General features: G+C 33.2%; 1 protein-coding gene across 1 annotated transcript; it reads right to left on the bottom strand.

Moving 5' to 3' along the window:
* Positions 1-25,557: 25,557 nt before the first annotated feature.
* GALR1 (galanin receptor 1) lies at positions 25,558-56,603 on the bottom strand. The gene is made up of 3 exons (XM_031946728.1): positions 54,942-56,603; positions 42,271-42,336; positions 25,558-28,669 (listed from the first exon to the last, which is right to left on the bottom strand). Exons 1-3 carry the CDS (start codon positions 55,626-55,628, stop codon positions 28,352-28,354), a joined length of 1,071 nt encoding a protein of 356 aa, XP_031802588.1. The 5' UTR covers positions 55,629-56,603; the 3' UTR covers positions 25,558-28,351.
* Between the last annotated feature and the right edge of the window lie 15,486 nt (positions 56,604-72,089).

Genomic DNA, 72,089 nt, shown 5'->3' with positions numbered 1-72,089 from the left:
CTGAAATTAAGCAAGGAAAAATATATCTCTATTTCCCACAACCTCCCTGAAGTAAATATTAAATGATAAGAGAATGGTTGTCAATTAATGACTGATATCAGCCACTAAATTCAAATAGTTATGATCCATATACTTCCTAATGCATTGCTAGTCATATTTTGTTTTATGATTATTAGGCTTGGTCTCAGTGAAACCCTAATAACCCACAAAGTTTGCATAACATATTACTAGATCCACCCTATACTCCTCTGAACAGACATAAACACAGAGAGACAGAGACAGAGACAGACAGAAATCCCAAGTAGGAGCAGAGAGACAAGCTTCTGCAAACTGATTACTGACTGGTACCTCTTCAAAATATCATAATCAATAGAAAGCCATTTGGACACCATTTTGTTGATTATATTTACTATAAAGTCACAGAGCTTCCTTCTTCCTTGACTAGTCCCTTTTAAACAAACAAAAAAAAAAAAGCAGATTCAAAGAATCATAGAATTGGAAAGATTTTTTAGATGTCATACAATACAATCCATACCTGAGTATTGTATGCCAATGTTGGCATATAGTGGATGATTAATAAAAGATGAATAAGTGAGTGAACAATAATCCCCTTTTATTGTTCAATATAGTCCATGAATCTTCTGCACAATTTGATTTGAAAGTGGAAGCTGGAAAGCATTAATTTAAACTTTTTATGCACTAAACAGGAATATCTCAAGCAAAAAAGTGTCAAATGAGGGAAATTTATCTTTTAAAATATTCCCACAACCACCTTTTCTCTACAAAATTTTCTGCCACCACCATGTTCCCTCTTTTTATATAGTGACCAATGTCCCACTTCTCATTAAAATTTGTTCTCAAGAAAGGGTAAAACTATTAATCATGTAAATCTTATTATGTATTTAAACCAATGTGCAAAGGTATTGATATTTTAACTTATTATTTCTAATAGTGGAGTGAAAGATTTTATCCATTGGGGCATAGAGAAATTTCAGATCTCAGTAATGTTTTTGGAGAGATATGTTGGACTAGAAATTTTGCTCACTACTCCTAAGTTCACACTACTAGCTTTATGTAGTCTCATAAAGATGACCTTGACTATAACAGAAATTTCTTTTATTTATGTATTCAGCATCTAGCACAATATCTTCTACATGGTAGCTGCTCACATTCCTTTAATGAATCAATGTATAAATCATATTGATCCACAGTCACATGACATTCAGAAAGTGCTTATATCTAAGACTGCACCATAACTATAGTCATGTTGTCATCCAACTTTAAGGGAAAGTTATTACTTTGAAAAAAGTTTAATCTATTCAATTATTGACACTCAAGGCCCTTTTTTGTCTCATTGACTTAAACACCAGAAGATAATATAAGGATATGCTAAGAGCTACACAGAATTGAAGAATCATTGAATCAAAGTTGAAAAAAAACTAAGATACCACTACACACCTGTCAGATTCGCTAAGATGACAGGAAAAAATAATGATGATTGTTGGAGGGGATGCGGGAAAACTGGGACATCGATGCATTGTTGGTGGAGTTGTGAACGAATCCAACCATTTTGGAGAGTAGTTTGGAACTATGCTCAAAAAGTTATCAAACTGTGCATACCCTTTGATCCAGCAGTGTTACTACTGGGATTATATCCCAAAGAGATTATAAAGAAGGGAAAGGGACCTGTATGTGCACGAATGTTTGTGGCAGCCCTTTTTGTAGTGGCTAGAAACTGGAAACTGAATGGATGTCCATCAGTTGGAGAATGGCTGAATAAATTGTGGTATATGAAAATTATGGAATATTACTGTTCTGTAAGAAATGACCAACAGGATGATTTCAGAAAGGCCTGGAGAGACTTACACGAACTGATGCTGAGTGAAATGAGCAGGACCAGGAGATCATTATATACTTCAACAACAATGCTAGATGATGACCAGTTCTGAGAGATCAGGCCATCCTCAGCAACGAGATCAACCAAATCATTTCTAATGGAGCAGTAATGAACTGAACTAGCTATGCCCAGAAAAAGAACTCTGGGAGAAGACTAAAAACCATTACATTAAATTCCCAATCCCTATATTTATGCACACATGCATTTTTGATTTCCTTCACAAGCTAATTGTACAATAATTCAGAGCCTGATTCTTTTTGTACAGCAAAATAATGTTTTGGTCATGTATACTTATTGTGTATCTAAGTTCTATTTTAATATATTTAACATCTACTGGTCATCCTGCCATCTAGGGGAGGGGGTGGGGGGGAGGTAAGAGGTGAAAAATTGGAACAAGAGGTTTGGCAATTGTTAATGCTGTAAAGTTACCCATGTATATATCCTGTAAATAAAAGGCTATTAAATAAAAAAAAAAAAGAAAAAGAAAAAAAAATTAGAGGTCACCCAGTAAAATCTTTTACATCATAGAAGTCCTTTAGTCTCTGCTTTAAAAATCTATCATAACAGGGGACTCATGATTATTTATATATCCCTCTTAAATACCTCATTTTGCTATTGCTACAGTTATTAGAACATTACATTTTATTCTGAGCTGAAATCTGACTCTGTAGATTTTGCCTATTATTCTAAGTTCTGTCCTCTAAAACTACACAGAATAAGTATAACCTTTCTTCTTAATTATTCTTCAGATACTTGTTGGCATACCCTCCCATTTTTATTCTTTTCCATGATAAACATACATATTTCCTTTTACTGCTCTTTACATGATATATTTTCCATACCACCTCAACATCTTGTCTCTCTCCTTTGATTTTTTTCTAATTTGTCATTGTTTCCCTCACAGTGGAAGGAACAGAACTAAACAAAATACTCAAAAAATGGGCTTCCAAGTCTCATTCCCTAACTTCAGATATTCTAATGGGGCCTATTAACATTTTTATTAGATGTTACATTATCAACTTCAATTACATTTACAATCTACTAAAACTCTAGTCTTGTTAACATGAACTGCTGTTCAGCTAGTCCCCCATTTCTTCATCCTAATATTTGGCAGTTGATTTTTGGACCTAATTGGAACATTTTTGCCCCACTAAGAAGTCATTTGAATTTTCCTTATTCATTTATTTGTCCTTAAGAATATATCCCAGGAAGTTGCCAAAAGGCAAAAAAAAAAAAAAATTAAAATGCTATTGTCACATTTTTATACAGTTCTATGAAATTATCTTTTTAAGGAGCACTCTACTCTCACTATTAAGGATGCCCTGACACCAAAACAAATTGGCACTTCCTGTACAACATACTGACATATACTGGTTGTATGGTTTAACTCAAATCACTTAAGTTCCTAGAAATTCTTAAGAAATTAAATGCCTATTCCAATAGATTTGTGATGGAAAGAGCCATGTGCATTCAGAGAGAGAACAATGGAGACTGAATGTGGATAAAAGCATTTTTCATTTTAAAAAAATTAAATTAAGTGCCTTAAGCAATGTCTCATGATCAGAGTAGCACTTAATTTGAAGTTAGCCCAACTCACCATTTTCCCTGAAATTTTATAATCTCTCCCTCTCTGTCTCTGTCTTTCTCTGTCTCTCTATGTATGTCTCTCTCTGGGTGTGTCTCTGTCTCTGTCTCTGTCTCTCTCTCTCTCTCGTCAATTTAGTAGGCATTATTTCACTGAAATTTGTAAACATGACTTTTGGCCTTGTGGTATTAAAAGAATAGGATACTATGTCTAAGGCTATTTGGATGTAGGCCTGCCTGAAGCAGTGGAAGACACTAAATGACTTAATTCTTTCATTTGAATGATTTGGCAGAAATATACTCAAGTGGTCCTACCATGATCTGCAAGTACAGGGCACCTTCCACTGAGAACCCATTTGAAATTTCCCCCTCCAGTTTGTTGTCCTTAGAAATATATCCCAGTTGGTTGCTTAAAAAGGTGCTTCTACTACTATTTTTACAATCATTAAATTATAAATAGAGGATAATTATTCTCTTATTTAAAAAATAACAGTCCTAGTCACAGAATGGAATCTTATAAGAAAATATAGAATAGGGTTTTTTAAGGTAAACAATTCAAATGAATAATAAAATCTCCTCATTAGAGTTCACCTTTTTTCCCACAAACATCAAAATATTTGATTCATTCAACAAGCATTAAATAAATACTTTGTATATAGTTGGGACAAAAATCAAAAATATGCAACAAGTATAAAGGATGAAGGGTCAACTTCATTAGGGTCCTAGGCAAAGCACATAAAGTTTCAGATATGTGCCATCAAGAATTTTGTTCTAATGTAGTAAGTGACTCTAGAGTTATTCTCCAACATCAAGGGTGGCTACATCTGCCCCTAAGAGCTCTAATGGTAGCCCTAAAATGTTGCAGGTGTCTTTAACTATTGGTTCACATCCACATTTTGCTGTGACCTCCCTATTGTTAACTGCTTGGACTAATTCACCATTTCAATGTAATCAGTTAGCATCAATCAGTTTTTCCAAAAGAATGTTTGTTTTGAAGTTAGGACAATCAGAGAAGAACAAACATTTTCTTCCAACTGGTAGATGGTATACTTGGTCTTTAAGGAGAAAACTGAGACTTAATATAGTTTCTATATAGCAGTGATCCCACCTTGTTTCCTTTCAAATGATTAATAACCAATGATTTAATCTACATCTCAGTTGGCAGTAGTCTGCATCCCAATCATTGCATCTCAAAATTTTGATCTCTAAACCCAGCATGAACGTTGTTCCCAGACTCTCTTGTGTCTCTCTCTCATAATCTTGACCTTTGAAAGCTAACAGGGTTGTAGCTATTCCCAATTTTCTTCATCTAGAATAAGAAATAATAAATGCAAAGAGTCAAAGAGCAGAGACTTTTTCTTGGACTACATGATGATTTCATATTAGAAATGTCATTTGGAGACTTGGAATTGATTGTAATCAGAATGCAGCCAGAAAGGGTAGAGGGGGGATCCAGACCAAAAGAAATTACTTTAGCTTTTTTTTTTAACCTTTGGAATGCATCCTATCCAGGCTACATAGCTAATCAAAAATAAATTCCTCTTAGTATGTGCCTAATAGACCAGAATCAGTCATAAAATTTCTACCTGTGCTCTAAATGTCTCCAAGGCACTTTTACTCCATGTTATCATTACTATCTGTAAACAGGCTTCCCAAATTCTTCATTAGATTTTTTTCCTATTATTTGAAGTAGATAACTTATAAGTTCCCTTCTAACTAATTATTCTTGGTTCTATTCTACTATCTTTGTAATTTTAAAGCATCATTTCACTTTCCCTGGACTCAGTTCCTTGTCTGTAATCCTGAGATGCTTATCTCAGAATGAGAATGAAATATACTCTTTTAAAGATATGTACCAGATGAAGATAAAATATTAATATATGTGTATATTGACTTCCACCTTACTCTATTGATAAAGACTAATTTCTCATTTTATCAGTTGCTCATCCATACAGGCCAAGATTTAAGAATGTTTATGAAGCATTCTATCTCAAATCTACTCAACAAAGAATTAAAAGTTCAAAGCTAGAAGAGATCTCAGAAATCACCAAAATGCTTTACTGATAAGGAAACTGAGACCCAGAAGGGTTAATTGATTCTTGTCCTATAGTAAAGAACAGAGCTGAGATTTGAATCCAGATTGCTCCAAATGTCAATTTATTTTGCATTGCATTATAGCTTCTCAGTGATGTAACAAGTTGTCAGGCAAGTTGTTGCCTGTCAAACATAAATTCTACAACCATACATGAAAATTGAGATTTACTAGAGCTATTAATCTATCTTCTAAAGCAAGGTAATGACAAGTGAAGAATAAAATCAAATTCCGAGTACAAAATGGCCAATGAGCTGTGTGCAGCAGCAAATTAAAAATATCACAATTGATTTTTTCAACTCCTAGAGTTTAAATAGACAATCAGTGGTTGCTGCTGTTGATAAGCCTGAACAGTTTTACAGTCAGAAAACAGAAGGAATGAAAAAAAAATGTCATCAAAGCAGAGAATTTAAAAGCCTATTAAATACTCATGGGATTATTTACATTTATAAGTCCAAGCAGAGAATTACTTAGAAAACTGTAAATAAATCATGGTTCAGCATGAAATTTAAGGCTTCTAGCTACCCAGACAGTAAGAAAGCAGAATATTTAGCAATTGTAGTACTTAAGAATTATGCAAAACAAACACATACACACACACACACACACACACACACACACACATCACAAGGAATATTCTCATTGTCACATATATTACACTTTTAGTTTAGGTTAGCCCCATGCCTTGATCACTCTGCTTTTGTCCCTTCAATTCTCAGACATTTTTCGATTTCTTGCTTTATATTTCTTTTACAACATTCTTAGAAATCAAACCAAAATCAATACTATTTGATGACTATAAGAATTTATTAAGTTCATTTGAGAGTTTATTAGGTTCATTTCTGGGATAAGCCATTAAAGCCAATCCAGAGTTGGATGTTCTTGCAAGAAGTTACCTGACAATCCTTCCCTGATCTATAGTCACAGTAGAAGGAAAGCTGAATTTGAACTGACCAATTTGTAGTGAGGAGATTTGCCAATAGGCTGGCCATGTTGTTCAAATGTCAAACACACATTTTCATAAAAAGTTGTTTTACAGAAAATTCACACAAAACAAGGGCTCATATAGAGATCAGAAGAAGTGATACAAGGATACTCTCAAGTTCCCTCTAAAGAACCTTGGAATAAATTGTGTAACATTGGAGACACTGGCAAAGGACCACCCAACATGACATGCCCATATCAAAGAAGGTGCTCTCTGAGCAGTAGCTCTAGAGAAACATGAGAGATGCACAAATTTAAAGATATCTACACTCCAAATGTTCATGTGGACTATTTGTGACTTTCAAAGTTGTTGTATTGGTCTGATCAGCCACAGTCAGACATATGTACCTTGACTCCAAGATAGTGATGTCATTTTGGCCCTTTTTGAAAGTGAAGTACAATAATCAATCCAACAGATTTCTCTAAAAAAAAAATTCTGAATCAGTCATAGGAACTTTCAGGCTGTCTAAATTTGGCATGATCCATCCTGAACTCTCATTTGCAATATAACACCTATGGGTCCTTGTGCTGTTCAGAATTTCATCTGATTTCTACATCCATAGCAATAGGAATAGGACTGAGGAAAAAACCTGGAAAGTCCTTCATGAACTCAAGCAAAATAAAATGTATTATGTACAAAGTAATAGCAATATTGTGGAATGATCAAGTGTGAATGACTGTTATTCTCAGGAGCACAATGATCCTTAACTCTGAAGGACTCATGAAGAAGAATTCTATCCATATACAGAAAATGAACTGATTGTGTCTGAATATAGATTGAAGGATATTCTCTCTCTCTCTCTTTCTCTCTCTCTCTCTGTCTGCTTTTTTCTTAAGGATTTTTTTATTATGGTAAGTGATTTATGTTTTCTTTCACAATATGAATTTCATGGAAATGTTTTCTATAACTTCACATGTGGGTTTCTTAATAAGAGCTGGTGATGGGGATAAGAGAGATGAGCTGAAACTCAAAAGTTTAAAAAAACAAATTGTTTTAAATATAATTAGGGATACATGAAAGAAATATTTAAAAAAAAAAAAGGGAAAAGGACTGAGGATCTAATCTTTTATTTCATTATTATTTGAAGATCCCATTGAGGAAAATTCATCTACCACTGCAGATAGGTGGCCCAAAAAGATTAAAATAAAATTGGGAAATATTTAACAAAATGAATTAAAATTCAAGGAAACGTACATTTTAAAACAAAATTAATATGCATCCCACAAGGATCAAGATGTCCTGGTCTCCATTTCTATTTGAGATTGACAGCACTGCACTTCACCACATTACATCTCAGATGTCTATAAAATAGTAAGTAACCTTGAGAGTTGCTAACACCAAAAAATAAAATAAAATCCTTTTTACTTAGGTGTTTACTAGATCTTTTTGCTTAAGCCACTGTCATTCAGACTACATAGAAAATAGAGTCAAGAATTTTGATTCATGAAATGTATGGTTTCACTTTGATAAAGCTTCATGCCTATTACATATTCATGGCACTTAATCACAAAAGATCTGGTGCCTGTGCAGAAAACTAGTCCCATGCAGAATGTCTGTGGTGGTAGAATAGCTTCTCTGTCTTCACTGTTAGCACTTAATTTTGGCATTCAAAGCTGCCTACAATCTGAATCAAACCTAATCTTATAGTCTGACTGAGACTATGATCCCTCATATATTCTGCATTTTAATTTAACTATTATTCAAAACTTTTTTTCTTCTTGCTCAACTTCAGCCTTGTGCTTCAAGCTATTCCCCAAATTTATTCCTTCTTTGTTTTGTCTGTTTAAAAAAAAACAGTTGAAAAGCTCCCTTTAAGGCCCAACGTTGTTATCATCTCACCTACAAGAACTTCCCTAAAATAAACCCTCAGACAAACGTGACCTCTCAGTCCTCAGTCTTTTCATGCCTGGACCTCTCCTTAGAGTTTACCTCACTTACCAATATATTACTACTATCTGTACATTTCTACTTTTCATTCCTAAACTTTTTCTCCATTCTCAATAGATGCTAAGATGCTTGCAAGTATGTGTCTTATAATATATATTTTTATCTTTTACCCCTAAAATAATTATATATAGAAGGTGATTAATAAATAGTTATTGAATGAATTATATTTAATTAATTATTATTTTATAGTATTTTTCTTTTTATTGTTTATATTCCACAACAAATATAAACATTTCAAGATAAGGAAATAGTGAATCTATGAAGTTTTTAACATAGATTTTATAAAGAAATACACATACACATACATACACACACACACCTTACACACCTTGTTTAACAAAATAGTAACAAAATTGTTCTATTTGATTGCATACCCTTTTGCATCTTTTTTTTGTTTTCTTCTGTGTATATCATACATATATATGTATAGTATATGTATAATACATAAACACATGTATTATTTAACTTGATTATATTTATATGTGTAGATAAATATGTCACTTTTTACTATTAAGTATAAGTAAGCTTGTGTAAATTATGGTGTCCACTAGATTAATGCTCATAAATCATTTTTTTAGGAATCACATTTCCACTGGTAGATTTTAATGATTAATAGTCAAAGAACAAGGAATTCTGTGAATAATTTCTAGAACCACCCTCAAGAAACCTTTATATTATTCATATTATCATCATCAAATATATATTGGACTTGTTTTATATGTACAATTGCTTTCCCTAAAGGAAGCTTGACTCAGAATTACCTTTGCCCTTTACTCTTTCAGCCCTTCATTTACTGCCAGAAACTTAAACAAATATGTTTCTTCTCTACCAGATAATATTAGATATGAGCACATTTTAATGCTGCCAATAAACCATAGAAAGAACAGGAAATGGACATTAGATGTGTGCTGAGCAGATTGAAAATACATAATAGGAAGGTGTTACATAAGCTTATTAACTGACTTTCAAACTAACATATTTTCAGAAACAGGTAAAATTGACTTGTGATGTGATATTTAAGTTTTTTTTTTAATCTGGTTATCCCTCTAATTTTTTTTTTACTATGAGAAAATTAATTCAGTAATGTTGAAAATCTTTTACAAATGGAAAGATACTATCAAAAAATGGTGGGGTGGACATCACGGACATGTTAAAATGGAGAACATGCTGTATAAATTGATCTGAGGACAAAAGTCAAATCTTTGATGCACTCTACTTTGGAAATATTTGTTCACTTTAAAACAGAGGCAAAAGTAAGCTACAAGATGTCTGATGCTTGTCAGGGCTTTAATCATTTTCACTTCTTTAAATAGAATTCGGATATCTTTTATGAACATGTGTCCAAGGCTAAAATGAAGTGGAAAAGTGTAATGAGTTCTTATTTATATGGAATTTTCCTTCTAATAACCCTAGCATGGTGTGGTTTAGTGGAAAGAATGCTCATTCTGAAGGACAGAATTCCATTGTGGTTTTTTTTAGATTGTGATTTTGAACAAGTCATTTAATCTCAAATTTCAGTTTTCTAATATACATGAAGGAGTTATAATTACTTGCATTGCCTGCCTCACAAAATTATTCTGAGAAGGGCTTTGTAAACTTTCTGTGCTATGTAACTGAATTTTTTTATTCCCCACATGATACAAATGACAAAGAGATTACATGACTTGCTCAAAACTACACAGCTAACAAGAGAGAAAAATGTAAATGGCATCAAGGGCCTTACTCTAGGACTAAAAGTCCTTTCTGCCATAAAAAGTTCTTTTTTTGTGGCAGATACATAGACAATTTGGTCACTTGTCTGGAAAAATGAGGGCAAGATAAGCCATCAGTAGAATATCTCAAGTCAAAACCCTGGCACTTTCCTAAACTACCATTCCTTTTAATGCCACTTTATGCTTTTCAGAACCATTAAAGTGCTTTTGAAGTATCTTGGCAATTCAGGACTTTATTAACTCTGTCTAGAATATTGTGAAAGCCTCTAAATGGGTGTCCAGATTTCAATCTTTCCCAACTTTTCATCCAACCCACACATTGCCACCAAAATTAGCTTACCCTGCTAAACTTGTGATTTTTTTTCAGTCATTCCTTTGCAAAGAAAAAAAGTCTACTAATATCTTTTAGTTAATCATTAACCAACTATACAGTATATGTCTACTAGGTGCTAAGACACTATACTAGGTATAATTGAAAGTAAAAAAAAATATATATATATATACCATATCCTATTTCTCCCTTTAAAGAAAGATTAGAAAATTGCAAATCTAGACCTAGGAAATATATCAGAGATGAATTAGTCCCATCTTCCCTCATTTTACAGAAGAAATTGAGTCTAAAGAAAGATAAATAATTTGCCTAAGGTTACATAGCTATCATTAGAAGAAGGATTTGAAAGCAAGTTTGTGGTGCCAGAGCAAATAATTTTTCCACTATATTATGATAGATTCCAAGGTTATTCTTTTTGAGATGACACAAATGAAAAGTTGAATACACACAATTTTCAATGCAAAATATTACTAACAATATTTATATAATGCCTTAGTTTTGCAGCACACTTTCATTAAACATTAAGTCACTTGATCTCCCAATAACCATATGATTTCCATGCCACTGGTATTCCATTTCCCTTTCACAGATAAGGAAATTGAGGTTGAGAGGTTAAATGACTTGCCTGTGATTACCCAGCTATTAAGTGTGATTGAATTGAAAGCTAATCTTTTTAATTCAGATCTCAGAATCCATGATGTCATGCTGCCTATAATACATGGTTATGTATGCAGTGAATGGTATTATCAATAAGTGCTATAGAGATTGAGGGGGAAAAGGCCACTAGAGATAGGAAGATGATGAAAAGTTTTTTGTGAAAAGAGAAGGGGAAAGGAGGGGAAAAGGCAGGAGTTAATTTGGGTCTTGAGAATTTCTATAAAGTTTAAATAAGCGTGAGGATCAAGTATCATCCTGCAATAAAATCACAGGAGAAGATACACAGAAACTGGAATATATCAGGCATGCTAAAGAGACATACTGGGATCATTTTGATCATTTTGACAATGCTTTATGCCGAAGTCAGTATATAAATACAAATTTAGATATATATAAATAAAATGTATATGTCTAAATATATAGATATAGCCTATAGTTGATATAGAAAGAAATTATCTGAAACTGATCCAATCTAACCCATCTTAAAGAACTGCTTCTCCTCCTTTGTGGGGTGGCCATTTAAGTAATTTTAGCTATGAAGCTGGGAAAGGGGCAGGCAAAGTCAAGAGCTATCAGAGGTTTGACTGTGCTTCCTATCTCCAAAAAGGCACGAGGCCAGAATTATTTCTAATATCCTTCAAATCCTCTATCTATATTGAGAGAGAAAGCCACATTTCTTTTTACTCTTCTGAGGAGGGTAGCCTTAGTTTTTATTTTCCAGCTTTGCCTCATCCAACAACACATAAAAATATTCCCACAAATAATGAACATCAAGTAAACCTATCCATCCAAGAAAAAAGTAAACAGAAATAAGTTTTACAAATTAGAATATACAAAATAATGCACAGTAATAAAGGCTTGGAGGCAAATAAGTTCTAAGCTTAAACATGATAGAGGGAATGAATTTCTGGAGGTGAAATCCCTGGAAATTAAGGAATACAAGGGTCTAGCTCTAACATATGTGTGTGTGTGTGGCACAAAGGGCTTCATTTGAACATTCACCATTCAAAAGCCTATCTCTCTTGACTGCCTGCATAGAAATCTTTTTTATCTCCTGTGCAGTGTCTCATGCAGTCATGCAGTATCAGACTGAGTAGTCACATCTCACTGATGATACAGCACAAAACTGTTCGTTTGTAAAAATTTCCCCAGGATCTGGTGGAAATGGGGTTGTATAAGCTTGAGATGACCAGTTTGTAAAAACCTTAGTTATACCACATTAAGCAATTTTGGTATTCAATACCTTTCATATTCTGGGGCAAGTATAGCATAGTTTAATAAAAAGTACCACTTTATCCAGTTGTACTTGAAATCATGAGAACTAAGTTTGAATTCTGGCTCAAAACTATCCATATGACCATGGACAAATCATATGGACTATTTGTGTCCAATCTATGGCAGAGGATTCTGAGTTCATATTGGTTGGGACACTCTGTAACTGGACTCTAACATAGTGATGTCATTTTGGTCCTCTTTGAGAACAAAGGACAACCAACCAACCAACTTAGTAATAAAAGAGCATTCGTATCCCAAGCTATAAAATGAAAAGATTGGAATGAATGACCTGCAAGTCCCCTTTCTACTCTAGTTCCATTATTCTAAAAGTTCCTCCTTTTCCAGTGCCATCTAAGAATTATACTGTTCAAAGTTATAACACACAATTGTGATGGAATACTATTATGGTTTAAGAAATGATGAGGGAAGTAGTTTCAGAAAAACATGGCAAGATTCCTATGAACTGATGCAAAGTGAGATAAGAACTAGGAGAGCATTGTGCACAATAATAGCAATGTTGTAATGATGATTAACCATGGAAAATATGGCAACTGATCCACACAATGATCCAAGAAATTTCAAAGGACTTATAATGAAGACATGCTATACACCTCAGGAGATATGATAAACTATGAATGCCAAAATATAATGTATAGTATATTTTTTCATTTTATTTGCCTTGCTTTTTAAAAATATGGCTATGGCAATGTTTTGCATAATTTCACATGTATAATTGATATTATATTGCCTTCTCATTGGGTAGCTGAAGGGATGAAAAGATGGGATTCAATTTGTTATTTATTTTTAGCATCCTTTTAAAAATTTTTAAAGAATGTTAAAAATATATAATATATTGAATTGCTTAAAAAGAGAATTATGCTATTCAAACTATAAACCATTCTTCCTATTAGAGAAAATGAAGGCACTTGTGTAAAGCACTTGATAACTCTAGATTATCAGGATGAATGGGATTGTTTCAGAGAGAACAGAAGGAAGAAAAGCACTGAAAGAAAAATAACAAGGAAAAAGGAGATGAAGAGGTAGAATGAATTACCTAAATCAATCTTATAAGCAGATTTTAAGAAAAGCTTCAGTTCTGAACTTTAGCACACTGAAATAGCCAAACAATTATATTTTGGGTAAATTCCATCCCTAGAGAGACTTGGAGCCATGAAATTGGTCCCTGGTGCTCACCAAAAGTATCTAGTAACTCCATACCAATTTTCTCACCCAGTGAATGTAATTTATCTCAGCTGGTACATGCATGGAATATTTATTTCAAAAGGACTCATTCAAATTATGGCGCTAAATTCCTTTTTTGCTTAAGTTATTCATAGAAAGCTTTCTAACCCTGTCCAACTATGCTCAGCTCAGAATTCTTGCCCTATTCATTTAAATGACCCTCTGAGGAAAAACTGGAGAAATAAACAGGACAATGGCAACAACATGTAAGAAAAATGTTTTTGATTTGTATTTTGGACACCTTTCACTTCTGAAATTAAAGTGAAAGACAGAGAATAGTGAGGTTACTATATATTGTGTCTTGTTACAACATTTTTTTCTCAAAAAGTATTGTAGATTTATGTGCTTGGAGAGGGAGAGAATCAGAGAGACAGAAAAAGAGAGACAAAGAGACATAGACAGAGAGAGAGACAGAGACAGAGACAGAGAGAGACAGAGACAGAGAGACAGAGAGACAGAAAGACAGAGAGAGAGAAGAAATATAATTTGTGGAGTCATTTACCATTCCTCTGCTTTTGAATTCTCATTAAATAAAATATTTGGAATCTGAACATTTTGGGAAAAAATTGATAAAAATAATGTGAAAGCATAAATAGATTTTTTTTTTCTTTAAGGAGTTTCAAAAGTAAAAATTGTTCAGACAAAGGAGATAGAAAAGAAGGCCCACTAAAGCTTTGGGACTATATAAGGGATATGCAGCTGTTGCCATAGTGGGTAAAGAAGGATAAGCTATGAAGGAAATAACTGTCTCATTCCAGGAAAATATTTTAAGGACCCCAGATGCTATATTGGACAGAAGAAGAGATAAACTATTGTCTGGCAAATTTCTGATGAGAGGTATTAAAGTAGCCATGTGCCAAATGGGCAAGAATAATTGAGGAGACATTATTATTTTAAATTTTTAGTGTCAGGCAGAATTTCTTAAGATTTGTCAACCATTAGGATCACTCCTTATTTATGATGATTTACAAGAGGCTCCTGCCAGAAAGAATCTAAAAATAATTTCAATAATTTCAAAGGATTATTAACTCCTGGGCAAATGGAGCGCAAGTGGTATTCTCTACATTACTGTTATTTAAAGGTAGGTACTTCAACTATCCAGACATCTATTACAACTGTTTTTTCTGCTAAAAGAAGATTTACTAACAAATTACTATATTTATTCATAAATTCATTCTTCAAAATCTAAAGGCAGTGAGCAGGGGAATCACTAGTCTGGAATACATTCTAATCAGTAAAGAGGATCATAAACTTAGCAATGGAAAGTATTTTAGAGAACATCAAGTCAAACTCATTTTGCAGATGGGGAAACATAAAGGAAGAAGTTTAGTCATTGGGTTACACAGCTAGTAAGTACATAAAGTGAAATTTGAACCAAGGTCTTCCTATCTGTATAAGCAACAGGTATTTCTTATTCTGCACTGCCACTGACTCAGGTGTTAAAGTAGGACTAGCATGAGCCTTGGCAAGGAGTGACTGCATCATCCTAAAATGAGTAAAACAGAGACAAAGACAGAAAGAGCCAGAGAAATAAAGTGGCTAAAAAGTAAATAGAGCACCGGGCCTTGAATTATGAAGATTCATCTATTTGAGTTCAAATCTGGTCTCAGACACTTATTAGCTATGTGACTGTAGAAAAGTCATTTAACCTTTTTTTGCCTCAGTTTTCTCACTTGAAAAATGAGTCGGAGAAGGAAATAGCAAACTACACCAGTATCTTTGTCAAGAAAACCCAAAAGTGGTCATGAAAAGTTAGACACACCTGAAAATAACTAACTAGCAACTAGATAGATAGGTAGGTAGGTAGGCAGACAGACAGATAGGTAGAGAACACCACTGTCGTCTGATATTCTTCCTAGATTTTGGTAAAACAGAATTCAAAGAAATAAAAATATTTACAGTCAAAGGTTCTGATAAAGGCCTCATTTCCAAAATATATAGAGAATTGACTCTAATTTATAAGAAATCAAGCCATTCTCCAATTGATAAATGCTTAAAGGATATGAGCAGACAATTCTCAGACGAAGAAATTGAAACTATTTCTAGCCATATGAAAAGATCCTCCAAGTCATTATTAATCAGAGAAATGCAAATTAAGACAACTCTGAGATACCACTACACACCTGTCAGACTGGCTAGAATGACAGGGAAAGATAATGCGGAATGTTGGAGGCGATATGGAAAAACAGGGACACTAATACATTGTTGGGGGAATTGTGAATGCATCCAACCATTCTGGAGAGCAATTTGGAACTATGCTCAAAAAGTTATCAAACTATGCATACCCCTTTGATCAAGCAGTGTTACTACTGGGCTTATATCCCAAAGAGATTTTAAAGAAAGGAAAGGAACCTGTATGTGCCAAAATGTTTGTGGCAGCCCTCTTTGTAGTGGCCAGAAACTGGAAACTGAGTAGATGCCCATCAATTGGAGAATGTCTGAATAAATTGTGGTACATGAATATTATGGAATATTATTGTTCTGTAAGAAATGACCAACAGGGTGGAGTTGTGAACGAATACAACCATTCTGGAGAGTAGTTTGGAACTATGCTCAAAAAGTTATCAAACTGTGCATACCCTTTGATCCAGCAGTGTTACTACTGGGCTTATATCCCAAAGAGATTATAAAGAAGGGAAAGGGACCTGTATGTGCACGAATGTTTGTATCAGCCCTCTTTGTAGTGGCTAGAAACTGGAAACTGAATGGATGCCCATCAGTTGGAGAATGGCTGAATAAATTGTGGTATATGAATATTATGGAATATTATTGTTCTGTCAGAAATGACCAACAGGATGATTTCAGAAAGGCCTGGAGAGACTTACACGAACTGATGCTGGGTGAAATGAGCAGGACCAGGAGATCATTATATACTTCAACAACAATACTATATGATGACCAGTTCTGATGGTCCTGGCCATTCTCAGCAAAAAGATCAACCAAATCATTTCCAATGGAGCAGTAATGAACTGAACCAGCTACGCCCAGAGAAAGAACTCTGGGTGATGACTAAAAACCATTACATTGAATTCCCAATCCCTATATTTATGCACACCTGCATTTTTGATTTCCTTCACAAGCTAATTGTACAATATTTCAGAGTCTGATTCTTTTTGTACAGCAAAATAACGTTTTGGTCATGTATACTTATTGTGTATCTAATTTATATTTTAATATATTTAACATCTACTGGTCATCCTGCCATCTAGGGGAGGGGGTGGGGGGGTAAGAGGTGAAAAATTGGAACAAGAGGTTTGGCAATTGTTAATGCTGTATAGTTACCCATGCATATAACCTGTAAATAAAAGGCTATTAAATTAAAAAAAAAAAAGAAATGACCAACAGGATGATTTCAGAAGAGATTTAGAGAGACTTACATGAATTGATGCTGAGTGAAATGAGCAGGACCAGAAGATCATTATATACTTCAACAACAATACTATATGATGATCAATTCTGATGGACCTGGCCATCTTCAGCAATGAGTTGAACCAAATAAGTTCCAATGGAGTAGTAATGAAAGGAACCAGCTACACCCAGCAAAAGAACTATGGGAGATGATTAAGAACTATTATATAGAATTCCCAATCCTTATTCTTGTCCTACTGCATTTTTGATTTCCTTCACAGGGTGATTCAGAATCTGATTCTTTTTGTACAGCAAAATAACAGTTTCAACATGTATACTTATTTTGTATTTAATTTATACTTTAATATATTTAACATGTATTGGTCATCTTGCCATCTAGGGGAGGGTGTGGGGGGAAGGAGGGGAAAAATTGGAACAAAAGGTTTGGCAGTTGTCAATGCTATAAAATTACCCTTGCATATAACTTGTAAATAAAAAGCTATTTAAAAAAAAGAAATAAGAAAAAGAGTAAATAAGACACTATGACACAAAATAATATTTTTAATAGAAAAAGAAAACTCTCTAGTGCAAGGGTGCTGTTGCTGGGACTCACAGGGGCAAGATCCTTGCCCTGCCCTTTTCTACCATCAGCCATCAGTCCGGTTCAGTACTAGGTAATCTATGCCAGCAGACTCTTTAGAGCAGGGATGGGGAACCTTTTTTCCTTCCATTTGAATATTTATAATATCTTTCATGGGCCATACAAAATTGTCAATTTAAAAACTCAAACAATGGAAAGTTGTTGTACCTTGCCATCAACTCATCATCACCTGCAGTTGTCTTGGCAGAGTCAGACTAAATGATTCACTGGTCCTATGTAGCATGTGGGTAAACATTCCCCTTCCGGGCTTTAGAGAAACAGTATAATTCCAAAGAAAGAACATTAGATTTGGTATAAAAAATAATAATTAGTACTGGGAGGGCTTCTTTTGTTTCCAGTGTGAAAATTCTGTCAATTGTGTATATAGATTAGTAAGAAGGAAGAAAAAACAGTGACCCATTAATTTGTGATAAAAATGACTTTTCTGTTAGACACTTAGCAAATAACAAGTTCGTTCTTTGAGTTCAAAATTATTTCCAACTCACACAAGCTTTTAAAGAAGTCATTATTATCAGTTCCAAAATAAATCAATGTTCTACTGTGAGCTATCTTATAGGTTATTAAGAGGGCCTCTCAAGAAAAAAACTCTTAGGAAAAAGTGAAAGATAACCTCTCAAAACAAAAGAAATTCACCAGGATCAATCTATGATATAAATGCTATAGTTAAATTAGGCTCATAATAGAATACAATTTTTTTCATCAACAGTTTGATTTAAATTATCTCCAAGAATTTTATTTGGTTTCTGTGAGCAACCACATTGTAAGACATCCCCAGACTTCAAGATCCTCAAATCACTTTTCATACATTTGCATAAAAGAATACATAAAGCAATCAGGATGCAAATTTTGGACTTCTAAAAATGATTTCTCCCAAATAAAAGATAGATGAAGAATAGGCATTGTAATTTTAGGGAAGAGCATGCTCAACTTTCATGCCACCCACTCCACTTGGCATTCTTTTTCTTTTCATTTCTGTTTAATTCTCACCATTTTAGTCACTAATGGGTTTGACTACAGAAGAGAGACCATTATTTCCAGGGAATGCTGTTAAAATATAGAGAGATTTTTTTTCTTAGCACATCAGTGTGGCTCACAGCAAATTGTTCCCTTTAAAGTTTCTGAAGCCTTAAGCAGAATGACACTTAGGACATGAAAATGTTGTTTTTTTGTTTTTTGTTTTTTTCCCCCACCTAACCCCATAACTAGAAGCGAGAGTTTGGGAATTGGGAAAAAATTGAATGGTAGCAAAGAATCTTAAATGCCCAGGGTTAACATGAGACACTGCCAGAGAAGGCAGATCTAATTAGGTTATCCATTAAGGATATCCTAGAAAAGCAAACAAAGTGAATCAAGACTAGAAGGGCTTATTTTGTTTCCAGTGTGAAAATCTTGTCAATGCTGTATATAGTTAAGAGAGAACGAAGAAAAAAAGCAGCCCATGAATTTATAATGAAATTACTTTCCTGCTAGATGCTTAGCAAATAACAAGTTTGATTTGAGGTTTCAAAATTGTTTCCAACTCATACACAGTATAAAGAAGTCACTAGTATCAGTTCCAAAATAAATCACTGATTTACTGTGAATTACATTGTAGGTTATTAGGGGTTCCAAAAAAAATTCTTAGAAAATGAGAAAGATAATTCAAGACAGTTCTATTCACGTTATGAAGATATATGGAGTTGAAAGAAAAGGTAGAGATATCTTGTCTAATTCCTTATTCTACACATGGATTATCAAAATAATCTCTCTAATCTTTTTTTATTATACCTAGCAAAAATACCTTCAAATATAAAGTATCCCAAAAGTCTTAATAAATGTATTTTGAGATACTCTGCATTTATAGAGAGATTGTAGGCTTGTCTATATCTTCTCTGGAGTAAAGTTTCTAAGTTTCTTCAATTTTTCATGGTTTTACATCTCCTTAGCACGCAGATCACTCTCCTTTGGTTGGGCTCCAGTTAGCAAATGGCCCTCATAAAATGTGATAAGCATAACTCATGTGAAACTATAATTTTATTTGTACTAGGCATTATATTTCTGTGAATCCACCTGAAGATTAATGTGGCTTTAAAATGTAACATTGGACAAAATTCATTCTTTTCAAGTCTTTTTTGCTATGCAACCACATTTTTCTATAATATATTTATATAATTTGTGTGAGTAAAATCAGTGTAAGATATAGACAATTTGAAGTAGTGAGTACTGAGCTGACCTAACAGACAGGAAAAGCTGAGCTCACATTCTACCTCTCTATACAATCCTACTAACTATATGACAGTGAAGAATAAATTTTTTCTCTCAGTGGCCCATCAGCTTCCTAATATAAATTGCAAATAAATGTTGACCAAGGGAATCTCAATATAGAGAATGACTAAATCAATCAAATTTTATTGATCTGTCCCCCTCAAAAAAAAGGGTATAGAGTTGATGGAGGGAATACTTAGCAAGGTCTACTGGATCTAGGACTATAGTTGCATTCAAGATATGGATTCAGATTTCATCACTGCTTGCTAGCAAAGTGGTTCCAGGCAAGTAATGTCATCTCTATGTGCCTCAAGTAACTCTGTAGGACTTTTCAAATAAGTCAAAAATGGGTTATAGTCATCATGGATGGAAGGAGCTCCTCAAGGCTAAAAAAGTCATAGATCCTTCTCATATTCATATAAGTATATTACTCTGATGAACTCTTATCAAATTTATTTTTCAAGTTCAACCCATTTTTCTAGTCTGAAATCTTTTTAGATACTGATTGTAGGAACTATTCACCAACTTCTTAGGATTTTTGAAGTATATAGTTTCTAAGCTTTGAAGAAACAAAAAATCTACTTGTCCCTAATACCTCTCACTAATTATTCTATCATTTTAATGATTCTTATATGACAGCATTGTGTCAATAAAATACTTTCTTCCTCCCTTGGCTACTGACAATTTGGACTTGAATATGAAAACATCTCTCTTTAATGACGATAGTGCTTAAATTGATTCAAAGACTTTCTAAGGTCAATCCATGTCAACTTTGGAGTTCTATTTATATAAGATGAAAAGAACTGAATGAAAAATGAGGAAGAGGGGAAATCAGTTTGCCAAAGACAGTTTTCTGTATGTTAACACATACTGTTTTGAATAGTTTCACTGAATTAATTTAATTTGAGACTGAGCTGATATATATTGGCACTAGATAAAGATTGTCTTTTTCTGAAAAATAAATATTTCAGGCAATTTCTTTTGACACCTTATTTTCAAGACACTAAACCACCAAAATGACACTTTTAATTTGTATATTTTGATAACTTCTTGACACAATTTATAATGGAAGAGATCAAAATTTGTGGGCATAGTGTACCATGTACTATTAACTTATAACTTATAGGTTATCAACTAATAAAGGTAATAGTAGGACACAATGCAATTCATCAAGTAAAAACTGAGCATCTACTTATGCCAAGCCAATATATCTGGTAGAATATTTATTCTTGCTGATTTGGGGGGAAATTAGTATATTAGGACACATTAAGAAACAATATTTTTTTTTATTTTTCAGTGCATTACAATTATGTGCATCATCACATGATAAAGATCCACTGGGAACCATGCAAAGCATAATAGTACAATAATTTAAAATGATTGAATGCTCTTCTAGATTCATCAAATATAAGCTAATAATTTTAGCTTCTTTCCAGAAATTTGTGTGCATGATACAGTCATATCCATACAGAAAAGTTCCATTACTGGATCTTTAGATAATTAATGTAAATTTTATCATATATAAATATAACCATGCTCAGCAATCATACACAGAGTATACACTAAACATATTTTCAGTTTAAAAACACAATAGTATAGATGTTTTCATAATTCACAAAACTTATGTCTACAGGAAATATTTCTTTCTTGTAAAACATTTAGGACAAGGCAAATAGTATTCATCTCTCAGAGATAATAAAGTTCTTTCACTTTAAAACTGAAATGTACAATACAAAAAAGTTTCAAATATCACAAAGGACGTGCACACATTCAAATTAAACAATATTTAAAATTAGCTGTAACAGATTTAAAATACATTTTCCTTAATACTCCTTTTAACAATAGAAACAAATGTGTCTATATAGATAAGCTTTGTTTTTTCAATCTACATTTTAAAGTTTGTCATAGATTTACCTATTTTTGAGGTGATGACTATGATTGCTGGCTACAGTGGCCCAAAGTAAAAATCAAGTACTACCATGAAAGCTGTTCCCAACCAGGATGACAATCTCAATGGCATTCACTGGGTGGAGATCAAACCTCTGTTTTTTGATACAATTAGTAGTCATTCAAAGTTTCCAAGATATAAAGTTTAGGAAGAGAAATGGAATAAGATAATCAATCACAAAGTAAATAGTCACTTTTTACTTTATAAACTTAACTTGTATTACTACCATAATTCATAGGCCCAGAACACCAAAGATTTTGCTTACTAATATAAGGATTAAATGTTTCTCTGATGATGATCAAAGTCCCCCTTTAATCTTTAGTAAGAATCTTTTTTTCAGATACCTATTTCTTATTCTTCCTCTGAGGCAATCATTTCAAAAGCTGTTGTCAGGGAAATCATTTTGCAAAGAAAGTCTAAATAAGCTCTCAGGAATTTCATTTGTCCAGAACACCAAAGTAAGCCCATTATAAAGCACTTGCTACTGTGTCCAAGCTTGCTCCTACTATCATCATTATCTCTTTGGTTAAGTCTCTTTCTTCAGATCTTCCTAGAATCATCAAGATAAATCATGAAAAACTGAAGGGGTAGGTGAAATGGGAAAATAATTTTGTTTCCTGCTTCCTTAAAGAAACTCATAAAACATTGCTGATCTAAAAAGAGACAAAATAATCAATTCTTTAAAATAGATAAATAAAATTTAATTGTAAAAAAAAAAAACTATCACCAATTGACCCTAAATATATAACACAGTACATAAACAAATACCTAGCAAATGCATTCTGATAATAATGATCATAAGATTGACTAGTAGTTAGCCTTACGACCAATATTTAACTGCAAAGCAGCATCCTTGGAAAACTGGAATCAAAAGTTGGCACCATTAGGAAGTGGCCTAGTTATAAAGTAGAAATACCTGGATAAGTACAAAATCCTTTGAATTCTTCCCTAATATTTCTTCTAATTTCAGAAAACCTAGAAAAGGACATTATGACCATTTTAAGTCTAAATTTTTAAGGATAATAAATCAGAAAACAATTAGTATTGTGGAACCAAACCTGTGAATCTATCATAGTAGACTCAAATAAATTTTTATTAAACTATATCAATATTTACAATAGTTCAGAAGTCAACAGGATGAAATAGAAGAAAAACAATGGAAAGAGGGGGAGAAAGGGAGTTAGTGGAACAGAAATAATCTGAAATTAACTGTTTTCCTTCCATTTCTCTTCTTCCCACTTTTTCAAATTTTATTTGCTTATATTTTACCTTGACAAATAGCCTACTCTAGGCTTTCCTGTGATAGTGCAGCAAAGATGTAAACTGACAAAGAAATTAAGAATCTTGTCCACTAGATAGATTCTTCTGTTTCATCTGTTTGGGGTACAATTGATCCAAAATGCAGTGAAAGTAGATGTGGTGGTCTTAGGACTAGAATTGGGAAATGTCCATAATCGTCATCCATTACTTCCCTGTTATTCATAATCCACTTGTCTCCTCCATGGAGAAGATAAATCTCATGGTCCAAAATGTTCCTCTTTCCTTTTCATCTTTAACCATCTTCTATCAGCCTCATCTCCTTATTATTATAGCCTTTCTTCTTCAATCCTTTGTCACCCATTGATTATAAATGCTATATATAGAAGTTAATCTGTCCACTAAAATTATATATGCAAGATGTTACAATTAAATGAAAAATACAAATGTTATAAGTAGAAAATAAGCTTATATTATTATATGGCCAGTCTATTTCAGTACATGGCACAAGTAAGTGATTAATAAATACTTTTTGGTTAATTGATAGGCCCTGGAATAAATGAGATTTTATAACAGTTTCAAATTTATAATGGTTTTTTCCTTAGAACAACCTTTTGAGGTAAGGAGCTTATGTATTTTTGTTTCCATCAATTTTTATAAATGAAGAACTTAAGACTCCAAGAAGAGATATGATGGTCCCCTACCTAGTAATTTTCCAAGTCATAATTTGAATATAGAACTTCTAACTCCACTGGATCTAATAGTCTTTCTGCTATGACATAGTGCCTCTAAAGTAGATATTCTTAATCTGGAATCTAATGACCTCCTTTTAATTTCAAGAGGTTTGGAACCTTGGATAGGAAAAAAAGTTACATGTTTACTTTACCAGCCTCTAACTTAGTTTTAACATTTCCTTCAACTATCTAAAAACTTTATTATGAGAAGGATGTAAGTTTTACCAGGTGCCAAGGAGTCTACAACCCTAGTCTAAATGCAGTATTTTTTTTATTTTACTATGTTATATGTATATTACATGCACGTTCATACATACGTTGCTTTGCTTTTATTTTGTTTTGTTTATTTTTATACTGGAATGAAAGAAGAGCTAGAAGATTCAGCCAACTGGAATATACAAGAAAGAATCAGTTTCTAGGCATCTGAAAACCCCTTCAAACATGGTAGTATTGCCCATGATGAGTGTGATTAATCTTTACAAAGATAGCCAAGAAGGTGGAGTATGTGTTCATATGTGTGTGTTTGTGCATATGTATGCATATATGCATACAAATATATATTTAATCTTATAAAATTTATATTGTAAATTCTTAAGATAGAAGAAATCAACTCATTTTATCTAATTCTTTCACAGTGTCAAATAAAATAAAATTCTCATCTGCACTAATAAATATTTCCTATGATAGATAATATTGTTGAAGAAGTAGAGCATCACTTTCTAAGATATCCCTAAAATTGATGTTTAAAAAAGTTATGAGCAAAAGATGTGCTCCATGTTTTCTAGGGTGTTGTGGACCAGAACTCTTAATGTGAAACAAGGATTCTTATAAGGAGCTACCTCAGTGGAGTTGATAAAGACAATGGTTGTTTAGCATGGTGCTTAATTGTTCTCTAGTTCCATACATGTACTTAGTAATTAATATAGTTCCACAAGATTCACACCTATGATAAGTGAGCACATAAGCTCAGACAAACTCAGCCAGATTCACAGAGCCAGTGAAGACAAGCAGATAGAAGTCTGGAGGCTGGAGCACAAGCCCTTGGACTTAGATTCATTCACTTCATCTCACACTGCCTTAGGGGCAGGCTCTCCTCCTTCACTTCTCCACTGAAACCCAGGCTCCCGGAAGGCCTCCAGAAAACTAGCCAGCTCCAAGTAAAGGAGATAGGACTTTTAAGGATACAATAAAGGATTTGGACTTTAACCCCTGGCTACTCTCGTGGTGATTATTGAACTTAAAAGAAAGCTGCCCCAGAGACCTCCAGGAAACTGAAACAGAGAACATTACATAAGGGGGTTAAAAATTACATAACTGGCCATTTTTTGCACAAAAAATAATCTGACACAAAAAGGAAGTGAACTTGATATAATTGACACTGTTCCCTTCTTGTTTGTTGCTTTTGAAGGAATTCTACAAATATGATTTTCTACAATATTATAGTATAAGGCTGCCAAGTTTTTTTTTTCAGTTGAATGTTACATGACCCCCTGACTCATATAATTTGAAAATGCATTTTCCTCATATATATATATATATATATATATATATATATATATAAACAGGTACATGTGAGAAAGCAAGACTTGCCTCTGACTTAAAGATGAAAATTTAAGGTTAGTGTATATTTGTAATAAAAAACAATTAGTGCAAAAAGAAATGAATTTGAACACTAAAACAAAATAAGAGAATAAATGTAAGGAAGCTACAACACAACTTGCAATGTGTAGAACGCAGCTAATCCAGGAAAGCAGTATATATGTTAAATAAATTATCTGGAAAAAACCTCAAGTTCTCTACTCTGCTTTGATTCTAGAACCTAGCCAGAAAGAGAAAAAAAAATGACAATTCTAAGATGTCTCTTGCATATCTGATCATGGGGAAGTCCTTCCTATGAGACCATTATATTCCTTAGTGGACAGCTGTAAAAGTTTGTTTTCACACATGAAACTGCATCTTGTGGTCATTTTAAATGCTTCGGATTCTATATTGCTCAGTGAAAGTAAAAACAAACACTGAAAAGCAGCTGTCTTGGAACACAGAGGAGGCCCACTTGAAGAGGAAAGCATCCCTGTCTTTGAAGTAAGATTGTGAACATGCTTCTCAGGCAACCAGACATTAAAGGCAAACACTACATTTCTTTTTCAGATCTGCTGAAAGATAAAGAATGTATTTGGGATTTGGAGTTGATTTAATGCCTGAAGAACAAGAGCTTCAACATTTATCAGACTAATTCTAGTTTGGAAATTAATCAGAAAATATGTTAGGGAAAGGTTAAGGAAGCATTCCTAGTATAAAGAAAAGGATGTTCCTTTAATCTACAATCCTCATCTTTCTATTATTCATTAATATCTATATCTAAAAGTACAAATTACAATTATCTCTAAAGAGGAATAATTATATTATATACATGAGATACAATAAAACATTCACAAGAGAAACTATCACAACATAGTAGATACGTGAATATTCTCTCTATAACATGAGATTAATTGAATTTGAATTAATTATAAAGCAGATAATCAAAGGCTCAGAGCTTTATAATTGTCATTTATGATTTTTTGCATTGAAATATTACACTTACACTACAGTTCTTCCCACAGCAAAAGTAGCTAAGCAGAAATACAAAAGTAGAAAGGGAAGAGAGAAATAAAACTAATGCTCAATATATTCTTGGCAATCAACATCTCCAAGATTAACAATGATACGCACTCATTCTCTCTCTCTCTCCATTTGGCAGTAGGGTAAGAGTGCTCTACTGCAGCTTGACAAAAGAAGAGAATGGTTAAGGGTCCCACCTGACTAGCAAAGTTTGTATATCTACCCAGAAGCCACTCTATATAGCTGTCAAAATTTACTCACAAATAAATGCATAAAATGAAACTGCTTTGACATTTTGAAAGATTTTTAAACTCTGGAAAGTATTCTCAAGTATTATTTTCAGAATAACAATTTTTGTTGTTTTTGTATGGGATGTCTAATAAAATACACAAAATTATTGTGCAAAAGACTCATTATGGAATCTCACAGTCTGGGAATTATTTTAGATCTTTTCACACTATTTCTATTTTAAATATCAAAATTTAAATTGCCATGGAAATTATATTCCAAACACTAATATCTATGCTTTTATGCCAGTGAAACTTATTAAAAAGAGAACATTTGGAGGAATGATCATGATGAAATGTTAATACATTTCTGTTTGGATTTGAACAGGACAAGACAAAGATTCATTCACTCCAAAGATTAATCAATCTCCTAACTAATGCAACCTGAGCCAGATTTTTAGTGAGCCTTAAAAAGCAGTTAATTCCTCCAAGAACAAACATTATTACACAGGACGATACTTTACCCTGTTGTTGGTCACATAGCTATGTCTTCACACAAATCTCGTCAGACATAAGAGGGGTCACAGAACTGTCAAAAATTTACATTCATAAGCAAAATATTTTTACAAACCCATGAATCTCCAATTTAGCAGTCCAGATTCACATGTACTTTCTATTAACAGCAAAGAAAACATGATTTGCGATCTTACATTGAGATTTGGTCTATTCTGCTTCACTGTTTTTCTTGACCAAAATCACAAATTATGAGGCACTGATTAATTTAAAGTGCCTTCTGCTGCCATGTCCTTTAGATATTCAAAAACTAAAACTTAACATTTTATTTGACATGTTGAAATCATATTAATTTTCTGTATCACTACAGAAAATAAGGGGAAGAAGTCTTAGTGAATAGTGCAGATGCTTCGGCACTCATGTAAAATAAATTGTATATTGTCTAAATCTGACCACTGGAGATCAAGTTAAAATTTCTTAGTCTCTCTTGTGAAAGTGCCAAGTTTGCTTTTAAAAGTCATGACAATTATTAATTCAAATCAAAGCTTGATCGCCTATCTGAGATCAAAAATTTTCATAGAATGTAGGATTTAAACATACTCTTGTTTACTACCACCTCTATTTTATAGTTGAAGAGACTTGAGGCCATTAGAGATGAAATGGCTTGTGTGGATCATAAAGATAGTAAATGGCTGTAATGTGATCTTAAATCCTCTTTCTCCAAATCCTGTGTTCTTTTCACCTCTATGAAATGTCTTGATTGCATAATCTCTAAAAGGTAAAAAGTACTTCTCTTGATGTCAAAGAAACTAAACATTATTTCTGTGACATAGTTTGTTCTCAAATATACATCACAAACAGCTCTTGATATAACAGTGCAATTGTTCAATTGGTTCACAAAAAACTGAAACAATCCATGGGAGTATTATTTAACTTGGTATATATAATTAGTAGACAAAGAATTTCAGTAACTAAGCCCATTTTTACATGAAAATTCAGTTGCAGACTTCTCTGGGAGATGATTGTGCTTTGTTTTATGTACTTCTGGTCCATTTGCATGAAACTCAACACTATCTCAATATATCATTTATCTGACTCACACATGGGTACAGTTGGTTGATGGTGGGGTGTCTATCCGACTTTTGTTTTCTTTAGCATCTTTCTGAGGTGATTCACTGCCAATCCGACACTTAAAAACTTGCTTGTAAGCCTTCCTGAAATTTTCAGAGAGAAATGCATATATTATAGGATTAACCGAAGAATTGCTGTAAGCCAGGCAGTGTGCTGTTATTCTGAATAAGAAGGAGGCTGTAGTCAATGGAAAGACTCCGAATTCAACCCAGAGGTGAATCACATGATGTGGCAACCAGGATATACCAAATACGACTACTACCACGAGGACTGTCTGTGCTGTCTAGGACAAGAAAGGAAAAAATAAATCAATGGCATCAATGAGAAAATAATTTACTCATTTAAACTATTAACTTTTAGGTTTTTAAGATACCAATAAAATAGAGAAGACATGAAATACCGTGGACTTAATTATCACGTTTCCTATTGTTTTTATTCACTGTTTTCTTGAGATTTACTATGCTTTCCAAATAATATATATTTAATTTGCTATGCTTCCCAATGATCATGTATATGGGATATTAACAAGTAGTATACCTAGATTATAACAACTCAGAATCGTAGAATGTCAGAGTTGAATGAAATCTCAGAAAGCTTCTAGTACATCCTGTATGAAAACCACAACTCCCATCTCAATATTCCTAACAAGTGGTCATCTAGACTTTGAAGACCTCCAGTAATGATGAGTCCAGTGTCTCCAAAGATAGAGCATTCCACTTTGGGATGACTTTAAATGTCAAATTTTCTTTTTTTTCCTTGGATGTATTTTTTGCTTCTGTATCCCTGGCATCTAATATCATGCCTGAGATACAATGGATACTTAATAAATGTTTATTGATTAGAAAGTGTAACTTTCTTTCTATATAATTCTATCTATTGCTCCAAGTTCCCCCCCCTCAGATCCATGTGAGAATAAAATACATAATCCTTCTTATAGACTTCCATATACCTGAAGACAGATATCATGTCCTCACTAAATACTCCTTTCTGCAGGTTAATTATTCGTAGATACTTCAATGAACTCTCATATGATCTTATCTCAGGATCCTTCCGTCATGGTTGCTCTCCTCTAGATGAGCAAAGCAAAATCACAGTAGCTCAAAAGAATTATGAGATCTATAAATGTAGACTTCTCCACTCCAAATGTTCATATGGACTTTTGTGCCTGATCTGTGCTAAAGTTTTCTGAGTTCATATTGTTCTGATCATCCACAATCAGACACACTATACTCTGACAATTTATATTGTGATATATAGTGATATTGTTTTGATGAAGTGGACAACAACCAACAATCAATTTTATCGATGCCCTTCATAAAATGTGTCATTAAAGACTGAACACAATTCTTCAGATGTGGTCTGACTGAACCATTAATACCATGAAACTATCATCAACGTGATTTAGAATATTGTGCCTCAATACAGTCTAAGACAACATGACTTTCTAGATGTAATAGCATAATGATAATTCATATTGAGCCTGCAGTCCACTAAGATCCCTAGATATTTTCTAAATAAACTACTTTCTAGCAATGTATCCATACTGCATTCACAAAATCTATTTTATTTTTTCAACTAAAGTATCTTTGCAAGTATGGTAAAGATTTGATGTTAAATTTTGCCTACCTGAATAAGGAACTGTATTTACCTTGTCTGTTCCTCATACTTTGTTCATTTTTATTTAGATATCTGATAACATGGATCCTATTGCTCATTCTTTTCTTGGATTTTATCTCCTATGAATTTTGGATGTCTCTGTTGCCAATCTTCTTACACTGTGCCTTTAGATATTTGACATTTTGCAAACATATCCTGCAAATTTTCACCTCAACTAATAAATTATACTAAGCACATACAACTTGAAAGATAGTGAGGGTGCAAAGATTTAAAAGATAATCCAGTTCTTGTCCTCCAAATCCTTATATTTTCATAGGACCAGAGAGATCCCAAAAACCAGGGGATCTTTGCCACTTTAATTTGTTTCCTTTAGCATAGCTAGCTCAAAATCTATGGAAACTGCTTTTCTGCTTACATATTTTGGATTAGATAGGAATCACCAATAATATTCCTTTTTATAACACAAAGTACAACTAGATCTTACCTGATGATGATGATGATGATGATGATGATGATGATGACAACTAGTATTTTATATGGTGCTTTAATGTTTGAAATAAATCATAAATATATCATTTTGTCATTATAACTATTGTGGAAAGGAGATATTATTATTATCCCCATTTGACAACTAAAGAAACTGAAGCAAAAGTTAATGACCAGCTCCAGCCCATAAGGTATAAATATCTGAGTCAGAATTTGAACTCAAATCTTTTAACCTCAGGTCCAGTACTTTCTCCATGACAACACATACTTCCCACAATGTCACTTATTTCTAATGTCCCTCCAGCCTTACCATCACTCTGCTTCTGGGCCCATAGACCCTCTGGTATTGTCTTCTGACCTACTTACTGGTATAACCTAAGAGCTTGTAGTCCTTACCATCAGTCCCTGCTACTTTGCCTTTAGTATTTCTACCCCTTTCGATCTTCCCTGTAGCCAGTGCAAGGACTATCTCACTTTTTCTACTTGCACATTCAGTGATTATCATATTAATTAGCAAATGGCAAGCACTTATTATAGGTAACTACTACCATAGTAAAACACTGGACTTAAGAGTCAGGAAGACCTGAGTTCAAAACCTAACTCAGATTCTTATTAGTTGTGTGATTCTGGGCAAGTGTGTTGCCTAATGTACAAAATGAGAATAATAAGAGCAAAGAGTTGTTGTGAGGATCAAGTGAAATAATATGGATTAAAGTTCTTTGCAAACTTTAAAGCACTCTAAAAAGCTATTATTTAAAAATTATTGATAAATGTTTTTATTCATTTATCCATAAATATAGTAAGTCAAGTGATAGTGGGGAAAAAGCAGGGATCCAGGGGAAAATGCTTTTTTCCCCTTTCTTCCCATGACTCTGATGGAAATTTTAATTTTGTCTATCTTTGGGGACATATTTCTTTCCAAATTTCTAGCTGTGATTTTATTTTATCTCAGTTACTAAATAATAAGTTTTTTGTAAGCATAATATCTTATTTTTTGCATTCTCAATAGCATTACAGTCCCTTGAAGAGAGTATTCATTAAATCTTTGTCTAATTAAACCAAGAAAAAATAAAATAACCTAAATTTCAAAGTCATTGATACAGGTTTTCCTGTCTTTGCCATTATTATCAGAGTGACTATTATGCAGAGTGACTATATAATGTTTAAGGAAGTAGAATTAGAATCCAGAATTAGGAGATTTAGGACTAGGATAAGAATGAAGTATAAATTAATATTTGGAACCAAGGATTTTGTTTTGCCAAATTTACAGAATGAAGATCAGAGACATAAACAGTGAAAAAAGCAAAAACAAATGTGACTCACTAAAGACAAAAGGACCTTAAACTAATAGCAAGCTTACTTTCTTATATTCTTCCAATTATGAAAGGAGCCAATGATTTCTGTCACTTTGCTCATGTTATTATTATGTATAATACAAGAATCTACACCAAATGCAGCTTCTAACTGTTACTTCAAATCCTATTTGGTGAGTAAAATTGTAAGACATTTAAACTTGATGATTTATAAATACTCAATATTCAATGCACAATTCCTGCATTGTCTTCTGCCTTCCATATGGATAATAGTTGGTGAACTAGTAGGTTGAAATAAGATTCAGCAGGATGTAGACACAAGGCACTATAGAACATATTTAATATGTCCTACATAATAGCTAATATTTGTATAGTACTTATCATGTGCCAGGCACTGTGCTCAGCAATTAACAAATATTTCATTTGATCCTCACAACAACCCTGCCCAGAGTCACAGAACTAGTAAGTGTCTAAGGCTTGATTTGAACTTAGATCTTCTGATTTCAGAAAATCAGAACTCTATTCTCTGTACCACTAGATGCTATGGCAGGTGATCATTCACTTTCCTATCTTTCAGTTTATCTATAATGAACAGAAAAAAATCTAAGCCTAAAGCTACAAAAGTTGTTGACATAACAGATTATTACAACTGGTAAATTCTGACCCACTGGCATCTAAGGAATAGCCAACCAACCCAGAGATTGAATTCTATGAAATTTCTGCAATGTGACTACCCACAATAGCTAGCAAATGTAGTGATTAGTTTCATAAGAACATAGAATTAAAGTCTATAGAAAAGAGAACCCTGATCATTTAGCTAAGGAAATTGAGGCCCAAAGTGGTAAAGTAATTTCATTAAAATCAGACAGGTAATAAGTAGCAGAATTACTATGTAAATTCAGGTTCTCAAATTAAGAAATTTTTACACTTTGCCACTGTGATAGTTGAAAAAATGGCTCTTTTACCTACATATATAGAAAATAGAGCATTATTCAGATAGCTATAGAGATGTACAATATACATGTAAAATAATTGCATTGATAAAAGATTTCTTTCTACATATATAGAAAGAATTATTTTACATGCTTACAATGGATTTAGCCAAATTAATAGATATAGATATAGATGCATATACTTATCAGATATGCATTTGATACATATATATAGACATATGTGTGTATCAAATCTTTCCAAATCAATAAATCAATAAGAAATTATATCTTTCCAATATGTCAATGAACATTTCTTTAAAAAAATAAAAGTTTCCCTCTATATATTCAATCCTGTTTTAAGGGATCTTTCAAAATATATTTCTAGATAGATCTTTCAAAGAATTAAACTCAGTTTACTGGCAATCAGCAAGATCCAATTATACCAACAAATATTTCCAAAGAGAAAAGAATATAATCTTAGAGAGAACAGAGATTTCTGGGTTGATTTGGCATGGCAAGCCCCATTAATAGGTAGACCCTCCCAATTTGCCATACCTTTATCCCTTGCCCTTTGCCTAAGCTGCCAGGTCTAATCAGTGTTGCCAGTTAGGAAGAATAACATACCTGCTCATCCTACTTGGATGAAATGACAGTTAACACTCTAATCTTTCCAGTAAAATGGAGGACCACCATGCTCTACTATCTCTGTTGCTGCAACCTAAGGGGAATTCTGGTTAATGCCATTTTTCCTTTGTTTATACCCTACAGATCTCCAGACCCTATTGTCTAGCATAGTCACATACACACACACACACACACACACACACACACATTATACTTTAAGAACTCCTGGGGCAGCTATGAGGCACAGTGGATAGAGCACCAGCTCTGAAGTCAGGAAGACCTGAGTTCAAATCTCATTTCAGACACTTAACACTTACTTGCTATGTCACCCTGGGCAAGTCACTTAACCCTAATTGCCTCAGCAAAAATAAATAAATAAATGAAATTATTAAAAAAGAACAAGAAGAAGAAGAAGAAGAAGAAGAAGAAGAAGAAGAAGAAGAAGAAGAAGAAGAAGAACTCCTGAGACCTTGCATCTGGATACTGCACCATTATGATTTCTGGTCCTTTCTATCCTTCTTATGTTTGATTTGTTTTATAAATTGTCTCCCCCAACTATTTATTGCTCTCCTTGAGAGCAGGGACTATCTTTTTCTATTTGTATCCCCAGTGATTACTATATAGTAAGTACTTAATAAATATTTTCCATTCATTCATTTATTCAACAAAAATAATCTTTTAACTTTTAATCTTTATTAATTTTACATTTTTTAAAATTCCACCAGAGACTTCAGAACCATGGACCTATGCCTGTCAATTATTGTCAGTTACTCTGGAGTATGACTAGTCTCTGATTTATTACTAATGATTTATCTAATCCAAAAAAAAAAAAAGCCAGCCCAAGAGTCATTTTTGAGATCACCATTATTTTGTTTGTGACACCTTATCAAAGTCACATAAAACCTGAATATTCTACTAAATACTAATAGCTAGAGATATCCTAGAGATTGAAAAATGACTCATTTGTTTATTGCCTGTTCTGCTCATCTGAAGTTTCCAGACATGAATTTTTCTGACTGAAATGTGAGTCAGATTCATCTATCCAGGTCCTTTGTCTTCTTAGTAGTTTCTTCCTACAGACTATGTGAAATGACCTTGGGATAAACTTGATCTATATTAAATTCAGCTTTAACAAAACTAATATATGTTAACATACTGACATAGCTCCTTGGAAAATACTAAGTGCTAAAATTTTCTGTTATTATCTGCCAAATTTTGCTTCTAGGGTTCAAGAATCTGATGATACAAAGGAAGAATGTTAGGAAAATGGCAAATATGGGAAAGTCAACAGTCAAAGGTATTTTTATGGTCTCTGGCTCAGTTGACTGTCAGAAAAAAAATCAATCAGAAAAAAAAAGGTCACCTAATACCACTGAATGCTTGTCACTGACAAACAGATCCATCTTGCTTCCAAAGATATATTATAAAAAGTACAAAATTTCTAATAAAGTTCAAAAATAGAAATGATTATTTTCTTCCAAGGTCCAGGCAATAGAAAACCTAAATACATATTTCTTTTAGTTTTTCAAAGTTTCTTGGCTGTCAGATTCATAGAGAAAAAAAGGCATTTACAATCCCACTAAGGTTCAAGAGACTTCTTCAAGCACTGAATTGATAACCTAATCATTGTAATGTGTTTTTTTTTTTCAATTCAACAAGCAAGTGCGTACTTGGTACAATATTTATTCAGCATCTACTACATTTTACTCCTAGAAAATATTAATTATTATTATAAATCTAAGAAATAAGTGGAGGTTCACACAAACACCACAACACATAAACTACTCAAAAGATACTTCATTCAATCCTAATGATACCCTTTAATTCTGAACTGCTTCCCAAAGAAATTGATGGGAAAATTTACTTTCTGTCTTCCTATGCTCTTTTCTCCTTTGAAATATCAGAATGTGACTTAGAAAGCTCATCTCTGCTAGAAAAGGAGTTTGTTTTCTTTGATGCTTTTTTCTTACAGATTTTTCCTAATATCAGAGCCATGGCTATATCTGTTATGTTTGCTCCTCACTTACACTATTTTTTTCCATAAAGGGTATTAGAGAAAATCATTTGATGGAGGAAAATACTGATATGGGACCTGCATTAAATCTCTACATGGATTCTTATTAAACTTGATAATTGAATTCTTCCTAACTTTGCCTCTTTCCTCCCTTTCATTTCTGTGCCAGAAATGTCTGATGCATTAAATTCTATTACTTTTCTTCTTTGGAGATGAGCTTTATTCAAGCATCTGAAAAATATAATTCTTCAAAGAATGTTGCCAGCAACATATCTGATGGAACTTTGCTCAAAGATAAGAAGATCTTCAAAGATCTTTCTTATGGATGGAAATAATGAATAGGGAGGGGGGGTTGGAATTTTGTAACTAAACCAAATGATTTACCAAGTACTTTAGACCCAAAGAATCAGTGATTGTGTAAATATCCAAAACTTGGAAAGACCTTAAGAAGTCATCTTGCCTATCTCTAGCTCAACTTTCTTGCTTCAACAGAAACTCATCCCTTACCTTTTTTTCATTGTAATACCTTGAAATTGGCACGTAGCTTTGCATAAACATAATATGCTTGCTCTTTCCTCTGTTCCCACCTCATGATGTATACATCTATGAAAAAGTTTTTAAGTTTTTATTCATATATCCTGCTGTGTTCCCCAGAAGATGGAAAATTGGGTTTATTCTGAGAATTAGGATAATTGATATTTTGATAACCTCCTTCACAGCCAAATAGAAGGAAATAAATTCAGTTCATGATTCAATCTGTTTAAACTGTGCTCTTTCAAGGCAGGTGGAAGAGAAAGAATATAAAGGAAAGATTAAGTTCAAAATAGCTAGAAGGATTAACATACCTGAAGTTCCTGAATTCAAAGGTAAAGAGTATTTGCTTACTTTATAGTCATGAATTTGCAAAAGTCTTGAGCTCCTTTTTCAGAATAAAAAACACACAGATCCTACAGATATTTTGCCTATTCCAGTACAATTCAAGATCACAATATCATAAAATCAGAGCTAGAAAGGAACTCCAAGCCACCTAGTCCAACAGAATTATTTTAATGTGAAAAAAACTTAGGACTTATTAGAGATAGCATTTGAATTCATATTTTTTGACCACAGCCTAAACTGGGATAGTTTCTTTCCCCAGGGCAAGCCCTAATAGTAGTGAAGTGGAAGTATATATTTTCTGACATGATTTTTACATGATTTGAGTGTGTTTCAATAATATTTTCTATGTTGATAATAAATAGTGTCCTCTTGTGATATATGTGACTATGTCTTTTTCTTTAAATCTTGGGCCTGACTGTTAGGATAGTTAAATATAAGTACAGGCAGTCAGCCAATAAGCATTTATTAAGTGCCTAATGTGATCAGCTATAGGTATATTTTCAAGCACACTGCAACATCATGTATCATACATATTACACTTGAAAGTGTCTTTATTGGAAGTCAATAGAAGTATAAATATGATATTAGCTGAAAAATTCAAAGAAAGTTAGGCATATCTGAATAGTAACTAAAATGTTTTTTTAATTATTGGTGAGCTTAAAAGAGTACTATCAGTGGACTTACAGGAAAAGAATTGCAATAGATTGAAGAATGAATAGCTGGTGAGAGATGAGACAAATAGAATAGACTGCTTTTTCTAGAAACAACAATAAACAGCTAATATATATATACATATATATTATATATATATAATATATGTATATATATATATATATATATATATATATATAACAACTGAACAACATTTGCAGAGTATCAAGTTTTGCAAAAAGTTTTCCAAATATGTTTCATTTGATCCTCATGACCATTCTGGGAGACAAGTATTATTATAATCCCCATTTGACAAAAAATGGCAGACAGAGATTAAGTGATTTGCCCACAATCATACAGCTAGTTAAGTATACAGGTCTAGTTTGGAATTTAAATCTTCTTGACTCCAAATCCAGCACTCTCTTCACTGTACCACCTAGCTGACATTATGAAATACAAGATAATAATAAGGGAATGTCAAGGTCAAGGGTAAGGTCATTTCTTGATTCCATGCTGATAGATGCCTCCCATTTCTCTTCATTTCCACTTTACAAAACATCTAGATTCTTTCAAATCAAAGCTTGGTTATTACCTCCTGCTTAAGACTTCTCACAATCCCTTCAGCTTTTAGAATTGTCTCTTTTGAAATAAGTTAGTATATACTTTACATTTACTTTCTTTACCCATTCATATATTGCATGCCACAGAAAGAATACAAATTCTTCAAAGGCAGTACCAGTTTTTTTGCTTTGTTTTTCTTTTCATTCCTGTTACCTACACACAGTAAATGTTCAATCATATCTCTTTAATTTAATTTGAAATGTGTCAAATAAGAATATGTGAAATTTCCACCTCTGTCTGGTAGCCACTAAAATTCTTCTTACATTCCTTCTCTCTACTCTTTCACTCATTGTATCTATAGATCTTGCTACTACCAAGGACTGTCCACCTCATTAATTCTATCTCTATTTTTTTATGTCATACAAATGCTAGGCTAGGGACTAGTTGTAGGTAAAAGGGGAAGTAAAAAGAATAAACATTTATGTAGCACCCACTACATACCAAGCACTGCACTAATTGCTTTTCACATATCATCTCATTTAATCATCACAACAAACCTCCAATCCAATTTCTTAAATTGAATAGCCAGAACACTCATTGGCATTAGCACTTTCGTTAAAATATAAACTGGACTTGTGTAACTAAGTCTCACCATTCTGATTTATATGCTAATAGGGTCACATATAAATTCATATTGTCGAAGTGCTATCTAGCCCTTGCCATTGAAAAACAATTCAGTTATTTAAACAAGTATTTTCAAAATCCCTGAACTCTTTATTTTCTTCAAAAATACAATATTATAATACAATAACAATCCATTTCATATACTACATTTTGACTAAGCCTTCCCCATTAAATGGGCATCTATATTTTTCCAGTTCTTTGCTAACACAAAAAGTTCTACTAGAAATATGTGTGTGCATGATGCTTTTATCTAGATTTTTATTCTTAGAAATATATATATATATATGTAACATACATATATATATATATGAAGTATTGCTGAATTAAATACAATACTATTCAGTGGCATTTAGGGTACCATTCCAAATTGTTTTCCACACTAGTTGGACTAATAATTTCTCTTTCTTTTAAAAAATTGTACTGATGTGTTTTATATTCATATTCATATTCACATTCAAATTTTTATTGATTTTTTCATAATTATTTTTACATTCAGGTTCATATTTATTATACATCATGCCTACCTCAACTCTATATGGAGAAATATTGGAACAAAATAAAACTATTACATATAAACATATAGTGACTCCATCTGGAAGACCATGCGACATCTCACATCTATAATACCCCTAATCTCCCTGCTTTAGTTGTTTTTTTTTTAATAAAAGAAATCCTATCTCTAATCTCATTGACAAAGGAGAAAATAAAAAAATTTTTTGCAAGACAACTGAGGTAAGTGACTTACACAGAGTCATACATCTAGAAAGTGGTAAGTGTCTGAAGCTGTATTTGAACTCAGGTCCTTCTGACTCCAGAGCAGGTGTCCCATCCATTACTGCAACTAGTTGTCCCAAAACAAATCTTTTGCAACAAATATAGTCAAGTAAATCTCTCACATCTCTATCAGGAGATGGATTGTATGTGCTATCATCAGTCCTTTGGAATCATAAATGGTCATTGTATTGATCACAGTTCTTACAGCTGTCACAGCTGTTTTACTTTATAGTGCTATTGCACTCTCCATTTCATTCCATTATCCACTCAGCTGTCAGTACTGTTATGCCTACTCCTCTTTAATAAACTCCAATGGCTCCCTCTCACTTCCAGTATGAAATATAAAATTCTCTGCTGCTCAAAGTCCTTATTAACAGGACCTTCTCCTATATTTCCAGAATTCTTATAATTCCTTTATTCTCTGTACTCTTTGATCCAGAACACTAGAATCCTTGTTGTTCCATAAACAAGACACTAGTTCTCAGTTCCAAGTATTTCCATAGGCTGTTCTCTATATTTGGAAATCTGTCCTTCCTCTCTTCTTCCTCTCATTCCATCAAATACCAGCTAAAATCTTACCTCATACAAGAAATCTTTTCAGATTCTTCTTATATTTTTTCCTTCCCTGTGTCAATTATTTCCTCTGTCTTATATTTGGTTCATTTGTAAATAATTTTTGGGTGCTTTCTAACCCATTAAACTATGAGTTGTCTTTCTTGTATCTCTATCATAAATGTCTGGTAAATAGGAGACATTAAGTACTTGTTGACTGACCTACTGTATGTTGTAAGTTGTTACTCTAAATGCAATTTCTGACAAACCATTTTTTTAGCTCTCTCAGATTTTAACAAACATGTATGCCTTGCCATAGAAGTTGGTTTATTTAGGTTTATCAATACGTACAATATCATATTTGATTCTCTTTCTTTGAGAAAGAGAGCTCATTGAGAGCTCTGGATGCTATTACATCATTTTACTCCCATCATTTTAATCTCTAATTTCCAGTTCAAAGATCTTTTTTGACTGAGGAAACAGAAATAAAATTAGAGGTAAATAGTTCTATTTTCTCTTAAGTGAGAATTCTTAACTATCGTCTTCTTTATCTTCCCAAAACTAAAAAGGAATGAAAGGCAATGACATTTATTTTTTCAAAGTGACTTTATAATAGTTTGTGTTTTTTAAAAAGGATTATATATTAATTTTAAACTCATTATGAGTAAGTCATAGGAGGGAGTGATCAAAAAAAAGTTAGGCTGCATTAAGAGAAAATACAAAGTTCAAAATAAAAAATTTAATAGGCCCACTACATTGTGAACTAACCAAACTACACATGGACTATTACATTCAATGCTATTAACTACATTTTAAGATGTTTGTCCTCTCTCACAAAAAAGTGACAAGTCCAGGTCAAGAGACCTTGCCATTATGTCTCAGAAAGAATCCTTGTAGGGCCAAAGAATAGTTAATACCCATCTGGAAATAAATTTCTACTTAATTTAAAGGAAGAAATTTCTAAAGATTGAAGTTGTTTAAAAATATAATGTGGTGACAAGTATGCAAAAGATAGAAATAATCAATACTGAAGGGACAATAGAGAGGCAAAAAAATTAAGAACTTGTTGTTTGACTTATGAATAATTGATCCAACCATTTTGATAAGTCATTTAGCATTATCTTAAGTGAGTAAAACCCAGAATCTCTAGTATTGAACATATACTCCTAGAAGGGCAAAGATACAAAGGAGGAAAAAAAGATCCATTATGCACCTTTCCTTCATAGTTAAAAATGTAAGCAAAATATGTGATCATATATTTGGGGAATAGTTAAACAAAGTATAGTACTTGTGTACTATTGGCGTGTCATAGAAAATGTTAAATTTAAAGGAAAAAAAGGAAGGAATATGAAGATATGTGTTGATACAAATGGAATAAGAATAATAAGGAAAATGACATTGAATAGACTAAAATGAATAGAAAGAAAAACAGAAACTGAAACATATATATGTGGCTCTAATGACTAATCTTGATCTTGAAGAAGAAATACCAGAATGTACTTTTATTCGTATGTGTGTGTGTGTGTGTGTGTGTGTGTGTATTATCTACCCTGATTATTTTGTTAATTTTGCTGGGATGCATTTTTTTAATTCTTTGTTATAAGGGGCAGTCTTCAAGATGGAGGAAAGGTCAGTTATTTATTGAGAACTAACTAGGAGGAAAATACAAAAGACATCAACAATATTTTAATAGAATGGGACATAATTGCTGTAATGAGTTCATCATCATTTATCATATTGAAGCAGAGGTTTAATCCATCTGAGATACTGTGTGATATCAAAATTTTTTACATTCATTGCCAAGTTGAGGTATTTATAATTTCTAGGATTTCTGCCAACCCTGAGATGCTCTGGTTTTATGAATTGTTCTTTCAAATAAGTAGTTTGTTTGGAAATATCATTTAGTATAGCATAATTCTTTCCCTTCAAATAATGAAATCTTTTATGTAAAATATTCAGTTTGAAAAAAATAGAATAGAAAAAATTTAAGAAAGCATAACTATCCTGACAGATAAAATAATTAGACATGTGTCTCTCCATCACCATGGTTATACTGCCTGAAATCTTGAGTATTCTGTGCCAAAGAGAAATCAGATAAATACTCTCAAAATAACAGTCAAGATGATTTAGTTTCAGAGAATTCAGTGTTTCTTGAAAATATAAAAACTTGCAAAATAAATAAAAATTGGACAGCTGCATATTATGCCATTAATCAAAGGAGACTTGTTTAGACTAGAATTCATTTCATAGAAAAGACAATAGCAAAGAGATAATTTCCCCTTGGAACTCTTTGTAACCCCTTCAATACTCTCATTTCTGACCATGCACAAACATGAGACAACAAAGATCAAGGAACATCCTGAAATCTTTTTTTTTCTAGAAGGGTAAGGGCATCACAGTTCTGACATCCAAAGAAACAAAGCAATGGTTTTCTGGAACAGTTTGGAAAAGTACCATGGGGATAGTATAGAAGGTAAGGAATTTATCACAAGTTTGTTTTTCTAATATTCTGACTCTAATCATCCTCCCCACTTCTCCTTTTAAAGATTAACATCCCTTAAAAATACATTTATGTCACCCAGAATTAATTCTATAATATACATTTATTTATATTTTTCTTCCCTGTTTATTAACTCACTGCCCCAATGATTAATGGAGATATTTGAAAGTTTATGTTAGAATACTTTGACTTGGAATTCTAACAAAGAATAATTGTTAATAATCAACTCCTAAGAGTTGAGATGAAAATAAAAAAGGATGGTTAGGGATAAAACCTTGTAAATATGTGAAACTTCACCTTTTTCTTCGATGCTTCTGACTTCTTTGACATATTTTTCAGCTTTTTATGTAAATGGTTAAGCACCTGAAAAGAAACAAAAAAATTGTTATTGCTTCAGTGAAGCTTTTAACATCTTATTGTTTGTAATTCAAAGATAATCACTAAAAATTTGAAGCTAAAATATTAAGAATATCAAAGTAATCAATGAAAATAAAATGTGAATTAAGGTGACCTAGTAATACCAAATCTCAAACTGCATTACAACTTAGTAATCATAAAAACAACTTGATTATGGCTAAGAAATAAAAGTAGTAGATCAAAGGAATAGATTAGGTAAAATATGTCATATAGCAAATGACCACATTAATTTAGGTTTAATAAAAACCCAAAACCCTAAGAAGAAGAACTCACTATCTGACAAAAAAAAAAAAAAAAAAAAAACTCCTGGGAAAACTGGAAGACCCAATAGCAGAAACTAGATGTAGCCCAACATCTCAGACCACATACCACATACATAAAGAGTGATACCATGAGCAAATTAAGGAAGCACAGAATAATTTACCTGTCAGATCTATGGATAAGATAGAATTTCATTCAAAGAAGAGATAAATAAAACACTGCATATTGAAAATGGTAGATATATATATATATATATATAAATTTTTTAAACTTTTGCATAAATAAAATCAACACAAGATTAGAAGAAAAGCAGAAAACTGGAAGAAAAAATCATAGTAAGTATCTCTGATAAAGGTCTCATTTCTCAAGTAGATTAAAAAAAACTGAGTCAGATTTATAAATCATTCCCCAATTGACAAATAGTTAAAGGATGTGAATAGGCAGTTTTAAGATGAAGAAATCAAAGCTATAGTCACATGAAAAAATGTTATAATTACTAATTATTAAAGAAATTCAAATTAGGCAGAAAAATAAAATTATATATGCTGGTAAGAATGTCAGATAATTGAGATTCGGAACTATATCCAAAGAGCTGTAAAACTGTGCATACCCTTTGAGCCAGTAATACCCTTGCTAGATTTATATTCCATAGATGTTTTTTTTAAGAGAAAAGAACCTATCTGTACAAAAATATTTATGATGGAGTGGGTTTTTTGGGGGAGGGTTGTTTGTTTGTTTGTGATGGCAAAGAACTGGAAATTGAGGAGACAAACACAACGACAGAATGGCTGAACAATTTTGATATATGATTTTAAAAGAATAATTCTATAAGAAATGATAAACAGGATGGTTTCAGAAAAATCTAGGAAGTAACTGAACTGGTACAGCATAAAAAATGGAACCAGAACACTATATGCAATAGCAGCAATATTATACAATGAAAACTGTGAATGACTTAGCTATTCTCAGCAATATATTGATCTAAGACAATCTCAAAGGACTCAAGATGAAAAATGCTACCACTTAAATAGAAAAAAATTTATGGTGTCTGAATGCAAACTAAAGCATATTCTTTTCTTTCCTTCTTCCTTCTTTCCTTTTTTCCTGCTTTCTTTTTTTTTCCTTTTTTCTCCCTTCCTTTCTTTCTTCTTTCCTTCCTTCTTTTCTTTTTTTTTTTGGCTCAATTTTTTTCCACAAAATGACTAATGTAAAAATATGTTTTATATGACTGCATATATATGATCTATATCAGAATGTTTACCATCTCAAGGAGTAGGGAAGGTAGGGAGAGAATTCAGAACTCATTTTTTTATTTTAATTACTTTACATGTAATTAAGTAGGAAAATAAAATATTATTTACAAAAATTTGAAGTGACATTGTTAGTTTTTAATTTATATTAATTTTAAATGCTTATTTTTACAAGAAAAAACATTTGGAGTTGAAATTATAGAAATTGAAATCATTCACATATATACTATTATTTTTCAAAATTTAAAGATTACATTGCCTGGGACAAATATGACTTAAAAAAAAATCAACATCCATACATAATCCCTGATATCTATTTAACATTATATAAAGTGTTTCATACATACTATGTCACTGGATTCTTATGCCCTCTCAATAAGTAGGCACTGTTATATTTTATACTTTACAAAAAATGAAATTAAAATGAAAGAGATTAAGTGAATTGCCCAGGATCACTATAGTATAGTACTATAACTGTCTGGTTGTTATTAGGTTGTGTCTGACTTTTTGTGATCCCATGAGGGGTTTTCTTGGCAAAGAACTAGAGTGGTTTGTCATATTCTACTGCATCTCATTTTACAGATGAGGAAATGGAGACAAATAGAATTAAGTGACTTGTCCAGGATCCAACAACCAAGTGGCTGAGACCAGATTTGAACTCAGAAACATGAGTCTTCTTGCCTCCAGGCCCAGCACTTTGTGCCTTATGGCATCACCTAGCTGTCCCATGTTATGATACTTTCACTCCAAATAAATAAAAGTCATGGTATCTCATTTTTGAATGCCCAGAAGCTAGCACCATATCCGGTGTATAAGTCATTCAATAAATCCTTGCCAATTGACTGTTCTATAACATATTGTTACATGTCTTTATCTATTGCTATTTTTTTTTTCTTGGCATTCCACAATAATACTACTGAACTGCTGAAATTGTGTTTCCCTTTTGGGCTCTTTGCTTATGATGATCCTAGAGCAAGTCACCATATAGTATATTAGTATACATTTTGGTGCTAGTTATTTTCTTCATCTCTTCTTCTTGCTTGAAATATATTTTAAGAAACCGCCCTTAGCATATGAGAGAGAGAGAGAGAGAGAGAGAGAGAGAGAGAGAGAGAGAGATGATAGAGTTAGATGAGATGATCTTAAGGCATAATTAACTAAAAGAGAAAGTTTTCTATAAATACCTCTGACAACTGATTATCTGTGTTTAAATACCTCAAGTAGAAATGAGCTCTCTTACAAGTTAGCTTATTCCATTTTTGTTGGAATCCTTACAAAGTATTAACTCATTAGAGTTGATAGAGATAATAATTATCTAATTTAGCATGGTTCAGTATGATTAATCTGATCCTACGAGGAGATGTTATGGGCCAGAACTTGAAACAAGGTACTAAGTGGAATTGAGGAGACAGTGTTTAAATCTAGTTTAGCATTGATTTAATCATTCAACAAATAATAGTTTCCCAGTGATCTAATGATTGGTATGTACTCAGTGAACAGCATATAAGCAAGAAACTCTCAGGACCAAAGAGCACTCTGGGAGATACAGAAGCTCTCTCTTGGAGGCAAAACAGATTCATTCCAACTTTCACCTTGATGCTGGCTGGAGATATTTGGAAGAAGAGAAGCTGAAGCTGGCAGAGACAAAAGACAAGCTACAAGAGCTCTTGGAACCAAGCAGAGAGATAGGCCTCTAAGAAAGCTAACCGGGCCCAAGGAAAGAGATAAGAAATAAAAGTTTGGATTTTATCAGCTGGCTGTATTTGAGGTGATTATTACTTTGAACTGAAACTAAGGCTGCCTCCAGAAAACCTCCCCCAAGAAACCTCTCCCAGAGAACCATTATATTTTTAAAAAGAAGAACACCACACATTTTGGGACAGCTTGAATGGTTAAAATGTTATTCCTTCTTCTAAGCTAAAATTTGTTTCAATATAACCTCCAGGAATTGATGCAAACTCGTTTCTAACATAACAAATTTCATGGCCATTTCTTGGCTCACGAATAAAATTTGTTCTGGGAACTATCATTGTTAATTGATGATATGTTCATGCCAATCTCAGTTAATTCCTAGATTCTTAGAGTTAGAAGTTAGAAGTTAGAAGTTAGAGTTAGAAGTGCTTTCATAGACTTGGTCAAATTGTAACTTTGTTAGCCAAGTAATATAATTTGTATTTTCAATCAACACTTCCTTGATGCTCAAGAGTGTAATTCAGTTCTATGTTGCATATGAAAGTGTTTGACTATAGATATAATAATCTCTCAAATGAACTCTGTCTTATAATAACATTGATCCTAAAACAAATAAATAAATAAACCTATCACTGCTTTCCAGTCCCCCAGCTGGGTACACTCCAGAAGAAAGTTATCAGACTTCACACAATATTTACAATTTGTTGGTTAAAATAATGACTAAGAAGATAGTAATACCAACATCCAACTTCTGTGATACAGATAGATAGATCTTTAAACACTGCAAGAGGAAATCAAATCCAGATTGAAGTGACTACATTCCTTCTGTCAAAAGGAACAGATTAGAAAAAAATACATTGGCTTTGAGATAAATTATTCTCTGATTCAAAACTACAAAACATTTTAAGTTTGGGGAGACAATGGACATTCATGACATTATGACATTATGAATGTTCACTATCTATCCATCTCATCTTCCACTGTCCCTTTTTCCTTTTACCTTCAACTTTTCCCAACTCCCAATGAGTCTTATCTTCTCACTATGTGACCTAAGTATTTGAGCTTCAGCTTCAGTACTTGACCTTCCAGTGAATCATTTGAATTCCTTTCTTTAAGTATTCATCACTTTGATCTCCTTGATGTCCAAGGGATTCACAAAAATCTTGTCTGGCACAATTGGAAAGTGTTGATTCTGCAGCACTCAGTTGTCTTATGGTTTAATTCTCACAGCCATACATTGCTACTGAAAAAAAAAAAATCATAGTTTTGACTGGACAGACTAGAAAATGGAAGACAACAAAGAACATAGCCTCTGGAGAATGAGACCATTATCTAGAAATCAGCAACAAGATGAAACAACATATCTCATTAGATAATTAGATATTGTGTTGTGTCTGAGTCTTTTTGTGCTTCTGCCTACTAGTCCCCCCCTAAGTCTAATGTCCAGAGTAGATGAAGAGTATTTACAGATCAATTGCAAGGTAAAAGTAACCATATTTGTTTAGATAACTGGATTCCTGTTTCTAACACTGTTCTTCCAGTTGCTATTGCTATCATAACTCTCTCCAATGTTATCTCCCATATCCTCTGTACTTATTATATATGTCCCAATTTATTTCCTGATTTACAAGATCCTTGAAAGCAGAGGCTTTTTTGCTTTTCTCTATATCCCAGATATTAGTATAATGTCTGGCACATAATTACTGTTTGATAAATGCTTGTTCATTGATTGATTGATTGATTGATGAGCTTGTATCTTACTTATATGCTCAAATCTTGTCAATTTAGTCTGTCGAACATTTAAGTCTCAATCTCCCAATTACCAGTACAGCACAGAGAGGATACATGTACATGAAAATAACTGGAGGTAGCCAGAGATGAGTTTTAAAATAAAATAAGTTGGGTGCAATGTACTGACTAGTAATTTCTGGAAGACATAATGAAAATTAGCAATAATTACAACTGAAATATTTGGGTTTTAAATCTATCAGGGCAAGATATATGAGTAGGGTAGAGGTCCAAAGGAAAATTAACAAAGGGTGTAGATAGGTTACAAGATTTTCTGAAGATCCTGTTCCTTTTTATTCCCTGAAAGGAATAGCCCTTATCACGTTAGCATGAGGTCATACTATACTAATTGACAAGAAAGAAAGAGACAAGACAGACAGATTGACTGATTTGACATAGAAGAGATAGAAAGAGAGATGAGAAAGAGATAAGCAAATGTTTCTCAAGATCAAAATGCTACTATTAGAACTAAGCCCATAAAAGTTATCAAACATCAATTTGTAATTCCCAGGCTAAAATATAATCTACAGTACCTCACAAGTGTATCTTTTTCTCACAGTATTTTCACAGGAAATTAGGTTAGTCCTTGAAGAATATACCCAAGTACTATATAATTTTATTTTTTTAAGCTTCTAACATATCTGCACAGAAGAAATGTGTTTTCAAGGCCCAAAAGATTAAAATACAAATAATTATTTCAAACAAAGAGTGTTTCTAAACCATTCTTATCATAGAAAACAATAAAAAGTGTTGGGAATCAGATATGGATGGTGAAGGAGAGTGAATAGATCATAGAATCAGGAAATTTAAGGGCTAGAAGAGACCTTTTAATGTGCCACCTAGTTCAAACTATCCACTAAAGGAATCCCCATCATAACATATACAACAAATGATCAGGGATACTTTTGCTTGAAGACTTGCAAAGAAGGAGAAACTCCTTAGGCAGACTTTTTTCATTTTTGTAAAGCTAAGAAATCTAAATTTGCCTTTTTAAAAATTCAATTCATTAAATGATGAAATTGAAACTATTTCTACTCATATGAAAGGGTGTTCCAAATCACTCTTGATCAGAGAAATGCAAATTAAGACAATTTTGAGATACCACTACATACCTGTCAGATTGGCTAGGATGACAGGGAAAGATAATGCTGAATGTTGGAGGGGATGTGGGAAAACTGGGACAAAGATAAATTGTTAGTGGAATTGTTAATACATCCAGCCATTCTGGAGAGTGATTTGGAACTATGCTCAAAGAGCTATCAAACTGTGCATACCCTTTGATCCAGCAGTGTTACTACTGGGCTTATATCCCAAAGAGAGCTTAAAGAAGGGAAAGGATCCTGTATGTGCAAAAATGTTTGCGGCAGCACTCTTTGTAGTGGCCAAAAACTGGAAACTGAGTGGATGCCCATCAACTGGAGAATGGCTGAATAAATTGTGGTATATGAATGTTATGGAATATTATTGTTGTATGAGAAATGACCAGCAGGATGATTTCAGAAAGGCTTGGAGAGACTTACATGAACTGATGCCAAGTGAAATGAGCAGAACTATGAAAATTTTATACATTTCAACCACAATACTATATGAGAATCCATTGTGACGGAATTGGATATCTTTAGCAATGAGAAGATCCAATTCAGTTCCAATTGATCAGTGATGAACAGAACCAGCCATACCCACAGAAAAAAACACTGGGAAATGAATGTGGACTGCTTGCATTTTTGTTTTTCTTCCCAAGTTATTTTTACCTTTCTAAACCTGATTTTTCTTGTGCAGCAAGAGAACTATATAAATATGTACACATATATTATATTTAAGATGTACTTTAACATGTTTAACATGCATAAGACTGCCTGCCATTGTGGGGGAGGTGGAGGAAAGGAAGGGAAAAGTTGGAACAGAAGTGATTGCAAGGGACAGTGTAGAAAAATTACCCATGCATATTTTCTGTCAATAAAAAGCTATAATAAAAAAAGAAAAAGGAAGAAAAAAATTCAACTAATTTCTTGTTATTCTATGCGGCCTATGAGGCCAAACAGACTCTAGGTCTACTTTATAGCTATTGGATAACTTGAGGGCATACTAAATCTAAAGCTTCTTGTATATGATAATTATCCAAATAAATAAAGATATCTGCCATAGTGTCCTATCCCAAGTCATCTCTTATCCAAGCTAAACATCCCTAATCCTTCAACTACACTTCTTATTACTTAGACTCAGTATTCTTCCCTGTCCTCTTTTGTGTACTTTTAACACAATCAATTTCATTAAGAAGAATATGGTCAGACCTGTGCTTTAGGAAAATCATGGTACCGACATAGAGGAAAGATTGGATTCTGAAGAGACTAGAGGCAGGAAGTCTAATAAAGAGGCCTCACAATTCAGAAGAGAGGTGATAAGGCTTGACTTTCAATGAAAATTTTTTTGTCTTTACTCACAATTAGGTCATGATTATGACATGTAGAAAAAGAAACCAAAGTTTAACAACTGATTAGATATATGGTATGAGACTGAAAGGTTGAATATGACAATAGGGTTGCAAACCTGATGATTAGAAGCATAATATGCTCAATAGAAATGGGGAAATTTAGGAAATGGGAAGGTTTGGGGAGAGAATGTGTTTTGTTTTAAATATGGCGAGTCTGAAATGCCTAATTTTTAGATTGTGACTATCAAGCATTATGTTAACTATAATTCCCTGTTTTGTTCCATCCAAAAATTCTGTGCATAAAAATGTTAAACAGTACAGGACCAAGTAAAGACTACAAGGGCACCTCACTGGAAACCTTGTAATATGTTGCCAATGATTCATCAAAGCAGGATGCAAGTAGGGAGCACAAAGGATATATAGATTATTGTAGTTAGGAAGATCCAAATTCAAATCCAGTCTCAGACACTTATTACGTGAGTGACCCTGAGTAAGTTACTTAACTATATTTGCCTCAGTTTCCTCAGCTATAAAATAGCACCAACTCATAACATTGTTGTGAGGAATAAATGAAATATTTGTATAGTGCTTAGTACAGTATCTGGGACATAATAGATACCATATGAATGCTTATTCCCTTTTCTCCCCTTCCCCCATCCACACATACTTTTTCAGTCAGTGAGCCAATCAGTTCAAAATCCATCTAATTATATTATCCTCTAATCCATATTCATCTTCTCCAAAGGAATAATATAGGAAACTTCATCAAAAAAAATTTGTTAAAATCTAGACAAACTATATCTACATCATTTTCCTTATCTGTTATTTTATAGCAATTCCATCAAAAAAAAAAGAGGAAAGAAAATAAGATTATTCTTGATGAAATCATGATTTTTTGTAATCATTGATACCCTTTTTAGATTTTGTCAATTATGTCTTTAATGATCCAGTCTAGAATTTTCCAGAGAATCAAAACCAAGCTCACAATTCCATAGTTCACAGGTTCTTTTTTCTTTCCCTTTTTAAAAACTCATATGAATAAGATCTAGAACATAATTTCCCGTTGTTGTTTCCTCCACCTTTGAGATTATTGTTAAAATAAGCCATGTTCTATTCTTGGAAGGGAGAGAGTTCCAGTAGATGTCTGGATATTTGAAGTCCAACACCACTATGCATGTATGTTCCTGACTTGTGACAAATTTCTCAAACTCCTCAATAATTTTCTTTTGGTCCCCATAGTTGGTACTATGCTGCAAAGATAAAAATCACTTCTTTTTCTCCCTCTATTGACCTATACTCACAAAAGCTCCCTGCTGTACTGACCATTTCTCATTCTCAGATTTTCTCACATTATACCTTTCTAATGGATAATGCTACCCTATCCTTTTTACTTATTATTGTTCAGAACCATGATCCATTAATAAGTTTCATTATAGCAAGGACCTATGAGGACAAACTTGCTTTCTTATACTGGAATTTCTGATTTCTCATTTGTCACTAAACTTAGAACATCTGTGTGTAAATAATTGAGGCAGTGATTTATACTTTTGGCTCTTTTCTTGGATTTTGTTTTCTGGGTGTCTCAACTGCTCATCTTCTTTCTTTAATAGTTTCTCTCTAAGGTATCTAATTTGAGAGATATACATAGCTAGTTTTCTTTTTCTATCCTTTTTGATTTTAAAGACATTTTAAATAGATTTGTAAAAAAACAATCTTGACATACAGTCTTACTAGACATTGTTAAGTGTTCTCCCTCTCTCACCAGAAATTTATCATATTTATATTTTATACTGTATTAAAAGTCTAATTCCCATTCTCAATCACCACCATTTTTAGCCAGCTAATCATATAGTAAATAAATTTTTGGTTAGGTGATTCTAGCTTTTCATCAAATATTATTATAATAAAACATAATATCTTCACCCATTCTTTTCCCCCTTGTATCTGTGAATTCATTATTGAACTGAACTATTCAGAAAACAATAGTTTTAGAGTTGCCCTGAGCATTACATTGAACAACTTAACCAAAAACACATAGTTAGTATATGACAGAGATGAGTCCTTTAAGGTCTCTTCTATCTCTAAAGTTGTGATCCTGTGATCCATATTTTAGATTCTGAAGCTAGCTCTCTATCCATTACCTTATGCGGCCTCACTGAACTTCAATTTAGTCATCTTGCAGTAAAAGTCCAGTCCTGCCAGTCTGAAAAGGCTTTGAGTAAACTTGAAGTATTAAAAAAAATACTTCCTGTAATCATTTTGAGGAAAGTATTAATTATTGTATTATAAAGTATTAGACAGGTAGACAGACAGATAGATATAGATTAGATAGACACCTTCACACATACATATGTGGTTTGGGGTTGTTGCTGCTGTTATTCTACTACATTTTATATTTTAAAAGTTTGTATTCTTCCTTCCTTTTTATTGATTCTTCACTTTCCTAAAAGTGCTTTCTTTTTTAGATCCATCATGTCTATTCAACCAAAATAAAACAGAATGCTACCTATTTATGCAAAGAAGATATCAGAAATGTATCTTGGTGCTATACAAATCTGCCTTGTATGCTTATATTATAGTTATAATACTACCAGCTCATGAAGGTTAGATTTACATTGGTACAATTATAACAGTAACTTAGGGTTGCTGTTTTTTATGCAGCTCCTTTTGTCCAAACAAGCAAGTGAAAAGAAACTTTAAGGATCAGAATTAACCAGATAAATTGTTTAAACTATATTAAAGAACCACTTAATTGCTAATTCTTCTCTTTTCTTTGAGCCTTTTAGGTTTGACTTTCTCTCCATTATAACACCTTTTCACACCTCTGGACTTTTTCAATAAGCACTGTAATTGTATTTAAATTTCAGTCTTTAACAGAATTTAGCACTAAAAACCCCACCAATTATGTGGAATTAATAATTTGGAAAATGTATGCCATTATGACAAAGTGCCCTTTTGTTCAAAACATCCTTCCAGGTAATATCAAAATATAAACCCATAGAAATTGCGCACACACGTGCACGTGCATGAGCGTGTGCACGCACACACACACACACACACACAAACACACACACACAAACTTCACAAGAATATTATTTAGAAAACCAAGATGTCCTCCCCTTACACATACTGAGAGGCTTTTTTTTCCTAGAGTAGTAAGTGTAGCAATATATAATCAATTCTACTATTATCAAGTAACTTTCTGCTTGCCCACACTAGTGAAGGCCTCTCACACAAATTCAAAATAATATCATAGAAATTATAGAAACTAGTGGCAAGCTATTTTTGTAATGAATTAATGGTATTCTGATTTGAAAATGCTAACCATTTTACAATAGTAATAATTATCCTGTGAACTTTATTTGAAGTATAACCTTATTTACTCAAATACAAAAAGTTACATTAAAAGATTAAAAATTAGTTAACAAGGATTAGATAAGGCAGCTACAGTGAGTAGGTGTCAGGCCTGGTAACAGAAAGACTTATCTTTCTGAGTTCAAATCTGGCTATTTACTACCTATGTGAACCTGGTCAAGTCACTTAACCCTGTTTGCCTCAGTTTTTCTCATCTATAAAATGAGCTGAAGAAACTAATAGTAAACAACTCCAATATCTTGCCAAGAAAACCCCAAATGGGGTCAGGAAGAATCTGACATTACATGACTGAAAATCAGTTGATCAACAAAGACAGAGGATTGTAAAAATCTTCCAAAAACCTTCCTCAAAATGTAGAAGAGACAACTGCTAAACTCTGAAGATTTAGTAACACAGTTATAGGGGTATGCAACCTAGAGATCTAAAAGAAATCTCAAATCTGTACTCTTTTCCTAGCCAGACCTCTTAAAGTGATACTCAGATTATGAATTACTGGGAGACAAGGGAAAAATGCATAATTGCATAATGGTTCACTATTCGGATCACAGAATGATGGGTTGAGAGCTGGAATCACCTTTAAGAGGGCAGTAGTTCTTTGGAATCTCTGACTCCTTTCAAGTTTCTAAAGAAAAAAAAACATTATTTCTCAATGTTTATTCTCAATATGTAACTAAAATGAAGCCCATAGACTCTCCTAGTTTCTTTAGTTTCTTTCAATCTAGTAGCTCAAAGAAATCAGGATCCTGTCCTGTAAGCGAGAACTGGAGACTAATGACTAATACAATTAATGCACATTTCTACCCACCTATTGCCCCCCACGGGTCATATTCTTTTGTCTATGAATCTTCCCACAAGCAGGCTAGAGGTGAACAAGGGTGTGGGACGGGTCAGGATTTTCATTTGGCACTTAGAGACGTTCTTATGGTTTTCATTTTGTTAACAGCTAGAGAACGTCTTTGATATTCAGTTGTCTACTTTTTTTTTTTTTTAATTGTTGTGATTTATCAGCAGCAAAGAGGACAGGTTTCGTGAAGGATCACGAATTGGGCTCTTGCTCTGAGACAAGTACTCTAGGACTGTGGAAGGAAAAAAAAAAAAAAGGAAAACAAAATAGACTCGGACATTGCCTTCAAAGATATCTGAAACTGATACCTTTAAAGTTTCGGAAACTGTGTATGCATCTCGTGGGAAATAGTTTTCAACTCTCCAACTTGTTTGATATGTATCTCACACCACGCACGTTCCCTTAACGTGAAAAGCAAGTGATAATCATACACCAAAACTAGGGGAAAGAATATTTTAAGCATTGTAAAAGGAGAACAAGTTTAGGGAAATGTGAGGACACGAGAGGAAGGAGATCTGCATATTGAATACATTTGGGGCTCCTTTGCATTGCTCACTTTTCAAAGAAAAGAAAGGTTTTATCGAATAGAAACCTTCGCAGTGGCAAAAAGCAAACTTGTAGGAAGTCTTTGGTATAGCTTACCCAGTCTAAACTGAGACCAAGTGTTAAAATATTCACCAAAGCTACTACAAAGGCGGTAACAAGCAAATCCTTGGGCAAGCAAAAGAACTTTCGAGTGGGATAGAGAAAGGAGAGTCTGGCAGGATCTGTGGATAAAGGGATAATGAGAAAGAACATAAAATAAAAGCCACGCTGTAGGAGCCAGTTAAACTACCCAGACCTCTCATCTCCTCCCGTACCTCCCTTCATCCCACTCCGTTCCTGACCCCCACCACACTCCACCTCCCACCTTAGCGTAGCAGAAGGAGATCAGCAGCAAGGGGAGCAGGTACCCGAAGACGAAGGTGCAGACCACGTAGATCTTTTTGTGCTGCTGGTTGGGCCACTGGCCCCAACAGTAAGTGTCGTTGTTGATTCTGTCGTGGAAAAGGCGCTGGTGGTAAGCCACCGGAGAGGCCATGGCGAAAGAGAGCGCCCAGATGACCCCCACGCCCACCAAAGCATTACGGGAGACCCGTAGGGAGGAAGAGCGCCTCGAGTGGACAATAGCAACGTAACGGTCCACGGACATGGCAGAGAGGGTGAAGATGCTGACCAGCATGGACACGGTGAAGAAGTAGTGCGTAAACTTGCAAATGAAGGCGCCCAGCACCCAAGTGGGCAACGCGTACACTGTGGCCTGGAAAGGGATGCAGAAGAGCAGATACGCCAGGTCAGCGATGCTCAGGTTAAGGATGAATAAGTTTGTGGTGCTGCGAGGTTTTCCTGGCTTACTACGCGCCAAAACTGTGATCACCAGAGTGTTGCCCAACACGCCCATGGCAAAGATCATCCCGAATATCACCAGTGTAATAAAATTCTCGATGGCGAGACCGAAGAGGGGTTTGAGATCCCGATCTGTCATCTCCGGCTGAGTACCATTCCAGCCCTCCTCAACTCCTTCACTCTGATTTTCCATAGCGAGATCGAGCTCCATGGAGAGCAGAAGAGGGTACCACGGCCAAAATCGGGGTGAAAAGATGCAAGGTGAAAGAGAGGGTGAAGAGTGTGGAGGGGCTTAAGCAAGCCTCAATTCTTTCTGGGAAGGTTGAGTTCCTCCAGTGTGGAAAGAACAGAGAGCAGCGCCTCAGCTGTATTTGTTTTTCTTTGCATAACCCTAGAGTTCAGCCCAGTGCCAACCACATAAATGTAGGGCTTAATTATTGCTTGTTGACTGACTAAATGACTCGGCAGTGGCACAAAAATTTTCCTACCGTTCAACTCTTGTCAACAACAGCGACAATCTCTATACTTCTTAAAATACGAACTTTATCTCTACTTAGAGTCTAATCAGTCTAAAAGCTAGCCATGGACTAGAGTGAAAAGAGCCGGCAAAAGAAAAAAAAAGAAAGATTCTGGTGGTTGAGGTGTGTCCTCCCATGTACCTGGTGCTCGGGAAGCTACTTAGTCCGAAGTTGTAGGGATCTGACTGCAAGGAAGCCACAGGAGACTCCGTATCGGGATAGAGTCAGGTAGCTGAGGTCCGATCCCTTCTCTTCTTTTCCAGGATCCTGCAAAGCCTTGTCTTTTTCTTCTCCCTGAGTTGAGTGAGGTTGAACCTGTTGCTTCAGATCTGCTCTCGCTTTGCTCTCTGGAGTCGAAGCAGCCTTAGACGGAGGACGGACAGAGAGATGGCGCTGCTGGAGCAGCAGCTGTAGACCCACTCTGATAGAAGCCCAGCCGCAGCCCCCGGATCTCGAACGCTCTCTGAAATTACAGCTTGCTGCTTCCCTAAAGTGGACTCTTCTCTTTTTCCCCCTCCTACTTTAAAAGAGACTAAAAGGAGAATGAATTGAGTCAGCTGAGAATACACTCTCTCCACTCCCCTTTCCCCTCTGCAAGTGAGGCGGGGGACATAGACGTCTTTCTGTTCCGGTCAGCGGAGGCAGGGAAAGAGCCCACTATTCCCCCTCCGTCCCTCCCTCCCCTCCGCCCTCTCTCCCTCCCTTTTTCTCTTTACATCTCCCACACCCAAGGAAAGGCAAATAGTACCAGTAGAGTCCAGGGCTCCCTCAATCCTTTCTGACCGATGTCCTTTGTCCCTTAGGATTGTAAGCTTAAATTACCACATTTGTAAATAGAGGATGATACCTAAGGCATTTACTTCTCTTAGCTACTGTGAGTCTCAAATGAAGTGATGTACTTAAAAAGTCAATTTGCAATCCTTATGGTACTATGCAAATACAGATTTTTATTATTAACATCAATTCTGGGACTAGAACTTGGATCTAGGGATTTATAACGTCTATATTTTTCTCCTTTACATCACAGTCTTTTCAGAGTTTAAATTAAAGGGGGAAAAAAAAAGGAAAAAAAAAAACACCTTAACCCATGAAATTTTTTCCATTGCCACAAAATTTGAATTGATTCCTCTCTCCTCCTCCCTCCCTACCCTGCCAGTATTCATGACTTACCACCTCACAGACAATATAACTCCCTAATCGAATGTTAAGGAAACATTTTTTACAAATGTTTTTCAATTTTGAAAAAATAGCATGGAAGGAAGAAACAAAATATTGAATTACTTTCAGGACTCTTTTCTGGTTTTCTTTAGCACATATTGCTTTCTATTAAAACTCAGCACATTAATATGAATGAATTGTTTCATTTTATAATATTATGCTATATTTTATTTTATTATTATATTATGTTTTTAAAATGTAGGCTTTACTATTTTTCACAAATGAAATTTTTACTAACATTTAATTTAAATGAAAGGGAATGTTGAAATATTGAATCATATTAGACATAGAGTCCATAGATTAGTTACAACCTATATCAGAAGTGCAGATGCCAGCTATGACAAACCTAATAAGAGGCTCCCCATTTAAAGAGGTTCAGTGACAAGGAAATCAGGAACTACAAAAGCATCACATTTCATTTAGACAGCCCTAATTATAGGATGATCCTCCATATGAAAATCAAAATATGCTTTCTTGAAGCTTCTATCTATTAAGTACCTACTATGTGCCAGGTTTTGAGCACTGAAGCACTGGAGATTCAAAGACCAAAAAACATTTACTGCTCTCACAGAATTGCCTAATAGGTGAAACAATATCCAAACTATGAACAAACAAGCTACATATTGGATAGATTTGAAAAGTATCTCCCAGGAAAGATATAGGCAGAGTCTTGTCCTTTTTCGTATTGAAAATCATTCAAATATTTAAAGATTGCTACCATCTTTCACCTAAATTCTTTTTTCCAAGCTAAATATCCCTAGTTCTTTCCAATAATCCTCCAATAACACATTTTATAATAATCTAACTTAGTTGCGTTAGTCATCTTCCTTTCCAACATTTTTAATATTAATGGATAATAAAATATGAAAACTACAATTATTTTCTACACATCTACTATTTGGGAGCAATATTTTTTAAAGTGGACTCATCTACTTTTTTTCAAAGTTAATACACAAAAAGAAACTTTAGTGTTTTAAAAAATATGCATTAAACAATAGCATGAATTCATACTACAAACTTCCCAACCTCTATGTCTAAAAAGAAAGTCTTCTAAACTCTTCTAGAGCTGTTATGACCAAAAAATGTTTCACTTGGTTGCTGGTCTTCTACTGATCAGATTCTCAGCTCCATTGCACCTGTAGAGTATATTTTTATAATTTGTAGGGACTTGTAGCTAGGTGGCAGTGGATGAGCAATAAGTTTAGAACCAGCAAGATTCATCTTTGTAGGTTCAAGTCTGACCTCAATTTAAAATGAACCAGAAAAGACCAAGTAACAAAAGATTTGCTACAGCTTGACCAAGGGCTTCCTAAATTCTTTCTACATGTGACCCTTTTTGCCTGAGAAATTTTTACATACCCCTGTCTAGAATCTAAGCTGAGGTATTTCTGGAAATGTTTGTGCATGCTCAGTACAAAGTGAGTATGTAATGTGTTCAGAACCAAGGCTGCATTGAAGTCACCAGAAGCAAGATGGGCAAGAACTGTCAAAAAAAAATCTTGGATTCCTTATGGCAATTGATTTTGAATTATTTTTTGGTGGTGGCCTTCAGAAACCTTTTCCTATTGCCAAATTTTTTACAATCCCCACATTCAGTTATATAACCCCATATGGAATTGTAAGCCATAGTTTAAGAAGCTTTGTTCTATGCAATAATGAGGCTTTGATAAAAGACTTCATTTGGGGTAACATCTATAACTTCTATTAATGTCTTTCAAAACAGCTAACTTTTATATAGAGCTTACTATGTGCCAGATACTGTGCAAAGTACATTGTAACAACAATCCTGTAAGGAAGGTTCTATTATTATCCCCATTTTACTGATGAGGAAACTGAGGCAAACATAATAAAAAAAATAAAACAAAAAAAATTAAGTGTCAGAGGACTATTATGAACTCAGGTCTTCCTGACTCTAAACCAGGCACTCTATCTGCTTTGCCATTTTACAGATAAGGAAACTGAGTCCACAAAGGTATTAAGTGACAGAACTGAAAAATAAATTGAGTTTTTCTAGCTCCAAAAATCCAGTACTCCTACCATTGTACTACAATTTGTATTCAACAGATCTTTACCAACATTGTTTTCCTTTTTTGCTCCATTAAATATCAAACTGTCAGATATTTAGAAACATCTAGAGAACTGATTATATCTTGATATTTGATATCATATATGGACAATCTCTCTGTCCTCCTAAAATGTTTAGCTAGCCCAGAGGTTTCAATTTTTGTGCTGTTACAGGTTTATTCTTATTTTCTATCCTAAATAGTCATTTTTGAAATTTTTAATTATTAGTTATTGAATGATTCCTGCATTACAGTAGGACAGAAGTTATTATACGGAAAAAAATTAATTGCTACAGAATATGGCTATGTGAGCTTATTCTGTGGTAGAGTTATTAAAATTATGTAGATCTCTCTGTATCCTCTCTCCACAAAGCTTTGGAGAAGATATTTAGAGAGATACATGATTTTGATTTATGGGTATCTGAAATCAATAAGGTTTATTCTCACTTGCATTCATTTCCTTTCCTATTCAAATAAGGAGTAAACAAACAATTCACTCTGCATTAATATCTATTGAATAGCCTGTTCAGTTTATCAGTATTCTTAAAGCATTATTAAGTACCAGCAAACTGTCATACCTGATCTTCTGAGAAATGACTTCTTTAAAAAAAAAAAAATTTAACACCTGCACAAATCTTTTATTTTGTGGTCAATTCAGCTAAGTGATTAAGAAATGTCAAGCTTCAAAAAGCAGCACAGTGGAAAATCTGTAAGAATAGGGTCTAGGAAGAACCCTACTGAGTTGAAGTAATAATTATCCAGCATTTGGTATTTTTCTTCTTGCTGTATTACTCTTCTTTGAAAGTGTACCTTTGGTAGTTTTTTTTTAAGGTAAAAAAAAAAAGGATAAGAGCTAGCCTCTGTGCTAGCTTCACATACCTTTTAATCCATTCACCTCTATGCTCTTAAGAATGTTGTGAGGTATTTTGAAATCTCTATAGCATATTTCCAAGGGGGTTTTTAAGCTGGTCATTCCGAGAGGGGGTGTGGGAAAGGGGAAGGGAACAAGCATCAATTAAACAACTATTCTGTTTCAAGGACTATGCCAAGTACTTTGCAAATATCATAATATTTAACCATCACAACAATGATATGAGGTTGGTTCTGTTATTATCCCTCTTTTACATTTGAGGAAATTGAAGCAGATAGAATTTAAGTGACTTGCCTCTCATGCATAGAAGTTTAGGGATTTGCCCAAAAGAACATTTTAATTAGTAACAGAACTGGAACCAGAATTTAAGTCTCCCAGTGATCTAGGACTTTTTCTATTATGCTGCATTAAGATCTATGTCCTCTTTAGTTGAATTCTGAAATGTTGAAAAGAAACAATACTAGTGCATACGCATACGCTAGTGTCACAAAGCTTTAATATATATATATTCAATTCAGTGAATTTTGCTCTGTGCTCCAGCCCTCCAGCCGTAAGGGACAGGCAACTGAGGATATTACAAAGATATTATCAAAGCTGAAGTAATGTCCATGATAATGAAATATCTAGCAATGAGCTTATTCTAGGAAAAGCATGATTGTGGAGTTGATTCATTTTCCCTGTGCCCTCTTCCTTTGTACCCCATCCCACCCCAGCACTAAACTCTTCCCTCCTGGAGGCTACAAATAGCTTAGAGACACAATATTTCTGGTATTGTGAGACACTATGTTAGATGAGATTTTTTCATCACATTCCTCAGTAATGGTATAATATGGTATGTAGAGAGTTTGACCTAAAGTCAGCAAGGCTTGAATTCAAACAATGCTTTAGACATTTGTTCATTATTTCTAGGGCAAGTCTCTAAAATGCTCTTGGCCTCTTGTTTCCCTATTTGTAAAATCAGGAATCTAGAATCGATGACCTTTAAGATCTCTTTTAGCTCTAAAGCTATGATTCTTAAGTGCCTATTAATTAGGGAATGACTAAACACACTCTGAGACATGAACATAATGCAATATGATTGTGCTGAAGAAAACAAAAAGTAAAATAGAGAGATGAATAGAAAGATTTGTTTTAACTAATGTAAGGTGAAGTAAGCAGAAGTGGGGAAACTATACACAATGACTACAACAATCTAAATGGAAACAGCAATTATAAAACCATCAAACTATATTGAAAAATTATAATAACCAATGACAAAAAACTGACATTAAAAATGCTTTTCACCAATTTTCTTTGCATGACAATGGGTGTGAATCACTACATATGTCAGAAACTTTTAAAATATATTAAGTAGTTTAGCAAAACTTTTTTCTTTCTTCTTCTTGTTTTCCTCTTTATTATAGGAATACCTTTTTGGAGAAATTAATAGATAGATACAGTAGGAAATAAAAATGATATAAAAACAAAAGATCTCAATGAAATTTATTTTTTTATTTTATTTATTTATGTGTTTGTTTGTTTGTTTGTTGCTGAGGTGATTGGGGTTAGGGTTTAAGTGACTTGCCAAGAGACACACCGCTAGAAAGTAATTAATTGTCTGAGGTCACATTTAAACTCAGGTCCTCCTGACTTCAGAGCTGGTACTCTTTATCACCATATAACTGCCCCAATAAGATTTCTTTTAAAAAGAAAGTGTTAGACCCAGGTTCTGATTCCATTTCTGGCACAAATTAATTCAACTTCTCTAAGATTCTGGGTTTTTTTTTTAACCTGTGAAAAATAAGGGTGAACTTGGTGATCTCTAAACATAAAAGTCTTTCAGCTAAAAGAGGCTATAGTAGTTGATATGACTGTACACACTTGCTTCTTTTCCAAGCTAAACAATATAAAATATTTTAATCTTCCTACCTATAGATAACTTTAGTCCTATTTTGAGTGATTTTCCCTAACTCTGTCTTTATAGATCAGAATATTCTAGTGAAAATTTATTACTGATAATTAAAATATTATTTACAGATTGAAATATAATATCTCACATTGCTCTAATCTTTATAATAATAGCAATACATTGGGGCAGCTGGACAGTGGAGGGGATAGGCATGGTCCCTGAAATCAGGGGTAACTGTGTTCAAATCCAGCCTCAAACACTTAACATTTATTTCCTATGACAAGTCACTTAATCCCAGTTGTGATTCTTCAAGTTGCTGATGCCGTTTAGTCTTTTTTCTGTTTTACTTAGATCTAGAAAATTATTATCTATCTTTAATTTGATATGTCAATTCAAAAAAAAAGAAACAAGGTAATATTAGGCTATATTTACAAAGATATAGTGTCTAAGACTAGAGAGATCTGCTCTTTTCTGAACACATTAGTTCAGTTTGTATCATCAAAATTATTGGGCTTAGAATGACATGCTACATTTTAAGAAAAACAATGATAAACCTGTCAAAAAGAAGGGAACTGGGATAGTGAAGGACATTGAGATAAATGCAATATAAGGATCAACTGAAATCTCTGGCATTATATAAGAATGGTGAGAAAAGATTTATGTGGGGTATGATTTTTCGTGTTTGAAGTGGCAGTCATGTGGAGAGGGATTAAACTTGTTCTGATTGGTTCTATAAAACAGGATCACAACAATACATGGAACTTGAAAAAAGGTAGATTTAGATTTGCTCTAAGGAAATGTGTTCTGAAAATCAGAACTAGCCTAATGTGCAGCCTAGAGAAGAGTATAAATTCCTTTTGACTTTTGGCAGATTTTCAAGAAAAATTTAAATAGCCATATGTTTTGGACATAGTAGAGGGTTTTCTTTTTCCGGTAGATATGCCCTAGAAGACCTTGGAGGTATATTTTAACTCTGATATTCTCTTATACTGTTTAGTTTTAAGTACCTTTATATTCTCCCTGGCATTAACCTTATTCTGGTCTTTATTATCTCTCACTTGGACCATAGTAATGATCTCCTATCTCATCTCTCCATCTCTACTTTGTATCCTTTCCCCAAAAACCACAATATACATGACTATGTGATTTTCATGGTTCAAAGGGTCAATGCTGTCTTTTTTTTTTTTTTTTTTAGAAAAAAATTCAGGGCTTCCCTACTATGTATGCAATTCCTTAGTTTGGTATTCAAGATCCTTTATGATTTAATTTTGACATGTTTTTCCAATTATATTTTATACTACTCACCTTTACCTTTCCTATTTTTCAGTTAAAGTATACTATTTGCCATTCTGTAAAAATTCTTCATGCCTTCTCACCTTGGTAAATTTGCTCATTCTCTCACTTCTTTCTTGAAATACTCTTCCTCTACAATGCTGCTAAATGAAATTCTATCTTTTCCTCAAGAGTCCTATCAGATGTCATATCCTTCATGGATAAATCCATCATCTAATTCTACCAATAAAAAGAGAGCATCCCTCCACTCCACAATTCAGTTTAAATATATTAGTTACTCACTATAGTTTATAATTTATAGGCCAGCAAAACAGTTCTTTTACACCATTCTCATAAACATTCTCATATTATATTTGGGTGACATGAAATTATTTTTATTTATTCCATATTTTTCTCTAATAGATTTTAAATCCCTTGAGGACAGAACCCAATAAACTTACTTTGTAGTATCATCAATGTCAATAATATAGCCTTTTACATAGTACATACTTAAAATACGTTTGATTTATAGTTGATATTGCTTCTTTTTAAAATAGTATTTTTCTATCTTTTTTTCCTATATTGTTGCTTTTTGGAATTTTTCCAATCTATCACAAATACTTAATGAATTCTTATTTTTTAAGATGTTAGCAATTCCATCTACTATAAGAGATCTAAATCTGGGGTCATGGTCCATGAACTTATTTTTTGAAATATTTTTATGGCTGTATTCCATGATTGGTTTCCTTGTATATTTGAAAACATTATTCTAAGGAGGATCTGTAGGCTTTATTCAACCAACAAGGTGTTCCATGCCACACATACAAAAAGAAGATAGCATGATCTAGTGTTTAATATTCTGAAATTTGGCAATAACATTCAGTGCTACATCCCTAAGTCAATGATCAAGTACTGAGTTGGTAGTTTTTTAAGGGAGGCTGTTAGGAAGACACTAAGAAGGGAACTTAGAAGATCAGTTTCATCCAAGGTCAAACAGGAGGTTAGAAAGATCTTTTTTTAAAGTATCCATGAATGTCATTGATGGGCCTTCTGTTGTTCTATATCTTGAAAGTAAAAGCCACCTCATCAAAATAAGATCGAAATGGGTACATGATTTGAGCATAAAGGGTGATACTACAAGCAAATTAGGAGAGCAAGGGATAGTTTACCTTACCTATCAGATCTTTGGAGAAGGGAGTAATTTATGGCCAAAGAAGAACTGGAGAACATTATGAAATATAAAATGGATAGTTTTGATTAAATTAAATTAAAACATTTTTTCACAGATAAAAACCAATGCAGCCAAATATTAGAAGGGAAGCACAAAGATGGGGTGGGGGTGGGGGTATTTATAGATATTATTTCTGATAAAATCCTCATTTCTAAATATATATATATAAAGAAATGTTTATAAGAATACAAGTCATCCAATTGATAAATGGTCAAAGGAGATAAACAATTTTCAGATGAAATTAAAGCCATCTATTGTCATATGAAAAAAGGCTCTAAATCACTATAAATTAAAGAAATGCAAACTAAAACTCTAAGATACTACTTCACACCTCTAAGATTGACTAAGAATACAGGAAAAGATCACAATAAATGTTGGAAGGGATGTGGGGAAACTGAAACACTAATGCATTGTTGGTTGAGTTGCGAAATTATCTAATGCCCAAAGAGCTATAAAACTGTGCATACTCTTAGATTTAGCAGTGTCATTACTGGGTCTCTATGTCAAAGAAATCACATAAACGGGGAAGGGATTCACATATGCAAAAATATTTGTAGAAGCTCTTTTGTGGCAAAGAATTGGAAAAAAGTAGATCCCCATCAATTGGGGAATGACTGAATGAATTATGATATATGAAAGTAATTTCATAAAAATGATGAATAAGCTGACTATAAAAATGTCTAGAAAGGTTTACATGAGCTAATGGTGAGCAAAACAAATAGAACCAGGAATACTTTGTGCATGGTAACAGCAAGACTGTGCAATAATCAATGCAATCAACAATGAAAGACTTGGTTCTTCTCAGTGGTTCAGTGATCCAAGGCAATCCGAATAAACTTGGGTGGAAAATGTCATCCTCATGCAGAGAGAAAATTATGAAGACTAAATGTAAATCAATACATGCTATGTTTACTTTTTTTATGTTGTTTTTTTTCTCTTGTGGTTTTCTTTTGTTTTGATTTTTCTCTTCATGATTCATAAGAAAATGAATCTTTTTAATGAATGCACTGTATAACAAAAATATTTTACATATAACTGGGAGAATTTTTTTTTATTTTAAATTTTGAAATTTTAATGAAGAAATCCTAAAAAAAAATAAAAATGCAGTAAGAAAAAAAATAAAGCTAGCTCTTCATTCTCAAACAAAAAAGAATAAGCCTAAAGTCATCTATTAATGCAAGCATCTAGAGAGAAATCTCGCTTCTATTCAGATAAGATGTTAAGCATCTTCTGTGGTGATAGCAAATTCTTTGGCAAGATTTGTTTTATGTTTATGTTTCAATTGTTGGTAATAATTAAAATGGGAGGGGGGGGAGGGAAGAGTCAACACATTCAAAATGGTAGTAGAATTTAACACTGAAAGCACTTAAGTAAAAATTCCATTCGAGGTACAATGCAAAGAGCACTAAATCTGAAGTCACATAATCAAGGATTCAATCCTGAACTTCCTATTCATTATATATGTGAGCTTGAGTAAATCATTTCACCTATTTAGACTTCAATCTTTTCATTTCTAAAGTGAGAGGTTTGAAGTATGTTATTTTTTAAATTCATTTCTAAACCTAAATCTCCATTCCTATGACTTCTTGGATATCTGAAGAAGTAACATCAATGATCAGCAATTGATAATTTTATAATCTATACCAAATAAGATAAATAATATAAAAATGAGTTTATATCATAGGAAATGTTTTTCAAAGAAAACTCATAACATTTGTAAAAAAAAATTTTTTTCTTTGCAAGTATAATATAGTAGCTAGGGGATATATATAGTGGATACAGTGCCAGGCTTAGCATCAGGAAGTCTGAACTCAGATTTGGTCCCCAGACACATATTAGCTAGTAACTGGATAACTCACTTAACTCTGAACTCTGTTTACCTCTGTTTCCTCATCTGTAAATGAGCTGGAGAACTATATAGCAAAGCCCTTCAGTATCTTCCCCCAAAAAAATCCAAATGGGGTCATGAAAAGTCAGAGACAACTGAAATGACTGATCAACAACATGAAAGAATAATAGAAGGAGAGAATGATTAACATGAATGATCATGCATTCTACAGCCTCCCTATCCTCTTCTCCTCCTTCACTCACCCAAGTTAATGAATTAAATCATTTAGGGCAGATTATTGTCTATTGGATTTGGACTGTGGACCAAAATAAAACACAATCTTTTGCATCAGTATGAAAGCTTGAAAGACTTTTAATGCATTTTTTCCAAGTTTCATTTCCTATTCTAGTTTGAATATTGAGATAGAAATGGCTGTCATGCTCATCAAGGTTGCTTCTAAAGGGCATCAGGGAGCTTTTGCAATTTCTTCTTCAGTGGCTAAGAATGATTTTTCCTGGAGGTAAAGAGAGGGGAGAGCAATCTCAAAAATCCTTTTAGGGAAGATTAAGAATAAAATAAATTTGCACAGTTCTGTTATCAGATCATTGAAAAAGGAGCTAAATAATAAGATTAGTTCAATCTTGACTATAAAATCACAAATATATTTTCTCTATTTGATGAAGTAGGAATAGACCAAACAGTCAAATTTTCAATCGTTGTCATAACCATCACCACCATCATCATCACTATCAACACTAACATCACCATAATTGTCATAGTCATCATACTGGGCTGAGGTTTGCAAAGCACTTTACAAATATCTCATTATTTCCTTTATAATCCTTGGATGTAGGTACTATTATTATCACCATTTTACAGATTAAGAACTGTCATAAATAGATGTTAATTGACTTTTTCAGGGTTAAACAGTGAGGCAAAACTGGAATCTTCCTGACTCTAAATCCACTCTATCCACTGTACCAACTAGTTACCATTATGGATTATGGCATGTATGGTCTGTATTCATTGAGTATCTGGATCCTTTCTAAAGTAGCTTTAAATTGGAGTATAATTGTGATAACTGAGAGGCTAATTAAATTATGAGAACAAGCTTATATTGTATTATATGTATAATTGGAGTAATGACTTTTTATTGTTGTTTTCTATGTGTTGTGTAAAATTCAGCTGTTATTATTAGAAACTACCAAAAAATTATCTCTTTAGTCCTAAATGATGAAAAATTAAACTTAACATTTTGAGCCATCATGAAATTAAGTGACCTGACATGTAAGCTGGTGGATCTATTTCACTTGTGCTATTGAAGAAGTAACTAGATAATCAACTCTCAGATATGTTGCAAAGATGAGTTGTTCAGATATGGGAATCAGAATCTCTTCAATTGTGGGGATTCTGGGATGCTTTAAAAATGAATAGGAATGAAAGGAAAAAATAAATTTTGTTTTACTTTTTACTTAGTCCTAACTAGTTTAGAGTAGCTATAATGATCATATTATAAATGAAAATCAAAGCCACCACATAGCACTTGAACTCATTAGTGAAAGGACAAAGCATCAGTCTTTATTATCTTAATTGAGGCAGGAACCATGTTTTTAAATGTATTCAACTTCCAATCTCCTATAGAAGAGAATCCTCCAATAAAAGTTAAAGGAAGATTATTAGGACATTGTCTCAAATATCATGGCAGAATCTGGAACAGTACCAATTAAAAGATTAACATGATTTTTTAATGGAACTGAAGGCATTAAACACAAAGTAAAAATGAATATTAGACTGATACCACACAACAATGCTAGAAGTTTAAAGTTCTGAACATTCAGGAAAAATGTGGCATATTTAAAACAAAATCTAGAGATAGCATGCCAAAATAACCTATATGTTCATGAAATTTAACAGCTGCTGAAACTACCTCCTAGGGTCATGTAACTTTTTAAAATCCTGGATCTAATTAATTCTTTTTTATTGACAATAAGAACTGTTCCATAAACATTATAGCCAAGCAAAAAAAGAAAATATAAAAATAAAAGACAGATACAAGTATGGCATTGTAACATTATTCTCTGAGATAGAAATGTTTCTTAGCCTAATTCTCAAAGTCATTCTTATAGATTTCAGATTAAATGCAGAAAAAGGTGAAACCCTATATTGACTAAACAAAAAAAAGTTAAGGAAACAATGACAGTGAGAGAAATGCAGCTGGTCAATTTTTTTTCAGGTTTTTCTATTCCTTGGTCTGAACCAATTTAATCTAAATTAAATTTAACATTTTTTCATGTGGTTGGTAACAGATGAAGAAAAAGAAATGCAAAGAAATTGCTGGTTTTTTTCCAGTGGCTCCAAAAATTGGGACAATCAGCCTACCAACAAGCCCAAAAAAAGAATCACATTTGCCTATGAAGTGGAAGTTTGAATCATTATTTATTGAGTCTTGAGTTGAGGAACCATTCATTGAAACTACTCTCCAAAGTGTTGATACGTAATACCTAAACCTAGATATGACATGAAAAATGATCAAGAAATATCCATTAGAGACTTGAACTTCGCTAGAAATAGACTCATCTTAGAAATGTAGAAAGTTCCTCAGGATATATAAGATATATATATTAAGTACTAATCCTAATTTTAACTGGTTTGGAAAATGGTATTAAAAAGTTTGAGGATCTTGTGTTCTCTTTTATATCATTTGGTTTTTTTCTATTCAGTCATTATATTGTTTATCATTTTTGAAACTCTTGTAATGGGTCTTCACACATGTAAATTTATGAAGAAGACACAGAAATGTTTCTTCCAAAATTTAATAGTGACCATGAGTTCATAAAGATTAGGAAAGCATAAAAAACCATCTGGTATTATTTATTATTTTGTTATGTTGTAAATACTCCAAAGACTAACTCATTGCTAGGCTGAATCAACTATCCAAGGATGAATATATCTAAATACAGAGAGGCTCATCACTAGTAGGCTGGCCAATAGAAGAGCAACATTTCAGCCATAGCAACCAATAAAACAAAATAAAATCCTAAACTGGACCTTAGTCTTATACAGGTTCCTTCTGCTTCTACATTGATACTGACAGAATGATGAAATAAAAGAAAATACTATTAAGAATTGTAAAGTTCTTAAGATATTCTTAACATCAGTTCATCAATTGATCAACTAATTTTGTATATGTGAGTTTTGTTTATTTTTGCTGAGGCAATTGGGGTTAAGTGACTTGCCCAGGGTCACACAGCTAAGAAGTGTTAAGTGGTTAAGTGTCTGAGGCCAGATTTGAAGTAAGGTCCTCCTGACTTCAGGCCTGGTGCTCGGGTCAACTAAATGTGAAATAAATATTCACTTATAAGTAGATATAACCCTGGAAGAATTGGGTCATATTCATATTGACATTCTTGTTATCAACAAAACTTAAAGACAAAGAATTCTATTGTAAATGACTCGGAACAAATGTTAATGATAAAAGATTTCACTGCAATTAATTGGAAATAAAACCTTCAGAGGAAAAGTTCCATTACAGCTAATTGAGAATATAACTTAATGACAAAGGATTCCATTGCAACTAATTGGAGGAATGGATCACAGGAGATGGCAAAGATAGTTTTATCATGCACAAAGAAAAAAGAAAAAATAGTACTTATTATAAGCATAAATCAAAGTACCATCATGAAAACAATTGCAGAACACTCAGAATATATCCCAAAGAGGTCAAAGTTATACATACCCACATGCTCACATGCATACATACATACAAATGTATCATCTGATCAATCAATAAACATTGTGTCTACTATGTGTCAGTCATGTTAGCAACACTTTTTTGTTATAGCTTAAAAAATACAAAAATTCAGTTCAATTTTTGAGAAATGGCTGAATAATTTATATGTTAATATAATGCAATACATCTTAAGAAATAAAGAAAGGGATAGAATTAGAAACGTATGTATCTGAACAGATGCATCAGGAAGTGAACAAAACCAAGAGGAGAACAATTTATACAGTAACAATGTTATGAAGGAAAGCTACATAAAGACTTAAGAACTTTGTTGAAAGAAAAAAAAAAATCAACAGATTGCTTCTTCTGGGCAGAAAGATAATGGACTATATAGAATGAGACATATTTTCAAACATGGAAATTTGCGGATTTTTTTTTCTTAACCATACTTGTTTATAAAAGGATGTATTTATGTTGGCAAAGGAAACTTAGAAGCAGTTGAGAAGTTACTGATTGTACTAAAGGAAAAAAAGAGCGAGAGAGAAAGAAAGAAAAAAAGGGAAATGAAGGACAGAACATTTTAAATTTTAAATATACCAAAAAGATCAGGGAGAAGTTCAGAAATAGATATAGAAAACAAAGACTGCACTGGTTTGTTGAGTTTAGTTTGATTGATACTTTTAAAAATAATTTGTATGTAAGAGAGATCCACATTTTTATATACAATCCTCATTTTCTTTATATATAAAAATGACCATGTTGATGTTTAATTCATAATAAAAACTAGAGAAAAAGGAAAAGATGACTATATTTTAAGTATTCATACAATGTAGAATAAATTTTATAAATAACTTTATAAAACAATCCAAACTAAGTCAATCTATGTAATAACACAAAGATTTCAATACAAAAATGAGTTTTAGTGATTAATATTTTAGAAAATATGGTGTAAGGTTAAAGAACAAAAGAGACAAAAAGCTTGCAAACTATACACAATTTATGTATACACATAAATGCCTTCTTCAAGAAGAGAGTTAATAGATACTGAAAATACATTCAATTGAACATCACTTTTATTTTTTTTTACTTTAATAATAAGGAAATCATCTGTTAACAGTATGAAGATAATTCCCAAATTATCTTTGTCCAAACAACTGGGTTAGAACAAGTTTAGAAAAAAGGCAAGCATGGTAAAAGAAAAGATGAAAATAAATAAACTCCAACCTGCCCTTTTCAAAAAGAAATGTTTGAAAGAAAATATGAGAAGTCATTAGAAGAAAATTTGTTGACTTTAATTATAGCAATTTCCCACAAAAGTTAGAACAGTATGAAGTAATTATTTTAACAAAGAAACCAAAAGAGCTCAGAAACTATCTCCACTAGCAAACATTTGATTTCCTCATCAAGTAGAGAGATATGGTAGCCAAAAGCAATAAACTAATTTAGAGTATAAACTTACTTGTAAAACATTACAGAAGATGATGAAAGATTAAAAGCAATCATTTAACCCCCAAAAGGGGGGGAAAACAGTTATAGTCAGGCTGAAACTCAACTATGTTAGTGAATAATAACTTCCCTGGCTTCTATTGCTTGAAGGCAAGATGTGTTACCTGGCTGAATAAATTACGACATGTTAATTTAATGCATATGACATAAGAAATGCCAAAGAGGTAGATTTTGAATAATGTAAGAATATTCTATTGAACGAATAGAGCATAAAGTGAGCAGACCCAGGTAGAACATATTAAACAATAACAAAAATTTAAAGAAAAAGAACTTCCAATAAACTAATAGGATGGATAGATAGATGATAGATAAATTGATAGGTTTATTGATTGATTATAGCCTACTATGTGCCAGGCAGTGTGTTATGTTCTGGGGATACAATATTAAAAGAAAGAAAAAAAATATTGTTGCCCACAAAGAGTTTACAATTTAATGAAGGAAGAATACCACACAAAAAAAGAAAGCTGAAAAGCAGGAGGGAGAAGAAAAGAATTGATGTAAGGGAAATAGTGAAGAAGACAAAATCATTGAAAATGAGTCTTGTCAGGTG

The sequence above is a fragment of the Sarcophilus harrisii genome, chromosome 1 (genome assembly GCF_902635505.1).
Source record: "Sarcophilus harrisii chromosome 1, mSarHar1.11, whole genome shotgun sequence".
In the NCBI taxonomy this organism is placed as follows: domain Eukaryota; kingdom Metazoa; phylum Chordata; class Mammalia; order Dasyuromorphia; family Dasyuridae; genus Sarcophilus; species Sarcophilus harrisii.
This window is presented reverse-complemented; position numbering and strand designations above follow the sequence as displayed.

Bases quoted from the DNA above. Each gene is read 5' to 3' on its own strand.
- GALR1 (XM_031946728.1), bottom strand. From the start codon at position 55,628: ATGGAGCTCGATCTCGCTATGGAAAATCAGAGTGAAGGAGTTGAGGAG. The intron at 42,337-54,941 runs GTGGGAGGTGGA...GTTTCTTTTCAG, and splicing joins TCTCCTTCTGCTACGCTAAG to GTGCTTAACCATTTACATAA. The intron at 28,670-42,270 runs GTGAAGTTTCAC...TTCTTGTCCTAG, and splicing joins CAGAAGCATCGAAGAAAAAG to ACAGCACAGACAGTCCTCGT.